General features: G+C 42.9%; 1 protein-coding gene across 2 annotated transcripts; it reads right to left on the reverse strand.

Annotated features, from left to right (window-relative positions):
• Positions 1-28,948: 28,948 nt before the first annotated feature.
• Positions 28,949-39,823, reverse strand: sdc4 (syndecan 4). Of its 2 annotated transcripts, XM_039015585.1 has the most exons (6): positions 39,582-39,823; positions 32,133-32,195; positions 31,673-31,853; positions 31,543-31,583; positions 31,245-31,443; positions 28,949-31,032 (listed from the first exon to the last, which is right to left on the reverse strand). In XM_039015585.1, the coding sequence occupies exons 3-6, from the start codon at positions 31,830-31,832 to the stop codon at positions 30,881-30,883; spliced, it is 552 nt and encodes a 183-aa protein (XP_038871513.1). In that variant the 5' UTR covers positions 31,833-31,853; positions 32,133-32,195; positions 39,582-39,823; the 3' UTR covers positions 28,949-30,880. The 2 variants fall into 2 exon arrangements, with proteins under 2 accessions (XP_038871513.1, XP_038871512.1); XM_039015584.1 differs by lacking the exon at positions 32,133-32,195 and having other exon boundaries at positions 39,582-39,822.
• Between the last annotated feature and the right edge of the window lie 32,266 nt (positions 39,824-72,089).

Consider the following 72,089-nt stretch of genomic DNA (forward strand, 5'->3'; position numbering starts at 1 on the left):
ATATACTGAGATCATGTGACACTTAGATTGCACATAAAGTCTTGCACATAGACTTTATTTAACTAATTATGTGACTTCTGAAGGTAAGTGGTTGCACCAGATCTTATTTAGGGGCTTCATAGCAAAGGGGGTGAATACATATGCACACACCACTTTTCCGTTTTAAATTTACAAATTTTATTTTTTTCATTTCACTTCAGCAATTTGGACTATTTTGTGTATGTCCATTACATGAAATCCAAATAAAAATCCATTTAAATTACAGATTATAATGCAACAAATTAGGAAAAACGCCAAGGGGGATTGTCACGTTCCTGACCTGTTTTTCCTTTTTCTTGTGTTTATTTAGTTGGTCAGGGCGTGAGTTGGGGTGGGTTGTCGAGGTGTTATTTTCTATGTTGGGTTGTTTGTGTTTCGGCCGGGTATGATTCTCAATCTGAGACAGCTGTCAATCGTTGTCCCTGATTGAGAATCATACTTAGGCAGCCTGTGATTCACGTGGTTTTTGTGGGTGTTTGTATCTCGTGTCAGTGTTCGTACCACACGGGACTGTTTTCGGTTTTGTCACGTTTGTTGTTTTGTATGTTTAAGTGTTCAGTTATTGTTCATTAAAATATGACCACTTTCCACTCTGCATATTGGTCTGATCCTTCTCGCCTCTCCTCCTCGTCCGAGGAGGAGGATTACGTCAGCCGTTACAGAAACACCCACCACCAAAGGACCAAGCGGAGTGGAGAAGGGCGGCAACAGCAGTGGAAGAAAACACAGGACTCGTGGACTTGGGAGGAGATCCTGGACGGCAAAGGACCCTGTGCTCAGCCAGGGGAATATCGCCGTCCCAAGGCGGAGTTGGAGGCAGCGAAAGCAGAGAGGCGCTGGTATGAGGAGGCAGCGCGGCGACGCGGTTGGGAGCCCAAGAGTCAGACCCAAAAATTTCTTGGGGGGGGGGGGGGCACACGAGGAGTGTGGCAAAGCCGGGTAGGATACCTGAGCCAACTCCCCGTGCTTACCGTGGAGTGAGAGGGCGTCGTACTGGTCAGACACCGTGTTATGCGGTAAAGCGCACGGTGTCCCCAGTACGCGTGCTTAGTCCAGTGCGGGCTATTCCACCTCGCCGCACTGGTAGGGCTAGGTTGGGCATCGAGCCGGATGTCATGAAGCCGGCCCAACGCATCTGGCCTCCAGTGCGTCTCCTCGGGCCGGCATACATGGCACCAGCCTTACAGATGGTGTCCCCGGTTCGCCAGCATAGCCCAGTGCGGGCTATTCCACCTCGCCGCACTGGCAGGGCTACGGGGACCATTCAACCTGGTAGGGTTGGGGAGGCTCGGTGCTCAAGAGCGCGTGTCCTCCTTCACGGTCCGGTATACCCGGTGCCACCTCCACGTACCAGTCCACCGGTGGCAGCCCCCCGCACCAGGCTGTCTCTCCGGGTTCTCTCTCCAGCTGCTCCCACCTGTCCAGCGCTGTCAGAGCTTTCCTCCTCTCCAGCACAGCCAGTGTCTGAACTGCCTGCCTTCCCAGCGCTGTCTGAACTGCCTGCCTTCCCAGCGCTGTCCGTCTGTTCCGAGCCGTCCAGCCAGGACCAGCCAGAGCCGTCCAGCCAGGACCAGCCAGAGCCGTCCAGCCAGGACCAGCCAGAGCCGTCCAGCCAGGACCAGCCAGAGCCAGCCAGTCAGGAGCTGCCAGAGCCAGCCAGTCAGGAGCTGCCAGAGCCAGCCAGTCAGGAGCTGCCTGAGCCAGCCAGTCAGGAGCTGCCGGAGCCAGCCAGTCAGGAGCTGCCGGAGCCAGCCAGCCAGGATCTGCCAGAGCCAGCCAGCCAGGATCTGCCAGAGCCAGCCAGCCAGGATCCGCCAGAGCCAGTCAGCCAGGATTCGCCCCTCAGTCCGGTGCTGCCCCTCAGTCCGGTGCTGCCCCTCAGTCCGGTGCTGCCCCTCAGTCCGGTGCTGCCCCTCAGTCCGGTGCTGCCCTTTGGTAGAGTGGGATTGACATGGAGGGTGGCCATTGGGAGGAGGCCAAGGAAGCGGGGTTTGACTATGGTGGGGTGGGGACCACGACCAGCGCCAGAGCCGCCACCGTGGACAGACGCCCACCCAGACCCTCCCCTAGACTTTATGCTGGTGCGCCCGGAGTTCGCACCTTAAGGGGGGGGTTATGTCACGTTCCTGACCTGTTTTTCTTTTTTCTTGTGTTTATTTAGTTGGTCAGGGCGTGAGTTGGGGTGGGTTGTCGAGGTGTTATTTTCTATGTTGGGTTGTTTGTGTTCGGCCGGGTATGATTCTCAATCGTCCGAGGAGGAGGATTACGACAGCCGTTACAGATTGCACCAGAGTGTAACAACGGAGCTACACTGGGGCATCACGAAAGCAGTAGGTTTTGACACTGGGAGAGGTCGGCGTGAAAAGCGAAAGCCACTTCATCAAGTGTTCTTGGGCGTGAACACTGCATCCAGAATAGCAGCCATGTCATTTTGAAGTGGTTCTGGTCAATCAGACATTGTGAGGGTCACATTTTGTTTACTAAAGCACTTAGAGCCCAATGTGTGAGTGTCAAGACCATCTCACCCAGATGAGCACATATACTCTCTCTCAAACACACGCACACGCACACGCTCCAGGTCATCTATAAGTCTTTGCTAGGTAAAGCTCCTTATCTCAGCTCACTGGTCAAGATAACAACACCCACCTGTAGCACGCGCTCCAGAAGGTATATCTCACTGGTCATCCCCAAAGCCAACACCTCCTTTGGCCGCCTTTCCTTCCAGTTCTCTACTGCCAGTGACTGGAACAAATTGCAAAAATCACTGAAGCTGGAGACTTATATTTCCCTCAATAACTTTAAACATCAGCTATCCGAGCAGCTAACTGATCACTGCAGCTGTACATAGCCCATCTGTAAATAGCCCATCCAATCTACCTACCTCATTCCCATATTGTTTTTATTTACTTTTCTGCACTTTTGCACACCAGTATTTCTACTTGCACATCATCATCTGCACATCTATCACTCCAGTGTTAATTTGCTAAATTATAATGACTTGCTACTATGGCCTATTTATTGCCTTATCTCCTCATGCCATTTGCACACACTGTGTATAGACTTTCTTTTTTTTCTATTGTGTTTATTGATTGTACGCTTGTTTATTCCATGTGTAACTCTGTGTTGTTGTTTGTGCTGCACTGCTTTGCTTTATCTTGGCCAGGTCGCAGTTGTAAATGAGAACTTGTTCTTAACTAGCCTACCTGGTTAAATAAAGGTGAAATAAATCAAATGTAAAAAAATTATGATTATGATTTACAGCTACAGCACCCGGTATAGGCCTGATTACAAACAATGACGAGACAGCCTACAGGGAGGAGGTGAGAGCCCTGGCGGAGTGGGGCCAGGAAAAAAACCTCTCCCTCAAAGTCAACAAAACAAATGAGCTGATCGTGGACTTCAGGAAACAGCAGAGGGAACACATCGACGGAACTGCAGCACTGACGATCTGAAATGGTCCACCCACACAGACAGTGTGGTGAAGAAGGCGCAACGGCGCAACAGCGCCTCTTCAACCTCAGGAGGCTGAAGAAATTTGGCTTGGCCCCTAAGACCCTCAGACACTTTTGCAGATGCACAATTGAGAGCATCCTGTCGGGCTGTATCATCGCCTGGTACGGAAACTGCACCGCCCGCAACAAGAGGGCTCTCCAGAGGGTGGTACGGTCTGCCCGGGAGAAAACTACCTGCCCTCCAGGACACCTACAGGAAGGCCAAAAAGATAATCAAGGACAACAACAACCTGAGCCACTGCCTGTTCACCCCGCTATCATCCAGAAGGCGAGGTGCATCAAAGCTGGTACCGAGAGACTGAAAAACATCTTCTATCTCAAGGCCATCCGACTGTTAAATAGCCATCACTAGCCGGCTACCACCCGGCTTCTCAACCCTACACCTTAGAGGCTGCTGCCCTATATACATAGATTTGGAATCACTGGCCACTTTAATAATGGAACACTAGTCACGTTAATCATGTTTACATAATGCTTTACCCATCTCATATGTATATACTGTGTTCTATTCCACTGTATTTTAGTCAATGCCACTCTGACATTGCTCGTCGTAATATTATATATTTCTTTATTAGATTATTTTACTTTTAGATTTGTGTATTGTTGTGAATTGTTAGATACTTAGTTGTTATATTGCACTGTTGGAGCTAGGAGCACAAGCATTCGCTACACCCACAATAATATCTGCTAAATATGTGTATGTGACCAATAAAATTTTATTTTATTTTACTTGAAATCTTTTTATCACTCTTCAGGGTACAGCCTAACTCTAAGTCTTAGTCACAGTAACAAATCCAAACAGGCAAAGCATTTACGAATAGAAAAGTAAACATTTTAAATAGTTATAATATCGGCTGATATCGGTGCTGTATGTTTGTCCATCATGCATGGTGTTGTTTGTTTGTCCGTCATGCATAGTTCAGGGCCCAGTTTCCATATAGTGATAGAACTTAGGCTTAGGAGTGTTTTAATGATACATCGTTCTTACAACGGCCGAAGATGTAACATGCGTTTCCCAAAACACCATGCAGTGAGAACATTTGCTAAGTGTGTCGTTGAGGCATAGCGTCGAAACTTATAGGATCGAAAGAAAACCAGTGCTGCTCTTGGATCAGCTTTCTCCATTCAACTCTTACCTTACCATTAGAATTACTCCATAATACTGATGACGGATCAGCTCCTAGAGAGATATTACCACCTATTGCTGCAAATATGGATGCGGCTTATTATGCTTAGACTACCCAACAATTATGCCCAAAATCACAGATTGGGCACATCAGACAGTAGCCTATTAACAAATTAGGACTCAATTGAATGAACATGAAATTGAATTAAATATGATTGAAATGTGCTATATACATGTACAGTTGTAGACAGAAGTTTACATACACCTTAGCCAAATACATTTAAACTCAGTTTTCACAATTCCTGACATTTAATCCTAGTAAAAAATCCCTGTTTTAGGTCAGTTAGGATCACCAATTTATTTTAAGAATGTGAAATGTCAGAATAATTGTAGAGAGAATGATTTATTTCAGCTTTCATTTCTTTCATCACATTCCCAGTGGGTCAGAAGTTTACATACACTCTAGTATTTGGTAGCATTGCCTTTAAATTGTTTAACTTGGGTCAAATGTGTCGGGTAGCCTTCCACAAGCTTCCCACAATAAGTTGGGTGAATTTTGGCCCATTCCTCCTGACAGAGCTGGTGCAACTGAGTCAGGTTTGTAGGCCTCCAAATGGTCATTGTCCATTTGGAAGACCCATTTGCGACCAAGCTTTAACTTCCTGACTGATGTCTTGAGATGATGCTTCAATATATACACATAATTTTCCTTCCTCATGATGCCATCTATTTTGTGAAATGCACCAGTCCCTCCTGCAGCAAAGCACCCCCACAACATGATGCTGCCACCCCCGTGCTTCACGGTTGGGATGGTGTTCTTCGGCTTGCAAGCGTCCCCCTTTTTCCTCCAAACATAACAATGGTCATTATGGACAAACAGTTCTATATTTGTTTCATCAGACCAGAGGACATTTCTCCAAAAAGTACAATCTTTGTCCCCATGTGCAGTTTTGGAGCAGTGGCTTCTTCCTTGCTGAGCGGCTTTTCAGGTTATGTGGATAAAGGTCTTGTATTACTGTGGATATAGATACTTTTGTACCTGTTTCGTCCAGCATCTTAACAAGGTCCTTTGCTGTTGTTCTGGGAGGGATTTGCATTTTTCGCACCAAAGTACGTTCATCTCTAGGAGACCGAACGTGTCTCCTTCCTGAGTGGTATGACGGCTACGAGGTCCCTTGGTGTTTATATTTGCGTACTATTGTTTGTACAGATGAACGTGGTACCTTCAGGAATTTGGAAAGTGCTCTCGAGAATGAACCAGACTTGTGGAGGTCTACAATTTTTTTTCTGAGGTCTTGACTGATTTCTTTTGATTTTCCCATGATGTCAAGTAAAGAGGCACTGAGTTTGAAGGCAGGCCTTGAAATACATCCACAGCTACATCTGCGATTGACTCAAATGATATCAATTAGCCTACCAGAAGCTTCTAAAGCCATGACATAATTTTCTGGAATTTTCCAAGCTGTTTAAAGGCACAGTTAACTATGTAAACTTCTGACCCACTGGAATTGTGATACAGTGAATTATAAGTGAAATAATCTGTCTGTAAACATTTGTTGGAAAAATGACTTGTGTCATGCACAAAATAGATGTCCTAACCGACTTGACAAAACTATAGTTTGTTAACAAGAATTTTGTGGAATGGTTGAAAAACGAGTTTTAATGACTCCAACCTAAGTGTATGTAAACCTCCGACTTCAACTGTATACAAAAGTATGTGGACACCACTTCAAATGTGTGAATTTGGCTATTTCAGCCACACCGTTGCTGACATGTGTATAAAATCGAACACACAGCCATGCAATCTCAATAGACAAACATTGGCAGTAGAATGGCCTTAATGAAGAGTTCAGTGACTTTCAACGTGGAATAATGGTTTGGGGCTGTTTTTCATGGTTCGGGCTAGGCCCCTTAACTCCAGTGAAGGGAAATCTTAACGCTACAGTATACAATGACATTCTTTACGATTTTGTGCTTCCAACTTTGTGGCAAAAGTTTGGGGGTGGCCCTTTCCAGTTTCAGCATCCCAGGCTCCCACATTGCTCGGAAATCACATTACATGTGATAACGATACTGTTAAATAGCCATTACTAGCACATTTGGCTGCTGCCCTATATACATAGAGTTGGAATCACTGGCCACTTTAATAATGGAACACTAGTCATTAGGCATTACTCATCTCATATGTATATACTGTAATCTATTCTACTGTATCTTAGTCTACGCCGCTCTGACATTGCTCGCCCCAAATATTTACATCTTCTTAATTCCATTCCTTTACCTTAGATTTGTGTGTATTGTTGTGAAATTGTTAGATATTACTGTTATATATTACTGCACTGTTAGAGCTAGAAACACAAGCATTTCGCTACACCTGCAATACACATGTTTAGAAGATGTTATGTGACAAATACATTTTAATTTATTTGATTTGATGGCAGTGGGTGTAAAGCCATAACACATTCTTTCCAGCAGCAGACTATGATCGATAATGTCAAAAGCCGCACTGAAGTCTAACACAATAGGCCCCTCAATCTTTGTATGATATTTCTCTCAGACAATCATCAGTAATTTGTGTGAGTGCTGTGCTTGTTGAATGTCCTTCCCTATAAGCATGCTGAACATCTGTTGTCATTTTGATTACTGTAAAATAGCATTGTATCTGGTCAAACAAAACTCCAAAACTTTACTAAGGGTTGGTAACAGGCTGATTGGTCGGGTATTTGAGCCAGGAAAGAGTGCTTTACTATTCTTAGGAAAGGGAATGAATTTTGCTTCCCTCCAGGCCTGAGGGAACACACTTTCTATTAGGCTTAATTGAAGATATGGCAAATAGGAGTGGCAATATCGTCCGCCATTATCCTCAGTAGTTTTCCATCCAAGTTGTCAGACCCGGTGGCTTGTCATTGTTGATAGAGAACAATATTTTTTTTTACCTCTTCCACACTCATTTTACGAAATTCCAAACTACAATGCTTGTCTTTCATAATTTGGTCAGAAATACTTGGATGTCTAGTGTCAGCTTTTGTTGCTGACATGTCATGTCTAAATTTGCCAATCTCGACAATGAAAAAGTTATTAAAGTAGTTGGGAATATCAGTGGGTTTTGTGATGAATGAGCCATCTTATTCAATGAATGATGGAGCGGAGTTTGCCTTTTTGCCCAAAATTTCATTGAAGGTGCTCAAAGCTTTTTACTATCATTCTTTATGTCATTTATCTTTGTTTCATAGTGTAGCTTCTTCTTTTCATTCAGTTTAGACACATGATTTTTCAATTTGCAGTACGTTTGCCAATCGGTTGTGCATTCATACTTATTTGCCATTCCTTTTGCCTCATCCCTCTCAACCATACAATTTTTCAAATCCTCATCAATCCACAGGGATTTAACAGTTTTTACAGTAATTTCTTAATGGGTGCATGCTTATGAGTAACTGGGATAAGCAATTTCATAAATGTGTCAAGTTCAGCGTTGCTTCTCATTACACACCATGGACCAACAAATATTCTTTACATCAACAACATAGCAATCACTACAAAACTTATTGGAACTTTGGTTTTCCTAGATATGGCTACTATATTGTGATCACTATATCCGATGGATTTGGATACTGCGTTCAAGTAAATTTCTGCAGCATTAGTAAAGATGTGATCAATACATGTTGATGATTTCCTTCCTGTGCTGTTTGTAACTACCCTAGTACATTGACTGATAACCTGAACCAGGTTCCAGGCACTAGTTACAGTTTGAAGCTTTCTCTTGAGTGGGCAGCCTGACGAAAGCTAGTCAATATTTAAATCAACCAGGAAATATACCTCTCTGTTGATATCACATACATTATCAAGCATTTTACACATGTTATCCAGATACTGACTGTTAGCACTTCATGATCTATAGCAGCTTCCCACAAGAATGGGCTTTAGGTGAGGCAGCTGAACCTGTAACAATATTACTTCAACAATATTCGACATGAGACCCTCGCTAATCTTTACGGGAATGTGGTTCTGAATATAAACAGCAACACCTCCACCACTGGGATTTCTGTATTTTCTGTAAATGTTACAACCTTGTATTGCTACCACTGTATCATCAAAGGTATTGTCTAACTGGGTTTCAGAGATAGTCAGAATATGAATGTCATCTGTTACTAGGAAGTTATTAATTTCATGAACCTTGTTTCTTAAGCTACATATTTTAACGTGGGCTATTTTGAGCACTTTTCTGGGTTGCTTGCTTGTTTTCATTGCTTTACGGGGAAGCTTAGTAGAAGTAGATATACTCATGTTATTTATGTTAGTGCAGGGTGAGCTGTACACAGTGGACTTCCTCCTAGGGAACACAGACTCAGTGCTGACAGCATAAATCTGGTTCATAGGCACATGATTGCTGCATACAATAGCTGTAGGATCAGCAGAGGCATTTAGGGCAGTTAGAGGGACATGCATTAGGTTACTTACATTGTGTCTATCAATGCCCCTGGTATAATGTACATTTTCTAAAGCATTATGATGACTCAGCGACACAATGGTAGGGATTAACTGAGCTGGGCTTGGGTCATTGATAAGTTATTGTCTCAATGCAGCCTTATAATGCTGTGAAAGGATCCAGGTACGCAAATGATTTGGGTGGTTCCCATCCTCCTTATAAAACGTGTTTTGTTTCCAAAAGGCATCAAAATTGTCAACCCATTGAGCTGCAATAATTACATAGCCAGTTGTGAAGAGAAAGGATCCTGCTAAAGCGTTCAATGCCGTGATTCAGAGAGGGCACAGGGTCAGATATGATGGGTCTTTTAATAGTGTCTAGCAGAGTCAAACAGCTCTTTAAAATCTAGTTTCAACTGTTCAGAGCTGCCCTTCATAATGTCATTAAATCTTCTTAGGGATCAAATCCCATTAACAGGATCGATTTGACAACATCCGGTGAAATAGCAGAGCGCCAAATCCAAATAAAAGTATTAGAAATATTTAACTTTCATACAATCACAAGTGCAATACACCAAATTAAAGCTTTACTTCTTGTTAATCCAGCCACCATGTCAGATTTCAAAAAGGCAAACAAACACAGACAATCATATTTCATCCAGCCAGGCGCGACACAAAACTCAGAAATAACGATATAATTCATGCCTTACCTTTGAAGATCTTCTTTTGTTGGCACTCCAATATGTCCCATAAACATCACAAATGGTCCTTTTGTTCGATTAATTCCGTCGTTATATCTCCAAAATGTCCATTTATTTGGAGCGTTTGATCCAGGAAAACACCGGTTCCAACTCGCGCAACATGACTACAAAATATCTAATAAGCTACCTGTAATCTTTGTCCAAACATTTCCAACAACTTTCCTAATACAACTTTAGGTATTTTGTAACGTAAATAATCAATAAAAATCAAAACGGGATAAACTGCATTCAATTGTGGATAAAAACAAAGTGGAGCGAGCTTTCAGGTCGCGTGCCCCAACCACAACAGTACACTACACTCGACCCTCGTTCTGAACAGCCCTACTTCTTCATTTCTCAAAGGAAAAACATCAACCAATTTCTAAAGACTGTTGACATCTAGTGGAAGCGATAGGAACTGCAAGCAAGTGCCTTAGAAATCTAGATCCCCATAGAAATCTATTGAAAAGAGCGTGACCTCAACAACAACAAAAAATCCTGGTTGGCTTGTCCTCGGGGTTTCGCCTGCCAAATAAGTTATGTTATACTCACAGCCATCATTCAAACAGTTGTAGAAACTTCAGAGTGTTTTATATACACATCGACTAATAATATGCATATCCTAGCTTCTGGGCCTGAGTAGCAGGCAGTTTACTTTGGGCACGCTTTTCATCCGGACGTGAAAATACCGCCCCCTAGCCTATAGGGGTTTTAAAACCCACATGGACTACGATAGAATCGATGTTCATGTCCTGGCGTAGTACATTCGGGAGAAGCTTAGTAATGTAATTTACTTAAGCTCCGGGATAGGACATTGTTTTTACACCAGGAACAGTTACATTTCTTACCATGGAGCTGCCCAAAATCACGGCTGGCGAGAAGGACGAGGAAATCCGCCCACTCCCACACTTCACAGGATTTGGAGAACCCTTTAAGGGCGTGCAAGAGGCAGGATGACTTGAGCCCGTAGCTCCCGGCGCCTGTTGCAGGCCTCCAACAGATGGAGAAGCCCTGCTCGATCCAGAGCAGGGACGGAAGGTTGCCGACGTCAACTTCAAAATCGTATGGGAAGGAGTAGGAGTAGGCACAGCGGAAGCAGACACAGGTATCCCCAGCGACGAAAGTGCAGGAAGATCAGGCTCTAGGGCGGAAAAACTATTAGTTGTTTGTATCCGCTCCGGGCCTTTCGTTGGGAGTGTAGATTGCCATACTGTCTTCGGCTTACACGGCTCATGACATGTGACCATCGTTGATTATCATGCTCCTCCTGCTGTGCTTCTTCGACTCCGCTTTCAGATGGGGGAGGAGAGGCAGGAGATGGCTCCCCTGGGATTCCTGTTAAAAGCTTACCGCGTCACGGAATCCATGCAAAAACAAGTTCGGTATTTATATTTAAAAAAGATTGCTTATGTTTAAGTTAAAAATAACAAACTGAGTGTTTCCAGCATACAGTGTTCAGCTATCCTAACTTCCAATTCTTAAAAACTTGTCTCAAGTATAACTGTATACATTTGCATAAAATTATTCACCAACATTAACTCTTGAACCATTCAAGCTAGAGATACCAAGCCAACTTTCTCATGTTCAGGCTGTACTAACTTCCAATTCTTAAAAAACTTTTATCAACTATAACTATTACATTTGCATAAATTAGCATCAAATAACCCACCAACAGTAACTCTTGAACCGTTCAAGGTAGAGACACCAAAACAGCTTTCACATGTTCAGGCTATCCTATCAATCAATTGATCCTTCACAAGCTAGCATGCACACCACATTTTCTTCAGGAAATGTACTTTTTTAGATTCCTATTGAGATGCAGACAATGAAAATTGTACACCTTCTCTTTAAAAATGTAAGGTTTGTGATGAGGACATGGAAGAGATATATCATTCATTCATTGCCATGATCATTGATCTCCCTTTTCCTTTATTTTTGTGTCCCCAAATGTCTGGATATACTGGTAAAGTTACCAGGTTGTTAGCTACATATCCAATGAGGCAAGATGACTGAACATAGTGCAAACAAATGGTTATTTTTATAATCCGCAGTAGTTTTAAAACGGCCCAAGACATGGTTTGTGAATACAAAATTAAGTCCGGCGATCCGCTATAAGAAAATTAAAATGTTGCGCCGGTAATAGGCAGATAGCCTAGTGGTTAGAGCATTGGGCCAGTAACCGAAAGGTTGCTAGCTCGAATCCCCGAGCTGACAAGGTTAAACATCTGTCATTCTGCCCCTGAACAAGGCAGTTAACCCACTGTTCCTAGGCCGTCATTGTAAATAACAATGTGTTCTTAACTGACTTGCCTAGTTAAATTAAAAAAACTATGGGTCAAATCTTTTGACCTGGTTAGGCTAGAAGAAAACTGTTTTCGCTGTAGTAATGGTGCAACCATGCCGCAATCGAATCTGCGCTCGGTTTTTTCTCACTCAGAAACAACGGTACAGCGAAGCCTTATCTTTACAACAATTATTATCTGGGAGATTTTTTACCTAGTAGCACAGTGCTCACAAAATAAAACCCCTGGCCGCACAGCAAAATATTTTGTCGCACTTTAGAGCCCCATTCTCCATACTATGTCATGTATTCCCCGTGAGTCTTGTGATCCCCCACCGTTCAGAGAAATTAGTCACTTTAGTCACTTGCATTATTTACCATAATGTAGTGTGAAACTACCAGGTTTTGAGCACAAGATGCTGCTCCATGTAGTGTGAAACTACCATGTTGTCTCCATGCTGCTGTGCTGTTTATTGCTACTTGGCTACCTGCCAAACGTTCTTGCTTTTTACTTTAATAATAACCCTTTAATCAAACTCTGTATTTAACAAGTTTACCAATGTCTTACTTTTGTACTCACTCAACTTTTTTAATTGTAGCTTTTCACCCTGGATGTTGTATCTGAATCTCCAGGACCTCGTCCAGCTGAAAAAGCTGAGTAACATTATTATGCCTTCTCATTGTAGTACTCATAATATATATTTTTTTAACTAGGCAAATCAGTTAAGAACAAATTCTTATTTACAATGACAGCCTAGGAACAATGGGTTAACTGCCTTGTTCAGGGGCAGAACAACAGATGTTCACCTTGTCAGCTTGGGGATATGATCTAGCAACCTTTTGGTTACTGGCCCAATGCGCTAACCACTAGGCTACCTGCCACCCCTAAATACAGGAGAACTATCGCCTTAACGTGAGGATAGCAGAGTTGCAAGCCCGGCTTCAGATGCAATCGTTAGGCAAGGGCAATTTAAGTGTGCCACCAGTAAATACAGGTAGTAGTGTTAATCCCCCTGCACAGTCCCCACAGCCGGACAATTTTCTCACAGCTTCTGGAATGAAACGCTATCGGCATGCTCAACCGGTGTTGCTCATTCAGCTGATAGAAACTTTTAACCAGTTTTCTCCACTAAGCAACGAGTCGGAGTCAGAGCCCAAGCCTTCCCAGGTCTCTCCTCCACCCGTTATGGGGTCTGAGCCGCTGCCGCCTCCCACCATTAGCTCTGACAAATGGAAAACCCTAGTCATTGGCAACTTCATTACCCGCAATATTAGATTTAAAATAATCATCCAGCGATCATACATTGTTTAACAGGGGGCAGGGCTAATCTGAAGTTGGCGCTGGCTGAAGCTAAAACTGGCGAGAGCAGATGGTATAGGGATATTGTTATCCATGTCGGCACCGACAATGTTAGGATGAAACAGTCAAAGGTCACCAAGTGCAACATCGTTTCAGCGTGTAACTTCGATAGAAAGATGTGTTGGCATTGAGTAATTGTCTCTGTCCCCCTGCCAGTTAGGGGGAGTAATGAGCTTTACAGCACATTCACACAACTCAATCGCTGGTTGAAAATTGTTTTCTGTCCCTTCCAAAATATAGAATTGGTCCCTCTTTCTGGGACTCACCCACAAACAGGACCAAGCCTGTCCTGCTGAGGAGTGATGGACTCCACCCTAGCTGAAATCTTATCTATCAACATAGACAAGGCTGTAACTCCTCTAGCTCCACAATGAGATAGGGTGCAGGCCAGGCAGCAGGCTGTTAGCCAGCTAGTCTGCCAGTTTAGGGGAGTCTGCCCCTAGCACAGTCAGTGTAGTCAGCTCAGTTTTCTCCATTGAGACTGTTTCTGTGCTAAAATCTACGTCGGGCAAAACTAAACATGGTGGTGTTCGCCTTAACAAAATCGCTGGAATAAAGACCTCCTCCATTCTTGTCATGATTGAAAGAAATTGTGATAATACCTCACATCTCAAAATAGGACCACTTAATGTTAGAGCTCTCACTTCCAAGGCAGTCATAGTCAATGAACAAATCACTGATAATAAACTTGATGTGATTGGCCTGACTGAAACATGGCTCAAGCCTGATGAATGTACTGTGTTAAATGAGGCATCTCCTTCTGGTTACACTAGTCACCGTATCCCCCAAACATGCCGCAAAGGCGGAGGTGTTGCTAACATTTATGACAGTAAATTTGAATTTCTGATTAAGAAAAATCCTACGTTTTCATATTTTGAGCTCTTAGTCATGACATCTGTGCAGCCTACTCAATCAGTTGTTATAGCAACTGTTTACAGGCCTCCTAGGCCTTATACAGGGTTTCTCACTGAGTCCCCTGAATTCCTATCAGACCTCGTAGTTATGTCAGATAATAAACTCAGCAAAAAAACGTCCTCTCACTGTCAACTGCGTTTATTTTCAGCAGACTTAACATGTAAATATTTGTATGAACATAACAAGAATCATCAACTGAGACCAACTGAACAAGTTCCACAGACATGTGACTAACAGAAATGGAATGTCTCCCTGAACAAAAGGGGGGGTCAAAATCAAAAGTAAGTCAGTATCTGGTGTGGCCACCAGCTGCATTAAGTACTGCAATGCTTCTCCTCCTCATGGACTGCACCAGATTTGCCAGTTCTTGCTGTGAGATGTTACCCCACTCTTCCGCCAAGGCACCTGCAAGTTCCCGGACATTTCTAGGGGAATGGCCCTAGCCCTCACCCTCCGATCCAACAGGTTCCAGATGTGCTCAATGGGATTGAGATCCTGGCTCCTCGCTGGCCATGGCAGAACACTGACATTCCTGTCTTGCAAGAAATCGCGCACAGAACAAGCAGTATGGCTGGTGGCATTGTCATGCTGGAGGGTCATGTCAGGATGAGCCTGCAGGGAGGGTACCACATGAGGGAGGAGGATGTCTTCCCTGTAACGTTGAGATTACCTGCGATGACAACAAGCTCAGTCCGATGATGCAGTGACACACCGCCCCAGACCATGAGGGGCCCTCCACCTCCAAATCGATCCCGCTCCAGAGTACAGGCCCCGGTGTAACGCACATTCTTTCGCCGATAAACGCGAAACCGACCATCACCCCTGGTGAGACAAAACTGCAACTCGTCAATGAAGAGCGATTTTTGACAGTCCTGTCTGGTCCAGCGACGGTGGGTTTGTGCCCATAGGCGACATTGTTGCCAGTGATGTCTGGTGAGGATCTGCCTTACAACAGGCCTACAAGCCCTCAGTCCAGCCTCTCTCAGCCTATTGCAGAAAGTCTGAGTACTGATGGAGGGATTGTGCGTTCCTGGTGTAACTCAGGCAGTTGTTGTTGCCATCCTGTACCTGTCTTGCAGGTGTGATGTTCGGATGAACTGATTCTGTGCAGGTGTTGTTACACGTGGTCTGCCACTGCGAAGACGATCTGCAGTCCATCCTGCCTCCCTGTGGCACTGCGCTGTCTTAGGCGTCTCACAGTACAGACATTGCAATTTATTGCCCTGGCCACATCTGCAGTCTTTATGCCTCCTTGCAGCATGCCTAAGGCACGTTCACGCAGATGAGCAGGGACCCTGGGGATCTTTCTTTTGGTGTTTTTCAGAGTCAGTAGAAAGGCCTCTTTAGTGTTCTAAGTTTTCATAACTGTGACCTTAATTGCCTACTGTCTTTAAGCTGTTAGTGTCTTAACGACCATTCCACAGCTGCATGTTCATTGATTGTTTATGGTTCATTGAAGAAGCATGGGATCAGTGTTTAAACTCTTTTCAATGAAGATCTGTGAGGTCATTTGGATTTTTACGAATGATCTTTTAAAGACAGGGTCCTGAGAAAGGGACGTTTCTTTTTTTGCTGAGTTTATTCTTATTTTTGGTGAACTCAATATTCACATGGAGAAGTCCACAGACCCACTCCAAGAGGCTTTCGGAGCCATCATCGACTCAGTGGGTTTTGTCCAACGTGTCTCGGGACCTAAGCAGTGCCGTAATCATACCCTGGATCTAGTTTTGTCCCATGGAATATGCGGAATGTTTTTCCTCATAATCGGACCACCATCTTATTAGGTTTGTAATCACAACAAGTAATTCGCGCAGACCCCAACCAAGGATTATCAAAAGCAGCACCATAAATTCTCAGATAACCCAAAGATTCCTAGATGCCCTTCCACCCCCTCCACCTACCCAAGGATGTTGGAGTACAACAATCAGTTAACTACCTAACTGAGGATCTAAACTTAACCTTGCGTAATACCCTAGATAAAGTCACACCGTTAAAAATAAAAAACATTTGTCACAAGAAACCAGCTCCCTGGTATACAGAAAATACCAAGCGTTAAATCAAGTTTCCAAAAAATTGGAACAGAAATGGCGCTCCACCAAATTGGAAGCCATCATCAACTCAGTGGGTTTTGTCCAACATGACTCGAGACCTACACATTGCCACAATCATACCCTGGATCTAGTTTTGTCCCGTGGAATAGTACCGTGCAATATCGAAAAGCACTCACTGCTGCTCAATCAGCCTACTTTTTCAACCTGATTGCCTATTTTTTCAACAATCCTCCCCCAAAAAATATTTGCTGTTGCAAAGCTAACTAAAAAGCAGCATTCCCCAAGTGAGGATGGCCTTCACTGCAGCAGTGATAAATTCATGAACTTCAAAAAAATGATGATCATTATAAAGCAAATTTTGGACCTCTCTTTGAATATGTATATTTCTCCAAAACTCAGTTGTCCTGAGTTTGCACAGAAATGCCAGGAACTCGGATCAAGTTTTTTAATCCTGTATCTCAACACATTCATTACTGGACCCTATTCCAATTTATTCACTGCTCAAAAAAATAAAGGGAACACTTAAACAACACAATGTAACTCCAAGTCAATCACACTTCTGTGAAATCAAATGCACATTTGTGGCCTGCTGGAGGTCATTTTGCAGGGCTCTGGCAGTGCTCCTGCTTGCACAAAGGTGGAGGAAGCGGTCCTGCTGCTGGGTTGTTGCCCTCCTACGGCCTCCTCCACGTCTCCTGATGTACTGGCCTGTCTCCTGGTAGCGCCTCCATGCTCTGGACACTACGCTGACAGACACAGCAAACCTTCTTGCCACAGCTCGCAGCTCGCAACCTTCTTGCCACAGCTCGCATTGATGTGCCATCCTGGATGAGCTGCACTACCTGAGCCACTTGTGTGGGTTGTAGACTCCGTCTCATGCTACCACTAGAGTGAAAGCACCGCCAGCATTCAAAAGTGACCAAAACATCAGCCAGGAAGCATAGGAACTGAGAAGTGGTCTGTGGTCACCACCTGCAGAACCACTCCTTTATTGGGGGTGTCTTGCTAATTGCCTATAATTTCCACCTTTTGTCTATTCCATTTGCACAACAGCATGTGAAATGTATTGTCAATCAGTGTTGCTTCCTAAGTGGACAGTTTGATTTCACAGAAGTGTGATTGACTTGGAGTTACATTGTGTTGTTTAAGTGTTCCCTTTATTTTTTTGAGCAGTGTATATCAAAAGAGCTACTTCCTGTGCTTGGCCTTCCTATATTGAACATAATAAATGGCTCCCTATCCTCTGGATGTGTACGAAACTGACTAAAAATGGTAGAAATAAAGGCAGAAAAAGCCAAACTGTAACCCAGAAATGTTTTAAAACTATCGGCCTATATAAAATCTCTCATTCCTCTCAATGTTGGGGGGGGGAAAAACTGTTGCTCAGCAACTCACTGCCTTCCTGAAGACAAATAATGCATACAAAACGCTCCAGTCTGCTTTTAGACACCATCATACTACTGAGACCACACTTGTGAAGGTGTTAGAGTACCTTTAAATGGCGTCAGACCATGGCTCTGCGTCTGTCCTTGTGCTCTTAGACCTTAGTGCCTCTTTTGACACCATCAATCACCAGATTATTTTGGAGAGATAGGAAACCCTAATTGTTCTACGTGGATAAGTTCTTGCCTGATTTAGATCTTATCTGTTGGAAAGATATCAGAAATGTATATGCAAATGTTAACAAAATAAAAAACAGAAATACCTTAATTACATAGGTATTCAGACCCTTTGCTATGAGAATCGAAATTGAGCTCAGGTGCATCCTGTTTCCATTGATCATCCTTGAGATGTTTCTACAACTTGATTGGAGTTCACCTGTGGTAAATTCAATTGATTGGACATGATTTGGAAAGGCACACACCTGTCTATAAAAGATCCCACAGTTGACAGTGCATGTTAGAGCAAAAACCAAGCCACGAGGTCGAAGGAATTGTCCGTAGAGCTCCGAGACAGGATTGTGTCGAGGCACAGATCTGGGGAAGGGTACCAAACATTTCAACAGCATTGAAGGTCCCCAAGAACACAGTGGCCTCCATCATTCTTAAATGGAAGATGTTTGGAACCACCAAGACTCTTCCTAGAGCTGGCCGCCTGGCCAAACTGAGTAATCAGGGGAGAAGGGCCTTGGTCAGAAAGGTGACCGTGACAGAGCTCCAGAGTTCCTCTGTGGACATGGGAGAACCTTCCAGAAGGTCAAACATCTATGCAGCACCTTACCAATCAGGCCAGGTAGAGTGGACAGATGGAAGCCACTCAATAAAAGGCACATGACAGCCCGCTTGGAGTTTGCCAAAAGGCACCTAAAGGAGTCTTGGACAATGAGAAACAAGATTCTCTGGACTGATAACTAGATTTAACTTTTCGGCCTGAATGCCAAGTGTCACGTCTGGAGGAAACCTTGCACCATCCCTACGGTGAAGCACGGTGGTGGCAGCATCATGCTGTGGGGATGTTTTTCAGCGGCAGGGACTGGGAGACCAGTCAGGATCAAGGGAATTTGGCTTGTCACCTAAAACCCTCAACTTTTACAGATGCACAATTGAGAGCATCCTGTTGGGCTGTATCACCGCATGGTACGGCAACTGCACCGCCCTCAACCGCAAGGCTCTCCAGAGGGTGGTGCAGTCTGCACAGCGCATCACCGGGGACAAACTACCTGCCCTCCAGGACACCTACAGCACCCGATGTCACAGGGAAGCCAAAAAGATCATCAAGAACAACAACCACCTGAGCCACTGCCTGTTCACCACGCTACCATCCAGAAGGCAAGGTCAGAACAGGTGCATCAAAGCTGGGACCAAGAGATTAAAAAACTGCTTCTATCTCAAGGCCATCAGACTGTTAAACAGCCATCTTCTGAGAAATCATTCCCTCATTGACCTTCTCTCACCTAGGCTAGCCTATTTATACCAAGTAAACCTTGACTTTAGCCTTTGAAGGTACAACAGCCATTTGTTTTGCATTTGGCCCACATTTGAATGCTTGTGCTCTATATAGTAAGAGCATCAATTGTGCTTGAAAAGGTTACACCTCATTGAACACAAGACTCCCTCAGCCCAGGCCAAGTCAGTGACTGTGGGAGGTGTAATGTGTTGGCATTGTTTCTCCAGGATAAACAACACTTCAGAATACTGCAGAGATGTTGACATTATTTTTGCCGACAGGCTTCCATCACCCACAAAAGCCTACCTGTGAATTTCAGACTAAAACGTGAGACCAGTAAACCCTCTATTCCTACAATGTCTGTACCCCCACCCCTCAAACAAATACAGTATTTGTATATACCACTGTTACGTACACCTCTAGGAAGAGGGAACGCAACACCCTGCTACAACTCAACTCCCCGTGGAGCAAAAGCCGTATGGGATTTGTAGGTGCGAGTAAGGATGACAAAGGCAGAGAGTGGTACCGTTTACAAGGAATTTATTCCGTCACACGGTAATTTTTGGGAAAAGGGGCTGAACGGAACCAAAGCAAAGAAAGTAAATATCAAAGCCCCCTCTCTTACCTGCCTACCCACTACTTACCTAACTAGCACCACCTGGTGCACTAACCAAAATATAGGGGGTGGTCCGCCCAGGTCTTACCTAGTGTGCCTAGACAGTAAACTACTACGGGTTATGTATGCCCTCAGGCCTCTTGCCTAAGCACTCCCAAGGTGCCTTCCCCTTCCCCCCTGGGAACAAAAACAGAATAATTACTAATCACAAACACAGTCCTTTTGGCATACACATACCTTTTCAGGACCGGCTACAAAATACTACACACAAACTATTTGAGCAACAACCGACACAAAATACCAAAGAAACCCTCTGAACAACAACCAATACAGGCTATAACAATAAGCTCTTTCTAAGACACAACCAACACATGCTATCACCCTCAGCTCTATTCTCTCAGCAATAATCTCACTTCTGAGAAACAGAACACTGGTTTATATTGCTTCAGAAGGAGTCTGTAATTGAAGACAGCTGTTTCTGACGAGAGGGCGGGGTCAGCGCCAATTTGCCATGGAGTCGACCAATCAGCTGCTTGGGGGATTACAGGTAGCCATTTTCCTGAAACACACACATACAAATACACAAACCACAATACAGAAACTTGGGAACGTAACAACCACACACCCTGAATGGTCCAAACAAAACAGTGTATGGCAACTGGTGGACTCAATGTTAAAACTACAGCATGATAAATAAAGATAATAAAGGTGAAAGAAAAAAAAGATAAGAGCTTAAAGGCTCACTCCACAATCTGAGTAATTCCCTCATACATACATTCTGATTATCCATTCAGTATTACTAAAAGTATTATTGTCTTTTCAAAGCAAAAAGGTTCTTCACTTCCTATTGGTTATTTTGTAATCACTCAAACAATTCTAAACTGTTAAAAATAGGAGCAAAAGTAATACTGGCATCAGCTTGTACAAAACAATAGCAAAAAGAACAGTCATTTCAAACTCTTTTTGCATTGATTTGATCACATCAATGTTTCAGCCACAGCACCCCATCAATTGACATGAGTGATTTATTGATTTACAATCAAAGCTGGCCCCCTCTACATTAGACAGTGTAGCAAGTGCCTTCTACAGTGACTGTTCAGGAAATTCCTGCCATTCCTCAGTCATTTCCCCATCATTCCTTTTTTTCTCTCCAGTTGTCATTCAGTGTTACCTGTCTCCTCTCCCCTAGGATGGTCCTTGAACAAAAACCTCTGCAGTATCTGTCAATTCCCACTCTCCATCCCGTCAACACTTCCCCATGAGCACTGCTGCTTACTCACGGGAAATCATGGAAATACTCACGCATACAGCCACATTCTGTATCGACAAGACCATTGGGGGACCTTCTAGTCATTTAACTCTGAATGACCTCATGAGAAATTTTGTTGTAACTCACACTAAGGAGCCCTGAGTTGTATTCATTGGGGCACACTGTAGAAAAATGTTTTGTAACAGAAAGAAAAAGTGTTTTTGGGGGGGTAAGTTTTGGTAGTATTCAGTTTTCTTCCATTTTGTGCCTAATGAATACAACCCAGGACTGGCCATTTAGGATTTCCTCTGTGTTGTGTCCCTGCTGTGTGATCTCAGCATAAAGCCTGAGCTATGTCCTGATATATGTGTTTATTCAGTGTGTCAGTGAATGGGTAAGCACGTCCAAAGTTCAGGTGGGTGGAACTGTTTCGTACTGGTGTATGACTCAGTGTGGGGAATGAGAAAATGGCATTGCCGTAGGCAGAACAACATTGGGAGAGCGAGTCAAATGGAAAGGAGAGCTGGGGAGACAAAGAGAAAGAATGACATAGCGAGAGGATGAGTCAAACAGGTGTAGTAGTTGAGTAGTAGTGTTGTTTCAGTCTGGCTTCAGAGACAATACTCATTCCCCCCATCAGATTTCAATGAGAGGCTACGTGAGTACCACTCCCTAGCTGTGCTATTGAAACTGCCTTCCAAACACAGTCCAGTCCCCTCTTGAAATGAGACATACCAATTACAATGGCCTCCTAATCCAGGGTAGGCATCTCTCTGTCTTTAAATTTCAAGATAGGTTTGGCTAAGGTGGGGTTGGTTAAGGTGGGAGGGACAGTTAACTTCCTGCAATTCTACACATTTTGCCATGGGGCAGTGAGGAAAAATGTCCAGTTTTATAGCTAATCTCATGCTATTCTACACATTTTGCCATGATGCTGAGAGAAAATGTTAGGGTTTTAAAGCAAATTTCCTGCAATTCTACACATTTTGGAGGTCGGGGCCCCAGGGCACGTGTAATCAGGCCCTGTTTTTAGGCCTAGATTCAATCCAGGTAATAGCATGCTTGACATTTAAAGGGGCAATCTGCAATTGCTACATCCATTTTGGGACTTTTACCCCTTCAGTTTGCATACCGCCACAACAGGTCCACAGACGATGCAATCGCCATCACACTGTACACTGCGCCTATCCCATCTGTACAAGAGGAATACTTATGTAAGAATGCTGTTCATTGACTACAGCTCAGCATTTAACACCACAGTACCCTCCAAGCTCATCATTAAGCTTGAGGCCCTGAGTCATGAACTTTCTGACGGGCCACCCCAGGTGGTGAAGGTAGGAAACAACATCTCGACTTCGCTGATCACTGAACACTGGGGCCCCACAAGGGTGTATGCTCAGCCCCCCCCCCCCCCCCCCCTCATCGTGGACTTCAGAAAACAGCAGTACTATCCCTCTATCCACATCGATGGGACAGTAGTGGAGAAGGTGTAAAGTTTTAAGTTCCTCGGCGTACACATCACGGACAAACTGAAATGGTCCACCCACACAGACAGTGTGGTGAAGAAGGCGCAACAGCCCCTCTTCAACCTCAGGAGGCTGAAGAAATGTGGCTTGTCACCTAAAACCCTCACGACCTTTTACAGATGCACAATTGAGAGTATCCTGTAGGGCTGTATCACCGCCTGGTATGGCAACTGCACCACCCTCAACCGCAAGGCTCTCCAGAGTCTGGTGTGGTCTGCACAGCGCATCTCCGGGGGAAAACTACCTGCCCTCCAGGACACCTACAGCACCCGATGTCACAGGAAGGCCAAAAAGATCATCAAGTACAACAGCCACTGCCTGTTCACCCCGCTACCATCCAGAAGGCGAGGTCAGTACAAGTGCATTAAAGCTGAGACCGAGATACTGAAAAACAGCTTCTATCTCAAGGCCATCAGACTGTTAAACAGCCATCACTAACACAGAGAGGCTGCTGCCTAAATACATACTCAAATCATTGGCCACTTTAATAAATGGATCACTAGTCACTTTAAATAGTGCCACTTTCATAATGTTTACATATCTTACATTACTCATCTCATATGTATATACTGTACCTTATACCATCTATTGCATCTTGCCTATGCCGCTCGGTCAAGGACAGGCTCATCCATACATTTCTATTTACATATTCCTATTCCATCCCTTTAGATTTGTGAGTATTAGGTAGTTGTTGTGGAATTGTTAGTTTACTTGTTGTTACTGCACTGTTGAAACTAGAAGCGCAAGCCTTTTGCTACACTCGCATTAACATCTGCTAACCATGTGTATGCGACAAAATAAAGTGTGATTTGATTTGATTGCGCGCTAGAAAAGTAAAGGTAATTTCCAATTGAGCCGACATATGTTGCGCTTACTGTGAATGTAGTCTCCTCTAACGTTGGAACATTGCCCTTACATTTGAATCACGCTGTAATGCAGAATTTTCACGATAGGGATTGAATAGATCCCTTCATTTCATTTGCTGTTTTTTGTGACATTAATTGTGTGGTTGTAAGTATTTGTGCTGTAAACACAACTTGCTCAATTAAAAGGCATAAATAATTAGTGACAAGGAGGAGCAGGGTCCTCCCCAAAGAATGTAAGAGGGGTGCTGCACCACCTTGGGAACTGACTGCGCCACTATGTCGGCAGAGGGTGGTGCGGTCAGCCCAACACATCACCGTGAGCATCTCAGCACCCGGTGTCACAGGAAGGACAAAAAGATCATCAAGGACCTCAGTCACCCGACCTGCGGCTTGTTCACCCCGCTACCTAGATAGAAGACAGAGACAGAACAGGTGCATCAAAGCCCCCCTCCATTGTCATATTCTTTATTGTGTTCTCTCATTGTACATTTTGTTTTATGTAGAAGCAGGGTTCCTTCATATTCATTCTATCTAAGATGTATTTCTTGTCTGCTCTATTTAGAACACACATCAAGAGTTCAAATAGTAGCTGAAATAGTGGCTTCATTGGGGCTTCTGTATAGTTTAGCCTTTGTGAAATTCTTGAGTCTTTTCATATTTTCACCATCAACAACCCCCAGGCATTAAACAAATAATGATAGGACTTCAACAAAAGATAACATCACATGCCTCAAAGCATTTGGTTCTTTTGTCCTTGACTTCTGGGGGAAGACACACTAGTACAGCTGCGATCAAATGGAGCAAAACCACCCGAGAGATTATACAATTTTCCATGCAAAAAGTTCCAAAGCAATAAAAATGAATAGAAAACACAGGGCGGCCTGCACACAAAAGCCCTCATTGTTGTGTGGGAAAGGAATGTGTCTCTGACTGTGTCAGAGGTTGTGTGGAATTTGTTTATGCATGGAGACAAAAGGCTGCCTATGACTGTGGGAGAACTGCACCCAGCACCCAGGCAACCTGCTCCTACACTGGGAGGAAAGGCTAGCTAGCTCACTAATTTTGGCCATGTGGATCTCATTTGTTTAATTTCCATTAGACCAGCTGACGCACTGCCCAATTTCGGACCTCTAGTAAAAAAAAAGAAGGTGTATAATCCTCTTGTCCCCACTCCATTTGGTTGTTGCCATGGAAACTACGTCACCCTAGATCCAAAATGGCTCTACTATCATGTGGGCAGTGGAGGCGAACCACAAGAAAGAAAATAAACTCTAACTGTACGCTCTGATACCGCTGGCATGAGCTCACTCATGCATTCAGTGAATGACTAGATTGAAATGATGTGGTCATCTGTAGTTCAATGAGAGATTGTGGCAACCCTTGATTAATATAATTTCATTTGAGAATCAAACCCCCACAAAGCTCTCCAATTTCAGTGTAATTCCTGAATCCATCTTCATTTTCCCTTTGACCCTGGTGTGTGAAGGGAAGCCTTTCATCTCATCCTTTATCACTGACTTCCTGTGTATATATCAGACAGCACCAGCTTTCAGGACAAATGATGGCCTGGGTGACACAAAAATTAAGAACAGCTGGTGAAACGTAATGATAACGAAAAACATAAATGAGACCAGGCTGTTATGTTATGTCAGAGTAGTTTATAATTCTAACTGTATTTAATTTTAGGAGGCAAATAAGCAAAATGTTATTCTAAACGTTGATATAATGATATGTAGTACAAGTACATGTACATAATAGTGCATATTTAAAATCCTTCCATGTCACCCACCACATCTTCCTTAAAAAAATGTAAATGTACAAGGATACAGATGTCACTTATTTTGAGGAAATTATAAATTAAAGAAATACAAGGAACTTGATTGTGGCATCAAATTCAGTCAGGTTCAAATTATTTAATATTGGTAGAGCTGTACTTTCGTCATGACAAGTTAAAGCCTGTCTACTTCGACAAGTTAAAACCTGTTCAAATCCTTGGTAAAGATGTTGAAACACTCTTATGCAATTACAGGTAACTGTCAAAATAAAGGAAACATTAACATTAAGCGTCTTAATAGGGCGTTTGGCCAGCACTAGCCAGAACAGCTTTAATGCACCTTAGCATAGATTCTAGAAGTGTCTGGAACTCTATTGGAGGGATGCGACGCCATTCTTCCACCAGGAATTCCATCATTTGGTGTTTTGTTGATGGTGGCACATCTCCAGAATCTCCAATAAGTGTTCAATTGTGTTGAGATCTGGTGACTGTGGCTGCATTTACAGAGGCAGCCCAATTCTGATATTTTTTTCCACTGATTGTTCTTTTGACCGATCACATCAGATCTTTTCAAATCAGATATTTTTCAGAGAGGATCTGATTGGTCAAAATTCAAATTAGTGAAAAAACTGCTCATTTGAGATCTCTCCTTGCCATGGTAGCCAAAATAATGGGCAACTAGGCATTTTTATACAGTGCATTTGGAAAGTATTCAGACCCCTTGACTTTATCCACATTTTGATATGTTACAGCCTTATTCTGAAATGGATTCACTTGTTTTTTCCCCCTCACCAATCTACACACAATACCCCATAATGACAAAGCAAAACCAGGATTGTAGTTTTTTTTTGGCAAATGTATAAATAGTAAATAAAAAACTGAAATAATATTTACATAAGTATTCAGACCCTTTGCTCAGTACTTTGTTGAAACACCTTTGGCAGTGATTAGAGCCTCGAGTCTTCTTTGGTATGACGCTACAAGCAACTATGGAGCTCTGTCAGAGTGACCATCGGGTTCTTGGTCACCTCCCTGACCAAAGCCCTTCTCCCTCAATTGCTCAGTTTGGCCAGCTCTAGGAAAAGTCTTGGTGGTTCCAAACTTAACTTCGATTTTAGAATTATGGAGGCCACTGTGTTCTTGGGTGCCATCAATGCTGAAGAAATGTTTTGGTACCCTTCCCCAGATCTGTGCCTCGATACAATTCTGTCTCGGAGCTCTACGGACAATTCCTTCGACCTCATGGCTTGGTTTTTGCTCTGACATGCACTGTCAACTGTGAGACCTTATATAGACAGGTGTGTGTCTTTTCAAATCATGTCCAATCAATTGAATTTACCAAAGGTTGACTCCAATCAAGTTGTAGAAACATCTCAAGGATGATTGTGGTCCCGTGTGGCTCAGTTGGTAGAGCATGGCGCTTGCAACGCCAGGGTTGTGGGTTCAATTCCCACGGGGGGACCAGGGTTCAATTCCCACGGGGGGACCAGGATGAATATGTATGAACTTTCCAATTTGTAAGTCGCTCTGGATAAGAGTGTCTGCTAAATGACTTAAATGTAAATGATCAATGGAAACAGGATGCACCTGAGCTCAATTTCGAGTCTCATAGCGAAGGGTCTGAATACTTATGTAAATATGTTTTTTTTTATGGGGTATTGACGAGGATTTTTTTTTAATCCATTTTAGATTAAGGTTGTAACGTAACAAAATGTGGAAAAGGTCAAGGGTCTGAATATTTTCCGAAGCAATGTACATGACGGGATGTTAATTGCTAAATTAACTCAGCAACCACACCTGTGTGGAAGCACAAACTTTCAATATACATTCTATCCCTCATTTACTCAAGTGTTTCCTTTAGTCAGTTACCTGTATATTTATTATAATATAATGGTTCAATGATTAGGACTGATTGATTTGATCGCAATGTGACTTGCAGTATGGCCTTTGGAAATTCCCATAACAATTTAGCATGTTTTTAAATGTTTGCTTTAATATTGGGGGGTTTAACGCAACCTTCTAACCTTGATTTTTTCCCCCCTCTACAAATCAAGATAATCATGAACCAAATTTGTTAAGACTTTGTATTAAATGGTTTTACTATTCGAAAGGGTGAGTCCATGAAAGTTCTACACTTTTTGACATCACTAGCTTTTGTTTTTTCCAGCAGCACACAGAAGCAGGAACAGGTGTGCCACTCATTCTGTCTGGGTGTCAGCACAGCTACTCACAATCCACTGTGCTAGGAGTGCCATACGAAACCATCCAGCAGCAAGGAAAAAACATGGGTCAGTTTGGGGTTGTCTTATCTAGTTCTAAAACCTGCCGACTAGGGTTACCTAAAATGGCTCAAGTACCAGACTACGCCAGCTCCTGTTTAATGAGGAACACCTCAACCAGTAGAAGACGGGTTCGTGACAGGCCACATATTGGATTGGGTCATGAGCAATACAATGGACCAGGTAACACTTTATAAAAAAATATTTTATTACAACGATCTTTTCAGTTACAATATTTAAAACCAACAGGCAATTTTGTTTAAACGTCAGAAACATTTATAGCAATGTTCATTAAATACCTGGATGGTGACTTGAGCACGGCCCAGACAAATACCTAGGACTTCAAATCATGTACTGTCACTTTAAGAGCATTTAATGACATTGCACATCATATGACAAATCTACCTGGCGGCGCCACCATCGTCACACACATGGGGAAGTACGAGGAGTGACACTGAGCAAGACCTACAAACAATAGCCGACAACCCTGAACGCAGGGCAAACCTATGTTTAGGGTGGACATCACAATGTGCTTGCTCCAACCAGAGCTCTGCAGCTCAGACCTTTGTAGTTTGGACCGACAACTTCCATCTTATACTCCAGTGACTCAAACACAGGTGCACCATAGGCTATAAAAAGAGGTAGAGCATAGTTAGGGGATGCTCCAATTACAGATTAAAAAAAGGTTCATACAATTAAGCACAGCAAATTGCGAAGTCACAGCACACACATGCAATTAAGATCAATAATTTGAGAGCATGCAAAGATCCATGATAATACAATTCATAGAAGAGCTAAAGTCCACCCTATGACGTATAGAACAGCTAGTGTCCTGTGGTGGAAGTACATCAGACACCGGTCCTGTACTAAAAAAATACAACACTAAAGTTAAGTATCAGGATGGTGAGGTCTCAAGATACAGACTATGCTGCTGGGAAGAGCATGCACCAGTTTGGGGTGAGCGCATTCTTCAATAGACTTCAAAACAGCTAGTGTTCTACAATACAGCCATCCTGTTCATATACTCAAAGACATGACAACAGGTACGGGGAAGTATCATGATGGTTAAGTTGTCTTGTCAGGGTACAGGCTGTGCAAGCAAGCTCTGGTGTAATAACTCCCATTATATTGTTGGGTTGATAATCAGATTAAACTGCACTGGCAACAAAGAGTAATGTATACAGGACGATAACAATGCAAATTGTTCTATGACAAAGACTGAGCTGGCAGAATTTACACCTCATGCTGATCTTTGTGTAGATAGTAAATGTCACCAGAATACTGAAAAAACTGATCCAACCATTTTTTTTAGTTAATATGCATAAAAATAGCTTTATTTCCAAATAAATCAGAACATGCATGCAGAAATCAATGATTCATTGACTTCTCCACTCAATTGGTGATTCACATATCTTGTGACAAAAGCAGCAGATTTTTCCCCATGCAAATGACACATGGCTCAATTCAGTTCCCCTGAACAATTACATAGCAATCCTTCTACAAAACATAAATATATACGGCTTAAAAATGTCAAGAAAAAATTAAAATGTACAAAATAAAAAAGTTTTAAAACTATTTGCTTCTTGAACTAGTGTATATAAAACATTTAAATCAAATACAACAGCTAAGAGGGGGACAAGCCCCAACCTGAAAGGCAATACAATTATAGTTAAATTGAACAAGTATTCTAAAACATTGGACAGAAAAAGTTAGTACTAGCATTGGTAGTTAAAACGTGTTTCCCACTATAGGCTTCTTAGTAGGGATGTGGATCTTTCCCTTTCACAACGATTCAATACGCATCTAGATAGTTGGGCTACGATACGATACAGGAATGATGTGTTTTAGTTTGAAACGAGTCGGTACGATTCAGTTTGATTAGAGGAACAAATCGATGCGATTTGGTTCACTAACATTTGTTACATAAAACACATTCATTTCCCATTCTAAATTCAAATCTGCTGCCGATAGAGCTCATGAGCTGGGTCTCTCAGCTGACGTGTGTGTAAATCGTATAAGTCTAGTGTATGTAGGCACCAGAGCTGAGCCATAAGGAAAACTGGGCATCTACCACCCGGCTATCGGGTGGACATTGCCGCCCTCGATAGCTTTTTGTCAATTTAGTGACTTTGACTGATGCATGCATACTACTGTACATTTGGAACGGTTGTCAAACATTTGAACCAGGGCCGATCTGTATCAGGGAATCATTACACCCCTACTTCTTAGGTATGAGGAAACCGATTATTCCAAGCATTTACAGTAATGTTAGACAAAGTATAAAATATTTGGTAAATAAACATCTGCCAAGAAATGTCTAAGTTCCAAGTTCAGAATTTTATTAAAATGGCTATGTACAGATCCCTTGAAGCGTACAGTCCATGTGTAGTGATAATTATTGTTATGTCAACAGCGATAGTCCATAAGCTGTTCAAATAGCTTAGTTTACAAGAATTGTAATCACTGAGATGAGGTCTGGCAAAAAACTGAGCTCACCAATCATGTATGTGTCGTTGTGTTGCTCGTTTTTACAAATAATTTTGTGGTCTGTGGATGGAGTGGGTGTATTCACACAGCGATTTGTCCTAGGACTAAAAGCATGTTGATTGGCCCCCGCTATATTGATAGGGTAGCATGTATCAAGTTATTTTCATCAATCTGGAATTCACTTCAGACTTAATCTGTTTGACAAAATACATTTGAATCTAAACAGAACCTTTCACGATTTCCCTACACAGGGATTATTTTAAAAATATTGTAAAAGAAAATGCTACAGTAACAGACTTCTGTAGCACCAGTATGGGTACCAAGGTTCAGAGTAGGGTGGAGGAAAATAAATATCTGTACCATTTCACCTCACTGAGTGAAGTTGTCATTGCACCTTGTTAGTGTCATAAAACAGTGTGGGAGAGAAAAGTCAAGATTTCACTGCAGTATTGATATTTTTTATAAAACAAATAAATGTTGTACTGCATTGTTTGGCAGCTGAAATGGTCCTCTCCCAATATCTTTCCTGTAGGGGAAAGAACAAAATAAAATAGGAAAACTGACAGTTAAAATGTTGATTCCGTTTCAAAATGAACCACTTCAGAACTTGTGGTGGAATAGGAAAAGCAGTTTTTGTTTGATGGTTTCTCCCTCTGGGACTTCCTGGCTTTACAGTAAGCAGGCAAGAGGAGAGGTTTGCTTTCGAGAGGCACTGGAGAGCAGGCAGGTGGCCCGGCGAAGGTGGGCTTCAGGCATAGATCTCCGTTGTCGGAGCCTTTTTATAAATGGGCTTCTTTCCCAGGTCGTAGCTGCCTTCGTCCTTCTTCTTCATGCGATAGACGAGCAGAAGGACGAGGAAGACGGCAAAGAGCAGCCCCACTGCTCCACCAGCAATCAGAGCTGAAACAAAACCCAGTGGAATTACAATTAGCCCCGTAATCTGGCGAATAACTTGGACAAGCTACAAATGAAACTGTACATTTCTGACAGTGAAATTGAACTGCCACAAATACTTTAGTTAAATCGCGTTGAAATAATTTAACCCTTTTCAAAGTTCAATAATAACAATTTGACTAGCCCCAATAAAGTTTTTAAGTGTGCTGTTGCCCCACCTGCTAAGACCTCTGTTTTTCTGAAGACGCTCTCCTCCCCTGCATGGGCCATCAGTACGTTTGATGGGTACTCCTCGGGTTTGGGAGCACCCCGCACGGACACTTCATTGTTCTTCTGGACCTGTTCAATCTCATTTGGTGTGGGTTTGGACATCAGGGGTCTGTCCAGGTCTGGGATCTTGTTGTCGTTCATGTCAGGCTATGAGCAAAAAAAAATTGAATTATACCTACTTGAACTATAAAAAGAGGAAACGTGGCTCTCATTTGGTACATGATAGCCAATTATGAGAAACCTTACCTTTGTCATGGTTTTGTCATTCTTGAGTGTAATAGTAGTTACTGAAGAGAGAAGAAAACAAGTTAACAATAATGTCATTATATTCTATCAGCTTTTTAAAGCAAATTAGCAGATCTTTGCAAACACCAACCTTCATCTCCAGAGCCAGAGAAGTCTTCATCATCCGTTTCATCCTCATTGTCAAATGTGTCGCGCTCCTCATCGGGGAAGCCAAAGTCGGAGCCGTTGGGGGCGTCACCAGACGCAACAAGCTCGTCATGCGACACGGCTTGGGTCATCTTCATGGGCATCCATGTCTCAGTCTCCCGCACCTGCTGGCCCAAACACAGCACTTAGAGGCAGAATACCACAGCAAGTAGAAAAACACAGATCCTAGCTGGCATAAGACTACTTTTCCAAAACCACTTTTCAACTGAAAGTCTAAGCCTACATCTTGTAGCCTATATTCCAACAACCGCGGTATAGAGTGAACTAGAATCTATTTTACACATTAAATCTACTTAATTATTGTCACCTACAATGGTTAATTCTCATTCACTGTGGGTTATATAATAAAAATAAAAAAACTTTTGCGGTACAACTTTTCCTACCTGAGCTGTGCCAGTGCCACTGAAAACTTTGTACAACAAGTTCCCCTACACCTTCTGCTTAACCTTTGTAAAAACTTTCACAAGTGTTAACAGGAAGTGAGTGGGCCTCTGACTAATCTTTTTGACAGGAAAGGTAAGACAGGAGGTGACCAACTAAAGTAAAGAAGTCATCACTCATTTTCCCATTTAACCCTACACTTAAAAGTTGGCCTTTCAAAACAGACACCAGAACCAGTCACTGGTGACAGGGTCCACAAAAACCACACGTCTTTGACATTCAAACCTCAAGTTCCCCCTTCGTTCCCGTAACCACCAAACAACACTCTTTAAAAAAGGGATAGTTCAGGCAACCTATGGGGTCAAGTTACCCTTACCTCGAGGTGTGTCAATGCCCATGGTGACAGAATCCACAATAATCCATTATTTAGTTAGTTCCTGAATCCTAACAATGCTAAAACAGCCAAAGCTGCACTACAAGCAGAAACTTCCCCAAAAACATGTTAAAAGTATTGAAGCAACCAAACTTAATACTCTAATTCCATCATGCAACCTCGTAAATCACAGCTCTCGTAAATAAATCCGCTTCTGGGTACCCAATGGAATACAATACAAATGTTATTGTATACACAGAAACGGCTGTGAGACTACATGAGGAAATAGTTCGTTGAGTGACGAGGTTCCAGTGACAAATGATTTCAGCATTTTGCGCGTAAACAATCCCTTTAAACTCGACCAACCCCAGAACATAGTTTGAAGTGTTTGAGGAACTTTGGGCTTGCGGTGCATCATTGCTAACATTAGTTTGGCCATTTACAGTACATGAAAGAATTTGGACAATGCTGTAGCCAGAAGTAAATAATGGATTATTGTGGATTCTGTCGCCATGGGCCTTCAGACAACAAGGTAAGGGTAATTTGACCAAATATACATTATGCCTGAACTATCCCTTTAACGTTATCTAGCCAAAATTAAGCTAATCATGATGGGCTTGACTTGATTTAACATAATTGAAAGACAACTTTTTCTAATCACATTAGCACACTTAATTTCATTGCCCATTTGCCGAGTAAGCACTGTGAATGCGATTAAACAGCAGAGCAATTGAATGGCCAGATCCAATTAAAACACAAGCAACAGGGCCAAGGTGCAAAAAAAGATTCCTAAAGTACATTTAGGCAGAACGTGTTTGGTGTTGAAGTCTTTGGCCCCTTGCACACTGGGCCTTGTCAGATGTCATCACGCTAAGTTGGGTTAGCACTGATTGCTGAACAAGACACCAGAAACATGCAGCCGGTTGGATAACACCTGGCTCGGCAAATATATGCCCAGTCTATGATTAATGAAACAGTCATGCATTATTCATTGTTCAGAGGCAAAGGAGGGGGCTTTTTTATTTTTATTTTTTTAACTGTTCTGGATGGCTGCTCAGGGCTGCCTGGGATACTGGAAGCCTTGTTCCTCTTTTAGCCAGGTGGTTCCTTTCTCTATCCCCCCAAAAAACATGCATAAAAAAGGCAAAAATCAAGTTAAGCATTTATTACATGTTACAGCATTCCATTGAACAAAAGAAAGCAACTTGGGCACATTTGAAAGAGTTAATTTTAAGCGTTGCTGCTACGGTAATTCACTGACCGTGGTGCGGGGGGGCCCCAGCAGTTTAACTGTGCTCTGAAATTCTGTTTCAAATAGTGTGGTTTGAAGTTAATCCCCTCTAAATTACATTTGAGGGAGACCAGGGAATGCTATTGTTGCCGTCAGAATCTTCAAACAGGCAGCCATTTTCTCCTTGTGTTTGCACTGAGGTAGGGCTTGCACTCATGTCCTCAGCACTTTTGTGACAAAGGCCCTCTGTGCTCAGAATGTTAACTAAGTCCGATGCATCACCATTTAAAGTGGCAATCAACAATTGAAACAAAGTGATCTCCCGGTTTTGGTAAAAAGCTGAGGAATGGGACTGGTGAAATGAAACCACTCATTCATAGACAGAGCTATGGATGCAAGGACTGACCATCCATGATATCAAATTTATAGTTTTAACCAGGTCTTTAGGCTAGTGTGTTTACATTTTCTTTGTTTACAAACAGTAAAACAACCTTATATTTTGGGTTCTGATGGGGTACGACAGTTGAACTAAGCTCATGAGGCATTAAGTAATACACATTCACCTGGCAATTCCCCCCCCCCCCCCCCCATTTCATACTGCATCACATTTGGGATTAAAACTGTCCCAGCCCTGTTCATGTTCCCGTTCTCAGATGTGACCACTCGCAGACTGATTAAGCCACAAGTGGTCCATTTAGGAAAAAGACTAAAGGACTCTCCATAGTGATTTCACAGTCTACGCAAATGGAGCTCCGTTTGGGCCATGTTCCAAAAATGTGGCTGCACAAACGTACATAGAACTACGTAGAGAGCTAAGCAAGTGAAGCTTCGTCACATCCTGGTGCATTTCCCAAAAGTAGTTAAAAAGTAATCCCTGAGGCTAGGCCTATATGGTACATTTCCCAATAAAAACAAAACATGGTTCAAATTCAATGTTGTTTGGTGAATATCTAATTTATAAACAATATTTGACCACAAACCGCCAGATCTTTCCAAGTAGAACAACCCAGAAATGCACTACTTGAGCCCAACGTATGCTAAATGACATTCAACTGCCAGAGTTGGGGTAGAGGGGAAATTTTTCACACAAGCACTAGACAAAACCCCTTCTTTCAGTTCCAACATTCCATCCTCTAAAGGGATTTTATAGCCCAATGGACAGCAATGCAGAAACCATTATTAGCCTACATCCTGGTGAAAGTATTATGTTCTCTCCACAGCCTTTCACTGGGAATTCAATTCAGCCCACCAACAAAAAAAAGGCTCCTTCTAGTGAAAATGATCTCATGCTTAATTAAAAACATGCATTCCAACAAAAATAGCCATGTGCCCAGTAATGCCAAAAGGAATAATTTTCATGGCAGATAAAGGCCTGAAAATACTAAGTCAGGCCTAGGCCTAAGTCAGAATGGATAACAAGAAAGAGAACATTGTTGACGTTTGTGCTCACAACATATTTTACAAATGTAAAAATAATAAGACATTTCGTCTAAATCAGCTCCAGAGTCTTTAGTGTCTTAGAAAAACAATATGGTAGGCTATGCCAAAAATACGCTAGAATGATAAACTACAGAATGTAAGAAGGGATGCTCGTTAAGCTGACAAGGAAAGACTGATGTAAATAGAGGTCAATTGGTATGACACACGGCACTGATTAAAATACACAATGAAAATGCATAATGGTATAGGCCCATTGTTCTATTCTTCGGCTCGAAGTCCTGATGAGCTTAAGACTAAAAACAGACATTCACCCATAAACTTAAGATGGATGAAAGGAATGAGGCTTGACATAGTTAGGCTTAGTAGCCATCAAAGTAATAACAAAAAAGGCAGGCACACAAGTGATCAGAGGACTTTTTCTGGTGAGAAAGCAGAAGCAAGCTTCTGGTCCACTAGCTGGGAAGCTTGGCTAATGAAAGTACCCTGGCCATTTAGATCTGTCCAAATCCCGAAGAGGGCCATTCAAGGTCCAGAGGTCAAATTCCACAGGAAAACACAAAAGGGAAAATGAGAGGGGCAGCCTCTGCATGGTTTTGAGGAATGTAACAGATTCAACTTAGGCTGCTAAGAACCTCATTGTGGAGACCAGCTTGTTTAATATGTGCTACCACATTTAGAAACTTCTCCCCAGAGGGGTAGGCTAGGCTATCAAAACAATGGCCCAACTGGAAAAACTTGTAACAGAGACCTGTTTGTCGTTAAACTGGAAAATTATTTATTAAAATGCAGTCTTAATTCTCAGTCTTCAGTCTCCTTTTCACCTCATTTAACGCCCGATTTACTTAACAAAAGGCAAAATGTCAATAGAAGGGGCTTTTACTGTTTTGTTCTCCATTACGCTTCAATAGTGCTGAGCAAATAACCAATGTTTCAGTTATTCTTTGCTTTTTTAAACAAAAAGGTTCAAACATTTCCATTTCATTCTGTTTTTCCCCGTGAGCTCAATGTGCAGGTTTTCTAGAGATAAATCAGATCAAGCCCGAACTGTGTGATGTAGTAGGGAATTGTAGTTTCTAACAGGCTAATATTCTACATAGTCAAGCGTGGAAACAGTGGTAATTAACTATAATGACCATAATCCACTGCCTGTCTATTTGTCCGATCTGTGTGGGGAAGACACAGAGATAAGTGCGATGGAGTAGTTGCGTCTTGAGGCATCTCTACCTGAAAATACATGATTTAAGGTCAGGGATGGGCAACTCCAGCCCTTGGGGGAAATGTATTTCAGAAGAACATAATGAGTTGGTCTACTGTATGTTAGTCATCTGGCTATGCTCCATGTCATAGGCTGTAGGCTTGTTCATTTAGCTGACAAGATATCCTTATATGTCCCATGCCATTATTTTATAGTAAGAAAAATATAACTGAATAAAATAGAAAGGAAATGTTTCCCATTACGAAGCGAGTGCGATTGTGAAATGGCTGTTAAGTGTAAAAGTGATCTGAAACAGGTCCCATATGCTAGATGTAGAGTTATTTGACAACTTTAGTTGTGAATGATACAAACCTTTGAATGTCTTAAATCAAAACATATTGGCTGCATGTAGGAAAAAAAGCTTGCACTGATCCTTGTCTCAGGCTGTTCTATCAAGTGATCATATTTTCACCCATCAGATTATACACATCTTTAACAATAATTAGGGATGCACGATATAAAATCGGTGAACATATCGGAGTCGGCCGATATTAGCTAAAATGCCAATATCGTTCGATGTCTAGTTTAACGCCCCGATGTGCAAACCCGATGTCAAAGCTGATGTGCATACCTATACAACATAGGTACATGACGTAATGGCGCCACGTAAAACGTTGCGCTATATGTGCAACACAGCACTCTTAAACTAGCCCACAATGTCTGCGTTGTGGATCTAGCAGTCAACGAGTCGAGCAGTCATTTGAAAGAGTAACAACATTTCAGCGAGACAACGCAAACGTAAAATCCATTAAAGCCAAGATAATGGAATTCATTGCCATTGACAATCAACCGTTCTCTGTCGTGGGTGATGTTGGCTTTCGCTGACTGGCCGAGCACCGGTACACACTACCAAGTGCCCTATTTTTCAGATGTTGCCCTACCGGAGTTACACAGTAATAGCGTCACTGCTTTTAGCTTCACGACATACATACTATGGAATGCCATTTGGGTCTTTGAGTGTCAAAAAAGATACAGTAGCACTGTCAAAGCTGTACAAAGTCTGCAAACAAGCAAACACCGGCCACGAACAATGTGTTTACAATACCACATTGGTAATAAAGCATAATTTGTTCGACCGCAACTTCTGGGGTAGCTAGCTTTAGCTTGGTACCTAGCTAGCACCAATACAACCAGGCTGAAAACAATGACCAGTAGAAACTGCAGTCATTTTCATTATTCTTAGCAATGATTTAGGAATCCTTGTGAGTAAGTATTAGCTAGGTTGACACCGGTTGTTCGCCTGTTGAAATTGAACTTCAGGTCATGAAAATAAATAGCTGGTCAGCAACTTAACCCTGTTGCCCAAAGCTAACGTTATAAGCAGCCAGCTAGCTTCCTCTGGCTAGTGAGGCTCGACCGTACCGGGTTATGAAGCTAGCCACAATAAGGATTAGGCACATACTTGGCACATGGAGAATCACATTAGCCCTTTACAGTTATGTATCTATGTATTCAGAAGACTAGGATCGACAATAAGCACCTATCCTTAAGGCGGGGTCTGGTGAGCACTGCATTAGCATATTGCCCCCGTGTAGCCGAGTCAGTCTCACTGGATGGTGTCTAGTTAGCCTATAACTATTCTGTTTTAGCCCCCTTCCCGACATCTGACAATGGCAATTCTTCCCAATTAAGCCGACAGGACTGGACGCTGTCACGCAATTCTCTGATGTTTTGTCAGATTACATAAAATAGCACAAGGAAGTACACCTACATCCTGGTATGTGCACGTTTGCTTAATTTGGGCTCCCAAGTGACGCAGTGGTCTAAGGCACTGCATATCAGTGCTAGAGGCTTCACTACAGACCCTGGTTTGATTCCAGGCTGCCCGTGATTGGGAGTCCCATAGGGCGGCACATAATTGGCCCAGCGTCGTCCGGGTTTGCCGGGGTAGGCAGTCATTGTAAATAAGAATTTGTTCTTAACTGACTTGCCTAGTTAAATAAAGGTTAAAACAAATAATAATAATCCACTTCCAAAAGTTATCAAACCAACTGTCCAAAAATGAAAACCACACTATTAGGCATACTAAATTGAGTCAAAACAATGATAGTGTTGAGCCATGTTACATGAAGTGTTTGTTTAATTTGATAAATGATTGCAGTCTTTGTTTGTCAACTGGTCAGCAATTAAACATTTAGTCACTGCTGTAATTGAATATAGTAAAATGGAAATAGGTCAAATTACAAGAGCCCAGCTAAATATGGGTGTCCATAGAAAAAGTTTCTTATTAACTGGGTGGTTCGATCCCTGAATGCTGATTGGCTGAGAGCGTGGTATATCAGACCGTATACCACGTGTATGACAAAACATGTATTTTTACTGCGCTAATTACGTTGGTAACCAGTTTATAATAGTACCTCGGGGGGTTGTGGTATATGGCCAATATACCACGGCTAAGGGCTGTAACCAGGCACTCCACGTTGCGCATAAGAACAGCCATTAGCCAAGGTATATTGGGCCTTATTGCTTAAAACTAGCTTGCCCTCTTTCTGAGCTACATGTGATGGATAGTCACTTGCATTATTATCATTCCACCTCACACACTAGACAAATTAATTTAGCTACGTTTGTCTGGCTAGCTAGATATAACTACCACAATTTAAACACCATTGCTTTCTCTTATGATGAGAGGCCATTGCCTTACTCTTTAGAAAATAATTTTGGCCATTTAGCTGACTTTGTTAGGGAGGTAACGTTAGCTGTGCTGTAACGCTAGCTAGTTATCCAAGCCCAATTAGCTAGTTAGACTGATGTGTTTCGGTAAACGATCTGTAAATTGTGTTAAAGTTTAACAGCTAGCTAAAACAGTAGTTACCTTCATTACCATTACATTAACCAGGTCGAAAACACTAATCAATAACCATGAAAAAGATTGTGTTGATGGCTAACATTAGTTATCTACTTAGTTAGCTAAGTTAACTAGCCGATTAGCAGTAATAACAGCTACAGTCGCTAACGTTAGCATTGTCTTGGCTTTAGCCAGCTGAAGTAGTAAGGTTAGCTACACTAAAACAAATGTGGTAAAGTTAGTTAGGCTAAGTAAACTGAAACGAACACAAGATAAAGTAAGTGAGTAACGTTAAACTAGCTATAGCTAACGGTAGCTGAGTTAACGTTACCCGGTGTTCTGTTAGCTAGCGAACATTACTTACCGACTCAGAGTAGACGGAGCCAAATAAAAACAACACGAGGAAGACTTTGTGCATGTTTCTCTTGACCGTTTCTTCAACAAAAAGCGTGGAATGAAATAATGTTTTTTTTTTTAATTCCAAAAACACAATCAAAAGTTCACGTTGCCCACTTTATCACCTTGCTATTGCACAACTTGTATCTTACACTTCAGTCAGTCACTGATTAAATTTACAAACTAATCCAGATTGATATATTTTGTATCGCACTTTACACTCCACCCCCTGTAACAGCAACCAATAAGAGCTACGCAAAGGTCGTACTCTCCCTTCGTCATAATTTACCGTAAACTCGTGCTCAGAACCCCCCCAGACTCAACAGGTTATTTATTAGAATATCTTTATTTAAGTAGTCGATTAGCAAATTCTTGAATGTAGAATAATGTAGCTACGATATCATTCGTGTTCTTGGTGGGAATTGTAATGTGGCTCATATAGCGAGAATTGCTATAATATTATCATTATTAATTTGTGGCACTTTAGACTCGATACTCAATTGAAATTGTCATGCATTGTTTTACCTATCTTCCCCTCACTTGTTTATCTCCATGATGACATAAAGAAACCGAAAATGACATTTATTTAGAGCGGAAGAGACGAAGCCAGTATCTTTGATTTACTGTAATATGTGTGCCACACCTCATGGAAAGTCCGTTCATGGATTTTTTTTTAGGCACGTAATCTTCCGGAAACCCTCCCCTTGCGCATCATAAATGTTTCTGTAGAAATGAAAACCCGCAGACGTATTAACATTTCATGTCCACCACAACAGTTCTTAAGTTATCATATCAACTCAATTGTTATTGTAGGAGTTTGATGAAACTTTGAAGGATTGCAGACCCATCCAGTGGTAACAGTATGGGGATAGATTTCCATCAACATGTTTAACACATATAAGTAGCTAGTCACAAACAAAAATATGTGTTGTTGTGCAAATATACAATGCAACCAAATGCGGTCAAATATGCTTTTGTGAATGTGACAACATTTGTGACTCCACGGATTACATTTGTGACCTGCATTTTACATATTTGTGACTTGAATTACATTTATGAGTTGCATTAAGTCTGTGACTGCCATCCAGTGGGTAACCCTAAGGGCCTTCTAAAAAAGTAGATATTTTTCAAATTAAAAATCGTTAAAAAAAATTGTCTCGGCAAATGAGAAATGCTCACTAACAGGGATGTAACAAATTTGCGCACAAAATTTGAGAGATATAAGCTTTTTTCTGGGATCTTAGCTCATGAAACATGGGACCAACACTTTATCTGTTGCGTTTATATATTTTTTCAGCATAACATGAAATATATTTCAATATAATTGTAGCCTATACTGTATTCATATTTCTAATACAGTTATCTCGGTTTTCATTTAATCATATTTTTATCCTTTGCTTGTTAGTAACAATTGCAAAGAAATTGGCAACTTTGTATTTGTTGAAACACATTCGTTGTGAAGTTATCGAAGGGCATAGAAAGACAGATGAACATCTGGATTTTATGTTTAGCGGAGATCTTCTTTGTATAAAGTGACGCGGATGGGCAAAAAAGCATCTAACATTGCACTTAACTGTTCTCCGAGTGGTCTGAAGCAGTCGTTAAATAACAAATGTTTTTAAGAATAACTTTTTTTGGGACGGTTTTGGGAAACCGCTCAGAGATTTAACGATGCTCCTTCCAAAGTCTTAATGATGAACTTAGCTTTAAGATGCTTTTATGAAATGGGGCCAGAACATCACTATAGGTCCGAGCTCCCTGCCATCCAGGACCTCTATACCAGGCGATGTCAGAGGAAAGGCCTAAAAATTGTTAAAGATTCCAGCCACCCAAGTCATAGACTGTTCTCTCTGCTACCGCACGGCAAGCGGTGCCGATGCACCAAGTCTGAAACCAACAGAACCCTGAACAGCTTCTAACCCCCAAGCCATAAGACTGCTCCGTCATTTCCTGGTTGCAAAAAATTCTAATAGTGTGTCTAATTTCAGTTTATGTGACAAAACAAGCAATGTAAAATGTAGAGATTCATTGTACTACCTAAACCGCTGTGAAATATAATATTGTATTTTCAGCTGTTTGAAGTTGGTGTACAAAACCGAAAGTAAAAACTGTAAAAAAAAAAAAATACTTCAGAATGGTAAGCATAGATATAGCACACATAGAACATACCTACTACTTCTTAGATTTGCTTTCAATGTGAATGACAGATCTATAACTCAGATTTCTATGTGCATTTGGTCAAGTCGCCCAAAAAGTTACATATTGTAGCTTTAACCAAATAGCTACCGTGCACTAACTGTTTTTACTCATCACGTATAGTTGAAGTCGGAAGTTTACATACACTTAAGTTGGAGTCATTAAAACTCATTTTTCAACCACTCCACAAATTTATTGTTAACAAACTATAGTTTTGGCAAGTCGGTTAGGACATCTACTTTGTGCATGACGCAAGTAATTTTGCCAACAATTGTTTACAGACAGATTATTTCCCTTATAATTCACTGTATTACAATTCCAGTGGGTCAGAAGTTTACATATACTAAGTTGACTGTGCCTTTAAACAGCTTGGAAAATTCCAGAAATTGATGTCATGGCTTTAGAAGCTTCTGGTAGGCTAATTGACATCATTTTAGTCAATTGGAGGTGTACCTGTGGATGTATTTCAAGGCCTACCTTCAAACTCATTGGCTCTTTGCTTGACATCATGGGAAAATCAAAAGAAATCAGTCAAGAACTCAGATTTTTTTTTTTTTGGACCTCCACAAGTCTGGTTCATCCTTGGGAGCAATTTCCAAACGCCTGAAGGTACCACGTTCATCTGTACAAACAATAGTACGCAAGTATAAACACCATGGGACCACACAGCCATCATACCGCTGTCATACTGCCGTCATACCGCTGTAGAACTGTTTGGCCATAATGACCATCGTTATGTTTGGTGGAAAAAGGGGGAGACTTGCAAGCCGAAGAACACCATCCCAACCGTGAAGCACGGGGATGGCAGCATCATGTTGTGGGGGTGTTTTTCTGCAGGAGGGACTGGTGCACTTCACAAAATAGATGGCATCATGAGGGGGTAAAACTATGTGGATATATTGAAGCAACATCTCAAGACATCAGTCAGGAAGTTAAAGCTTGGTCGCAGATGGGTCTTCCAAATGGACAATGACCCCAAGCATACTTCCAAAGTTGTGGCAAAATGGCTTAAGGACAACAAAGTCAAGGTATTGGAGTGGCCATTACAACGCCCTGACCTCAATCCCATAGAAAATCTGTGGGCAGAACTGAAAAAGCATCAGCATTATGAGGTACGCTGTCTTTGAGCGGTCTGATGGGAACGAAGAAGGCTGCAGCTTGAAGATGAGGGAGCACAGGGAGAGAAAGGCCCGGCAGGTTCCAGAATCTCCAGCGTAGCACTTCAGAGGAGGTACCGCGGGACACTGGGGTAGGCTGGGAAGAAATGCCGTTGGTGGCAGTTGCTGAGAGTCTGGGGGATTACTGGTGTGGCCCTCTGCCTAGTAGGGAATCATTGCAGAATTGCTCCAGAAATGTCTCAAAAGCATGGTCATGGTGTTCTGCCAGGGTATGGAGTCCCTCCATAAGGCATTGCAGTAACTCCTCGTGTCTTCCAATGGTGGCACCTTGCTGGGAGACAGCATTGTGGAGCTGGTCTGAGTCTGCTGGGTCAGTCATGGCCAGTTCATACTATCACAACTCAGGATATTTTTTATTTAACTAGGCAGGTCAGTTAGGAACAAATTCTTATTTTCAATAGCCTAGGAACAGTGGGTGCCTTGTTCAGGGGCAGAACGACAGATTGGTACCTTGTCAGCTCGGGGATTCGAGCTTGCAACCTTTCGATTACTAGTCCAACGCTCTAACCACTAGGCTACCCTGTCGCCCCATATGACCCAGATGCAGACACAGGAGGTGGATAGTACAGTTATCAGACAATTTATTGTAAACACAGGGCAGGCAAAGGGCAGGTAGAGGACAGGCAGGGGTTCGGGATCAGAGTCAGGCGGGTACAGGACGGCAGGCAGGCTCGGGGTCAGGGCAGGTAGAGGTTTGTAATTAGGTCAGAGTCAGGCAGATACAGGACGGCAGGCAGGCTCGGGTCAGGGCAGGCGGAATAGTCAGAACCGGGAAAACTAGGAAAAATAACTTGTGAAAAGGGAAGACGGGAAAGTATACTGGTAAGACCTGACAAGACAAACTGGCAACAGACAAACAGAGAACACAGGACTAAATGCACCGGGGATAATGGGCAACACTTGGAGGGGGGTGCGGACAAGCAAAAAGACAGGTGAAACAGATCAGGGTGTGACACATTGTCCTTTTTGCCTATGTGGATGTTAATTTTGTCTGCCCCTTCCCAAAAATATTTGGTGATTGGCGTGTAGGCTATTTGATTCGCCTAAAGTTAGGCCCTAAAGTTTAGGTTTACTCACTAATGAGAGCCTAAAAGAATGGAAAAAAAACGTTGGCTAATGGAGAGGGGAAAGATGAACGGAACAAAGTAGAGAGATCCTTGATGAAAATCTACTCCAGAGTGCTCAGGACCTCAGACTGTGGCGAAGGTTCACCTTCCAACAGGACAATGACCCTAAGCACACAGCCAATACAACGCAGGAGTGGCTTCTGGACAAGTCTCTGATTGTCCTTGGGTGGCCCAGCCAAAGTCCAGACTTGAACCCGATTAAACATCTCTGGAGAGACCTGAAAATTGCTGTGCAGCGACGCTCCCCACCAAACCCGACAGAGCTTGAGAGAATCTGCAGAGAAGAATGGGAGAAAATCCCGAAATACAGGTAAGCCAAGCTTGTAGCGCCATACCCAAGAAGACTCGACTCGCTGCCAAAGGTGCTTCAACAAAGTACTGAGTAAAGGGTCTAAATACTTATGTAAATGTCATATTTCAGTTTTTAATTTTTTATACATTTGCAAAAATACAAATAAACTGTTTTTACTTTGTCATTATGGGGTATTGTGTGCAGATTGATGGGGGGGGAAACAATTTAATACATTTTGGAATATGGCTGTAACGTATCAAAATGTTGAAAAAGTCAAGGGGTCTGAATACTTTCTGAATGCACTGTAAATTGCACAATAATGATCCATTTATGGATATAGTTAAGGTAGGCCTATTGGTTTTATCTTTGTTCATATCCAAACAATATTTAATGACCCTAAACCACCCGCACGCAGATATAACCCGCGGATCACTACGACCTGCCACCACTTCCTAAATATTTGATCACATGATTAATTTTGTGAATGGTTTCCTAGAAACAAGGAGTGGCTTAACTAAACCTTTGGCTCAACCCCACTCTCCCCCATGAGTACATGTGGAGGCTGGTGACTTGAGCAATTGAGGAGGATGGGAGACCCACGGTATAGACGCTGAACGCACAGAGATGTCAAAGTGTGTTTCAAAAATCGTCAAAAGAGTAATTATTTTAACATAAAGCATTTAATAAAGACATTTATAGTACAATGTTATTGCGAATGGAAATGAGAGGGCAACTTAGTGTTTGGAAGGGATCACAGCAGTGATTGAATGAGGGTATGAGGCATGAGTTGAGGTGTTCAGAGGCTTGACATCAGTGCAGGACAGGATTTGTCTGTGAAGACAAAAAACAATAACACAACACACTACACAGTTAGACCAAAGAACTAAGAATGAGCTAGTCCAAGCAAGGAGTAAAATCATTGATGTGTAATAATGTTTTTGTGTATGTGATTGACTCTACATAGAGTAATGAGAGAACATTGATAGGGTGAGGTGCTTGGAGAGGAAACATTCAATGTGCCAGTGGATGAGCGGCCACATGAGACGTGGCTTCAGTTCATGTCAGGACAGAGTTGACAATGGTAGTAGAGTGGACTGGTCATCACCTCTTAAATCAGGGAACAGGAAGGGACTTATCTGGATATACAAATAGCAGATACATTCCACTACAGCTGCGCCATCGTAGATTTGAAAAAGTTTCTCCGTGAAGTTAAACACAGAGTTCACATCTCGCCCACTTGACACATCAAAAAATAGCCCGAGAAACATTCCTGAATAATGCCTTGATCATTCACATACCTGACGATAACTGACAACTGCAAGCAGACTGGTGGCACCATTAGGTCCCAGAGCGGTGGGGCAAATTTTACCCCCTGGGGCCTGAAGTTTTTCCTTTATCTGTTAACCTAACCAGGAAAACTCTAGACCCTAAAGGTATAAGGTATGACAGTGATGAATCAGTTGTAAAAAGGTTTTTATAAGGGCTGTGATGGGACCAGTTTTTCCTGATCAGGTCACACGGTTTTAAAAAACGGGGAAAAAATCCTGGCCCTGGGGGGGATGAAAACCCTGTCAAACTGCAGCTACCTTATACTTGTTCATATTATTATATTTCGACTAGATTAGGAAGGGGATTTCCTCTACCCAGACACAGAAACAACAACTGATAGACAGTAGAGCTGACGGGGCTGAGCTTGTTTTATGAATGTTTTCGTCATGCAGTTCTATGCAACTGTAGGCCTTTAAAAGAAATACTCACATCTGTCATCACTATTATGTTGATTGATTAATTCCAGTTAATCATTTTGGATTGAAAATGTATTGGCAGCCTAGCCAGCCCAATTTTGAATATAAACACAATTTGATCACGTTCACATTTTCTCTTGACACACAAATGGACTATAAATACATAACCAATTAGTTTATCCTGACCAAATGGACAGCGCACATAGTAGGCTGTATGCATCTGCTCTTATTAGTAGCCTACAGTTGATCAGACTGAAAAATTGTCTCGTTTTCATCCCTCACAGCATGTCAGATCTCTAATGTTTAGGTGTGTGCGCTGTCTAGGCTGCTGCAACATCATTCGTTTTTGCTTGTGTCTGTCTGGAGTGATTATGTGTTTTCATCTTCGCTAAAAAAATCCCGGAGGAAAGTGGAAAGCCAACTTGAGCGCAAGTGAAAAATTGCCCTGCGTCATCCTCTCTCTTTAATCTTTTAATGGATGATGCGATGGAAGTTATCAAATCATTCGGAATTCATTTCGGCATCCCAGAGAAGAGTCGAAAGTTTGATATATTCAGCAAGTAAAGCATTGTTACGTGCAATTACCCCTGCAAGCTCATTGGAGTTTCCCTTGTCGGTGGAACTTTTTCTCTCGTAGTGTCCTCTAAAAGCAAATTCTTCCATGTCCAAAAACGCAGTGGTGTTGATAAGCCGTTTGAGAACACCCCTGTTTCTTCTAACTTTCTCGTTGTGTCGCTTAGTTGGAATATGCAGACCTTCGTCATGATCGATGCAGATTTTTCCCAGAAGCTTGAATCTGATGTGAGCATCAGATTCAAGAATGATCAATGTTTTTCGGCTCACTGTACCCACCTTTAGACCAAGGCTCAGACTTTCCAAAAAGCTGGCAAGGCCAGCAATACAGACGGCTTGATGAAAAGCTCCTTGTTAACCAGCTATACTTTTGATATCAGTTGGTATTGAACGCCCTCACCTTTTCATCCTTCTTCATGAAACTGATCCCAGGCAGAGGTCGACCCTCACTTTCAATTCGCACCGTGTACCCCAGAGAATGAAAGGGGTCCCTCAACAAAATTCCACAACATTTTCAGCAGCGTTGGTGGTTCTGTCATTCTGGCGGAGAAAACTGCACATTCACGCAGGTAGCTAGCTAGCTACTGAAGTCAGCAAGGAACATTTTAAGAAATTGCACTAACTGGAACCAAAAATAAAGTTCTAAAACCAAGAACACAATTTACAATATACTTCCTCGTTTTCTGTAAATTGAAAAAACTAATTTGAATTGAATAATATAAAAAAATGCTCAACTATCACTTTTCACTCTTAATCTCTATCCAACAATGTCACCAAGCTTTTTCAATTGTACCTTTATTTAACTAGGCAAGTCAGTTAAGAACAAATTCTTATTTTCAATGACGGCCTAGAAACAGTGGGTTAAACTGCCTTGTTCAGGGGCAGAACGACAGATTTGTACCTTGTCAGCTGGGGGATTTGAACTTGCAACCTTTCTCTAACCACTAGGCTACCCTGCCGCTTCTCAACACATACGTAGAACCCCCATAATGCTCTGTGGCACAATCCCAATACAACTCACTAGGTTCATTTTATGCTCCTAATTCTATGATTAGATAGACAACATGTCAGTATATACTGCAGAAGTACATCCTCCGGAAGTGGTCATAATAACCATGTATGTCTATGGAAGGGGGTGAGGCCAACGAGCCTCCTAGGTTTTGTCAATGTAGCCAGAGGAGGACGGAAGCTAGCTGTCCTACGGCTACACCATGGTGCTACCCCAGACAGTGCTGTTGAAGTTACTGTATTCCTTCATTGCGAAACAGTGTATTTTAATAAATTATTTGGTGACGTATGAATATATTTAATATAGTTTTAACTTTTTTAATGTACCACTATTTTCATTATTATGAAATTTCACTGAGGAGGATGGTCCTCCCCTTCCTCCTCTGAGGAGCCTCCACTGGTCTCTACCCTAGCCTTTAGACAGTTTGCTAAGGAATAGTTGTTTCATACCAAGATGGCCACTCCAGGATAGTGGATGGCGCTTTTGCACGCTTAGGGATATGACGGACATTGCTGATTGGTCAAATTTGATGAAACATTGCAGTATTGTAGAACCCACCAAGTAATTGGCATGCCAACATTGGCACTGATTGACTCATATGTGGTGCTACAGTTAATGGTCAAAGTCACACATTCCAAAAAATCTTATTGGTGCCTCATCTGACGTAGAGTTACAAGATTCGGTATATAGACCTCTCTCATCACAGGAAAATATTTGACTAAAGAATCCATAAAGTCTGCCATTATGGATTTTCTGCCGTCTTGTATTTTTCGCAAAAAATTAAAACCTAAATCAAATCAAATTTATTTATATAGCCCTTCTTACATCAGCTGATATCTCAAAGTGCTTTACAGAAACCCAGCCTAAAACCCCAAACAGCAAGCAATGCAGGTGTAGAAGCACGGTGGCTAGGAAAAACTCCCTAGAAAGGCCAAAACCTAGGAAGAAACCAGGCTATGAGGGGTGGCCTCTCCGGGTGGAGATTATAACAGAACATGGCCAAGATGTTCAAATGTTCATAAATGACCAGCATGGTCAAATAATAATAATCACAGTAGTTGTCGAGGGTGCAACAAGTCAGAAACTCAGGAGTAAATATCAGTTGGCTTCTCATGGCCGATCATTGAGAGTATCTCTACCGCTCCTGCTGTCTCTTCTTCTTATGAACTGTAAATCCGATTGACTCAAAACTTGGTATTTATGCTTATGGTGTCACGTTCTGACCATAGTTCTTTTGTGTTTTCTTTGTTTTAGTGTTGGTCAGGACGTGAGCTGAGTGGGCATTCTATGTTGTGTGTCTAGTTTTCCTGTTTCTGTGTTTGGCCTGATATGGTTCTCAATCAGAGGCAGGTGTTAGTCATTGTCTCTGATTGGGAACCATATTTAGGTAGCCTGTTTTGTATTGTGGGTTGTGGGTTATTGTCTATGTTATGTTGCATGTTAGCACATTGTTTATATAGCGGTCACGTTCGTCTTATTCGTTTTGTTTTGTAAGTTTGTTTTAAGTGTTCTTCATTAAAAGATAGAAGAATGTATTCAAACCACGCTGCGCTTTGGTTCGCTTCTTACGACGATCGTGACAGAATAACCCACCAACCAAGGACCAAGCAGCGTGGTAACGGGCAGGAGCAGGAGAGGCAGCGATGTCAGGATTTCTGGACATGGGAGCAGAATCTGGAGTATACAACTTGTGAAGAGATAGACAGGTGGGCGGTCGACCCAGGGAGAGTGTCGGAGCCCGCCTGGGATTCGCTGGAGCAGTGCGAGGAGGGATACAGGAGAATGGAGTTGGCGAAACGAGCACGGCGGCGCGGTAGGAAGCCCGAGAGGCAGCCCCAAAAAATTCTTGGGGGGGGGCACACGGGAAGTGTGGCGAAGCCAGGTAAGAGACCTGCGCAAACTCCCCGTGCTTACTATGGAGAGAGAGAGCGTCGTACTGGTCAGGCACCGTGTTATGCGGTAGAACGCACGGTGTCTCCAGTACGCGTGCTTAGCCCGGTGCGCTACATCCCAGCTCCCCGCATCTGCCGAGCTAGGGTGAGGATCCAGCCAGGGAAGATGGTGCCAGCCCTGCTCTCCAGACAGCCAGTGGGTCTCCTCGGGCCAGGATATCCTGCGCCGGCGTTGCGCACTGTGTCTCCCGTATGTCTGCACAGCCCAGTGCGTCCCGTGCCTGCGCCCCGCACGTGCCAGGCTAGAGTTACCATCCAGCCAGGACGGGTTGTGCAGGCCATTAGCTCGAGACCTCCAGTGCGTCTTCACGGTCCGGTCTATCCAGTACCACCAGTTCCGGCACCACGCACCAGGCCTACTGTGCGCCTCCAGGGTCCAGTATGCCCTGTTCCTGCTCCCCTCACTAGCCTTGAGGTGCGTGTTCCCAGCCCGGTACCACCAGTTCCGGCACCACGCACCAGGCCTGCATTGTGCCTCGGCAAGCCTGAGCTGCCCGTCTGTCCAGCGCCGCCTGAGCGGCCCGTCTGTCCAGCGCCGCCTGAGTGGCCCGTCTGTCCAGCGCCGCCTGAGCCGCCCGTCTGTCCAGCGCCGCCTGAGCCGCCCGTCTGTCCAGCGCCGCCTGAGCCGCCCGTCTGTCCAGCGCCGCCTGAGCCGCCCGTCTGTCCAGCGCCGCCTGAGCCGCCCGCCTGTCCAGCGCCGCCTGAGCCGCCCGTCTGTCCAGCGCCGCCTGAGCCGCCCGCCAGTCATGAGCCGCCCTTCAGTCATGAGCCGCCCTTCAGTCATGAGCCGCCCTTCAGTCATGAGCCGCCCTTCAGTCATGAGCCGCCCTTCAGTCATGAGCCGCCCTTCAGTCCGGAGCTGCCCTCAGTCCTGAGCTGCCCCTCAGTCCGGCGGAGTTTCCTCAGTCCAGAGGTGCCCCTCAGTCCAGAGACGCCCCTCAGTCCAGTGCGGTCCTGCTGCTGGGTTGTTGCCCTCCTACGGCCTCCTCCACGTCTCCTGATGTACTGGCCTGTCTCCTGGTAGCGCCTCCATGCTCTGGACACTACGCTGACAGACACAGCAAACCTTCTTGCCACAGCTCGCATTGATGTGCCATCCTGGATGAGCTGCACTACCTGAGCCACTTGTGTGGGTTGTAGACTCCGTCTCATGCTACCACTAGAGTGAAAGCACCGCCAGCATTCAAAAGTGACCAAAACATCAGCCAGGAAGCATAGGAACTGAGAAGTGGTCTGTGGTCACCACCTGCAGAACCACTCCTTTATTGGGGGTGTCTTGCTAATTGCCTATAATTTCCACCTTTTGTCTATTCCATTTGCACAACAGCATGTGAAATTTATTGTCAATCAGTGTTGCTTCCTAAGTGGACAGTTTGATTTCACAGAAGTGTGATTGACTTGGAGTTACATTGTGTTGTTTAAGTGTTCCCTTTATTTTTTTGAGCAGTGTATATATATATATATATGTATATATATATATATACAGTGGGGCAAAAAAGTATTTAGTCAGCCACCAATTGTGCAAGTTCTCCCACTTAAAAAGATGAGAGAGGCCTGTAATTTTCATCATAGGTACACTTCAACTATGACAGACAAAATGAGAAAAGAAAATCCAGAAAATCACATTGTAGGATTTTTAATTAATTAATTTGCAAATTATGGTGGAAAATAAGTATTTGGTCACCTACAAACAAGCAAGATTTCTGGCTCTCACAGACCTGTAACTTCTTCTTTAAGAGGCTCCTCTGTCCTCCACTCGTTATCTGTATTAATGGCACCTGTTTGAACTTGTTATCAGTATAAAAGACACCTGTCCACAACCTCAAACAGTCCCACTCCAAACTCCACTATGGCCAAGACCAAAGAGCTGTCAAAGGACACCAGAAACAAAATTGTAGACCTGCACCAGGCTGGGAAGACTGAATCTGAAATAGGTAAGCAGCTTGGTTTGAAGAAAAAAAGACCACTGATAATCTCCCTCAATCTGGGGCTCCAAGCAAGATCTCACCCCGTGGAGTCAAAATGATCACAAGAACGGTGAGCAAAAATCCCAGAACCACACGGGGGGACCTAGTGAATGATCTGCAGAGAGCTGGGACCAAAGTAACAAAGCCTACCATCAGTAACACCCTACGCCGCCAGGGACTCAAATCCTGCAGTGCCAGACGTGTCCCCCTGCTTAAGCCAGTACATGTCTAGGCCCGTCTGAAGTTTGCTAGAGAGCATTTGGATGATCCAGAAAAAGATTGGGAGAATGTCATATGGTCAGATGAAACCAAAATATAACTTTTTGGTAAAAACTCAACTCGTCGTGTTTGGAGGACAAAGAATGCTGAGTTGCATCCAAAGAACACCATACCTACTGTGAAGCATGGGGGTGGAAACATCATGCTTTGGGGCTGTTTTTCTGCAAAGGGACCAGGATGACTGATCCGTGTAGAGGAAAGAATGAATGGGGCCATGTATCGTGAGATTTTGAGTGAAACCTCCTTCCATACCTTAAGGGAACTCTGAGACGGGAGCCGTATGGTTAGTGAAGAAAGTCCCATTGCAAATGTACGGTCCCTTACCTGACGTCTTAATACGTCGCAGAAAATCGCGGACGGCGTCGGGCCGTGGGCGGCGGAGAGCTCTTTCAGGAAGTCACTCAAAAAAACGTTTCGGAATTTCGGTTTCCGTTTTATAAAAATGACAAATTTTTGACTTTTTTCTGCATTCTCGAAAATTCCCACAAGAGGGAAAATAAATCATATTGCAGGCGCACGAGCACGTGGCAAACGAGCGCGGCCTTTTCTCCTAAACTGAAAATATTTCGAAGACGAAACTCGGCGAGCGTAGGTTTGGAGTAATGGGCAGTTGGCCCCGAACAAGATGGCGTCGAGACCTCGGCGCTTTTTGAGTTATGGCCATTTTTCTGGGATTAAAGGGTTAAAACGCAAGTAGGGTGCTAATTTGACCGCTTCATGTCAAAGTACATAAGCATACGGTGTCAGGAAAAAAAGAACCAGCCATTTATCTATCGTAATTTAAGAGAAATCGTACATTGACCGTTTGGTGATGTTCACAAAGAGGATTTTTTTTTTCAAAAAAATCACAGATCCAGTTGCAGTGTGTTCAGACGTACATTTTTAAAGTGGGTCTCGAAGCTCTGCGAGAATCCTGTGATTTTATATGATTTTATGAAATAACACACACTCATTTAACCCTCTTTAAATAAGTCAGTTCTTAACATAAAGACTTAAAACTCAATATTATATAAGAGCCTACACCAAGGAGGGTATGTGTTCAATTTCAGCTTCCTATGTCAACTGGAAGTACCTTAAAATGGTGCCACAGGGTCAGGTTTGAAGGGTAATAAAGGTCAGATCTTTTCAAAACTTCACTTGTGTGATTAGACAACCCTCATGAACTGTAATCAGTCATTTTTCCCAACAGATGTCAAAGAAAATCTCTCTCACACAATCACACACACACAAAAAGGAAAGATGGAGTAAAAAAGTACGGTGCTTAACGACACACAAAGCCCACAATGGCATTACTATTATCTCTAGGCCGTGCCGAGTTCAACGAGATGCCCCGCTTGACCGTAGCTCGCTCGGTTTGAGCACAGCGACCGTTACAAGAGAACGGACACAAATGACCTTTTGACCTCAATGTCAATTTCATTTGCTTTTGGGACACAGAGAGAGAACCGTTAAGGTTAGAAACACAATTTCACCTCAGGAGTGTTCTTAAGGTCCTCCCGATCTGTGCAAGCCTAACCCTGACCTTGTGGCATTAACCCTTCACAGTTAAAAGAAGGTGTTTACATCAAATAGTTTACAATGAAATGTCTCCCCATTGGAATACATTGACTGCACCTCTAAATTCAACCTAAAGCCTATGTGGGTTATGATTGTCTTATGAACCTGTCTTTGATGTCAGTCCATCAGGCCACCATGAGGTCTACCTGTGTCGATTCTAAGCTTCCTGGAGCAACCGGAAGTGGTTAAATCACCCTAAAAGTGTTTGCCATACCCAACCTGCAGTTTGAGAGAAATAGTGCATTCAACCCTATGTAAATCAGTCAATTTTTAACATACAGACTTAAAACTCAGGATTCTGTAACAGCATACTCCAGTGATGATATGTGTTTATTTTCAGCTTCCTGTGCCAACCGGAAGTGCCATAATTGGTGTCAAATGGGCTGTTTCAAAGGGTTAAAAATGTCAAATCTTTCCAAAACTTGATATATGTGAATAGACAACCCTCCTGAACTGTAAATCAGTCATTCATCCCATCAGATTAAAAGAAAAAAATACACACCCACACAGAAATGATGGAGGGACACACTGAGGGGCTAAGAGGCAGACAGTGCCTGCAGTAATTACTTTTGTTCCAACTTTTAAAGAACCGTCAGACCTAGAGTTCTGAAAATTTACAAACCTGTTCTAGACCTCAGGTCGATTGTGCACGGTGAATTATATGACTCTAGAAGGTTCTCGGATCGATAAAAAGCCTCGTGTATTTGCCATGTTTTCAATTCATTTTGACCTCAACGAAACGGACGACCTTTAGAAAAGTCCCAGAGTCTCAAGACTAGGTGCGTTGAAACCGGCTCGGCCCATAGAGACAGACCCCAACGAGCCTGTTTGATTGCTCATTCAAGGACCCCGTAGCAAGGCAATGAAAAAAGTGGAATTTCAGCACCAATTAGGGTTTTGCTCGGGCACCGAATGACCTATCGAGCCGAAACTTGGGATTCGAGGTCGCTTCACATAGGGCTAAACATAATGTGTGAACTGGACCCGCAGCTAGAACATAACTACGTATTATTTGTTTTATTATGGTTTAAATGGAAGGCGCTGTGAATTTTGGGCCTGCTCTGAAATATGTTATAGTTGGCATCTAAAGGAGTTGGAAAAAGTGAGTTTGGAGTCAGATGGTATCAGTTTGGTGTCTGAAAATATCTATTTGACTGATGGACACTGACTTGCTCGTTGACTTTTGTACATTTGCAATATGTTTCAACGGGGAGGTACCATGAGGAAAAAGCGACATGATGAAATTTCACGAAACGAGCGATGGAGAGGAACCACTATCACTGCCCGGCCATCCTGAGGTCATCAGACCGTTGACTTTTGCATTTCTAAAGTATTTAAGAGAATGTACGTTACATTTGCAATATGATTCAACATCACATCATATTGCAAATGCACGTTAGATTTGCAATATGATGTGATGTTGAATCATATTGCAAATGTAACGTGCATTCTTTAAATACTTTAGAAATACAAAAGTCAACGTCCTGATGACCTCAGGATGGCCGGGCAGTGATAGTGGTTCCTCTCCAACGCTCGTTGCGTGAAATTTCATCATGTCGCTTTTTCCTCATGGTACCTCCCCGTTGAAACATATTGCAAATGTACAAAAGTCGACTAGCAAGTCAACTAGCAAGTGTCAACAAAAGTCAACTAGCAAGTGTCCATCAGTCAATTGGATATTTTCAGACACCAAACTGATACCATCTGACTCCAAACTCACTTTTTACAACTCCTTTAGAAGCCAACTATCACATATTTCAGAGCAGGCCCAAAATTCACAGCGCCTTCCATGAATGCACCAAAATAGCATTCTGAAATCACCACTAAAATGACATCGCCATATTCTCCAGGCCATGCCGAGTTCAACGGGATGCCCCGCTTGACCGTAGCTCGCTCGGTCTGAGCGCAGCGACCGTTACAAGAGAACGGACACGAATGACCTTTTGACCTCAATGTCAATTTCATTTGCTTTTGGGAGACAGAGAGAGAACCGTTAAGGTTAGAAGCACAATTTCACCTCAGGAACAATCCTAAGGTCCTCCCGATCTGTGCAAGCCTAACCTTGACCTTGTGGCATTAACCCTTCACAGTTAAAAGAAGGCGTTTACATCAAACATTTTACAATGACATTTCGCCCCATAGGAATACATTGACTGCTCCTCTAAATTCAACCTGAAGCCTATGTGGGTTATGAATGTCTTATGAACCTGTCTTTGATAACAATCCATCAGGCTACTATGAGGTCTACCTGTGTTGATTTTAAGCTACCTGGAGCAACCGGAAGTGGTTAAAATCACCCTAAAAAGTGTCCAGATATACATGACTTGCAATTTTGAAAATCACTGCATTCAACCCTATGTAGATCAGTCAATTCTTAACGTATAGACTTAAAACTCAGGATTCTGTAACAGCATACCCCAGTCAAGATATGTGTTTACCTATAGCTTCCTGTGCCAACCGGAAGTGCCTTAAAATGGTGTCATGGTGCTGTTTCGAAGGGTTAAAAAGGTCAGAACTTTTCAAAACTTCATTTGTGTGATTAGACAAGCCTCATGAACTGTAAATCAGTCATTTCTCTAAGCAGATGTCAAAGGAAAGCTCTCTCTCACACAAAAACACACACACAAAGCAATGATGGAGTGAAAAAGTACGGTGCTTAAAGACACACAAAGCCGGCAATGGCATTCCCATTATCCCTAGGCCGTGCCGAGTTCAACGAGATGCCCCGTTTGACCGTAGCTCACTCGGTCTGAGCGCAGCGACCGTTACAAGAGAACGGACACGAATGACCTTTTGACCTCAATGTCAATTTCATTTGCTTTTGGGAGACAGAGAGAGAACCGTTAAGGTTAGAAACACAATTTCACCTCAGGAATGTTCTTAAGGTCCTCCCGATCTGTGCAAGCCTATCCTTGAGCTTGTGGCATTAACCCTTCACAGTTAAAAGAAGGTGTTTACATCAAACAGTTTACAATGACATTTCGCCCCATAGGAATACATTGACTGCTCCCCTAAATTCAACCTGAAGCCTATGTGGGTTATGAATGTCTTATGAACCTGTCTTTGATGACAGTCCATTAGGCCACCATGAGGTCTACCTGTGTCGATTCTAAGCTTCCTGGAGCAACCGGAAGTGGTTAAAATCACCCTAAAAGTGTTTGCAATAAGCACCCTGCAATTTGAGAGAAATAGTGCATTCAGCCCTATGTAAATCAGTCAATTTTTTACATATAGACTTAAAACTCAGGATTCTGTAACAGCATACTCCAGTGAGTATATGTCTTTACTTTCAGCTTCCTGTGCCAACCGGAAGTGCCATAATTGGTGTCAAATGGGCTGTTTTGAAGGGTTAAAAATGTCAAATCTTTCCAAAACTTCATAATTGTGATTAGGCAACCCTCCTGAACTGTAAATCAGTCATTAGTCCCATCGGATTTCAAAGAAAAATTTACACACCCAAACAGAAATGATGGAGGGACACACTGAGGGGCTAAGAGGCAGACAGTGCCTGTAGTAGTTACTTTTGTTCCAACTTTTAAAGAACCGTCAGACTTAGAGTTCTGAAACTTTACAAACCTGTTCTAGACCTCAGGTCGATTGTGCACGGTGAGTTATGTGGCTCTAGAAGGTTCTCAGACCGATAAACAGCCTCGTGTATTTGCTATGTTTTCAATTCATTTTCAGCTCAACGAAACGGACGACATTTAGAAAAGTCCCAGAGTCTCAAGACTAGGTGCATTGAAACCGGCTCGGCCCATAGAGATGGACCTCAACGATTCTGTCCGATTGCTCATTCAAGCACCCCGTAGCAAGGCATGGAAAAAAGTGGATTTTCAGCACCAATTAGGGTTTTGCTCGGGCACCGAATGACCTATCGAGCCGAAACTTGGGATTCCAGGTCGCCTCACATAGGGCTAAACATAAGGTGAATATTGGACCCGCAGCTAGAACATAACTACGTATTATTTGTTTTATTATGGTTTAAATAGAAGGCGCTGTGAATTTTGGGCCTGCTCTGAAATATGTGATAGTTGGCTTCTAAAGGAGTTGGTAAAAGTGAGTTTGGTGTCAGATGGTATCAGTTTGGTGTCTGAATATATCTAATTGACTGATGGACACCGACTTGCTACTTGACTTTTGTACATTTGCAATATGTTTCAACGGGGGGGTACCATCACAAAAAGCGACATGATGAAATTTAACACAACGAGCGATGGAGAGGAACCACTATCACTGCCCGGCCATCCTGAGGTCATCAGGACGTTGACTTTTGCATTTCTAAAGTATTTAAGAGAATGTACGTTACATTTGCAATATGATTCAACATCACATCATATTGCAAATGCACGTTAGATTTGCAATATGATTCAACACATCATATTGCAAATGTAACAGTGTGTGTTATGTTTGCAATATGATCCAACACATCATATTGCAAACGTAACAGTGTGTGTTATGTTTGCAATATGATTCAACACATCATATTGCAAATGTAACAGTGTGTGTTTGCAATATGATTCAACAGTGTGTTATGTTTGCAATATGATGTGATGTTTTTCACTGTTGAATCATATGCAAATGTAACGTGCATTCTTTAAATAAACCCTATGTGGGTTATGAATGTCTTATGAACCTGTCTTCAATGACAATCCATCAAGCCACTATGAGGTCTACCTGTGTTGATTCTAAGCTTCCTGGAGCAACCGGAAGTGATAAAATCACCCTAAAAGTGTTTTGCCATACCCAACCAGCAGTTTGTGATATATAGTGCATTCAACCCTGTGTAAATCAGTCAGTTCTTAACGTATAGACTTAAAACTCAGGATTCTGTAAAAGCATACCCCGATCAGGATAGGTATTTACTTATAGCTTCCTGTGCCAACCGGAAGTGCCTTAAAATGGGGTCATAGGTGCTGTTTCAAAGGGTTAAAAAAGTCAGATCTTTCCAAAACTTTAAGTGTGTGATTAGGCAACCTTCATGAACTGTAAATCAGTCATTTCTCTAAACAGATGTCAAAGAAAAGCTCACACACACACACACAAGTCCAAACTGTTCGGGCACCTGGTATTTTTTTGGGGTTACCAGGTGCCATGTTTCAAGATGGTTGAAATTGCGTTTAGGGAGCATCCAGACCTCCATACCCGCTCTGGGAGCACTATTCTACGGCCAAAAATCAATGGGGGCTGGCCTGAGTGTTTTATGGAGGTTTTCACAAAAACTCAGAAAATATTCTGTTTTTTTTCTGGAAAATATTTTATGTTTTTTCTTCTCGAGTCAATGGGGTACGGCCTGAGTGATTTATGGAGGTTTCCAAACAAAGTCAAAAAATATTCTATGTTTCATGTTTTGGGTTACCAGGCGTCATTTTTCAAAACGGTTTTAAATGCTTTTAGGTGTCATCCAGACGTCCATGGGAGCACTATACTACGGCCCCAAATCAATGGGTGCTGGCCTGAGTGATTTATGGAGGTTTGGGGGGTGATACGTTTTTTCTAATTTATTCACATTTTTGACTTCGTATTAAATCAGATTGCAAATGCACAAAACATATTCCTTAAGTACAAGTAAACATTTATAAAAAATGATGATAGTAAAATGTGACTAAAGTATTTTCATACAGTTCTTATTACATGTGTAATTGACGTAAAAATCGAAAGAATTTCAAAAAACGGTCCAGAAAGCACTTTTTTAAATGGAATATATGTTTTTTCCACATTTTTAACATTTTTGACTTTTAACTTTTGACTTCCTATGAAATCACATTCCAAATGGACAAAACATATTCCTTAAGTCCAAATAAAAATGTCCAAAAAATTATGTTAATAAAATTTGACAAAAGTATTTTCATACAGTTCTTACACATGTGTAATTGACATAAAAATTGAAAGAATTTCGAAAAACGGTCCAGAAAGCACTTTTTTAAAGGGGGTGATACGTTTTTTTCCAAATTTTTGACATTTTTGACTTTTGACTTTTGACTTCCTATGAATTCACATTCCAAATGCACAAAACATATTTCTTAAGTACAAATAAAAATTTCAAAAAAATTATGTTAATAAAATTTGACAAAAGTATTTTCATACAGTTCTTACACATGTGTAATTGACATAAAACTCGAAAGAATTTCGAAAAACGGTCCAGAAAGCACTTTTTTTAAGGGGGTGATACGTTTTTTCCAAATTTTTGACATTTTTGACTTTTGACTTTTGACTTCCTATGAAATCACATTCCAAATGCACAAAACATATACCTTAAGTTCAAATAAAATTTCAAAAAAAATTATGTTAATAAAATTTGAAAAAAGTATTTTCATATAGTTCTTACACATGTGTAATTGACATAAAACTCGAAAGAATTTCGAAAAACGGTCCAGAAAGCACTTTTTTAAGGGGGTGATAAGTTTTTGCCAAAACTTTCAAAATCTCAAAATTTTACTCTTGGGTCTTGACTTGCGTTACAAAAGGCCTATGAAAAATTTAGATAGAACACAGTCGCCCACTATAGGAATTTTGGAGTGTTACACAGCTCATTTACAGCATGGCATTTGCCATCAACTTTGGATGAAACACCGCCAGAAATAGTGTATTTGTCCATCGTGTATATGGTCCGCTCGGTGCCAATAACTTGCCATGTTATTTTGTACAATTGGGGGGGGACTTCCCTTACATCAGCAAGGGCATTGAAGATGAAACGTGGCTGGGTCTTTCAGCATGACAATGATCCCAAACACACCACCCGGGCAACGAAGGAGTGGCTTCGTAAGAAGCATTTCAAGGTCCTAGAGTGGCCTAGCCAGTCTCCAGATCTCAACCCCATAGAAAATCTATGGAGGGAGTTGAAAGTCCGTGTTGCCCAGCAACAGCCCCAAAACATCACTGCTCTAGAGGAGATCTGCATGGAGGAATGGGCCAAAATACCAGCAACAGTGTGTGAAAAGGGAAATGTCAGGAAAATGACCCTGTCATACCTGAGTTAACAACATGTATAATATCTACACATAGAGCGCAAGATATGAACAGCTGTGTGAAACATGACTTTGGGGAAGGAAGGGGATTTCCAGAAATCTATTCACGTTCACTGATTGATAACTCCAGACTTGAGAGAAAGGGAAGTGAAGTAAATGACGGGTGAATTCCCCTTTTTGTTAAGGTAAAACCGGGGCAGTCCGATACGCTGTGACATTTATAAAGTTCCTCTGGGTCATTTGCAGTTTTGCCCACAGGGATGAAATGAGGAACCAAAAGAGATGCTGGAGGTGAATATGAAATGTGGAGGAAGTACATTCTGAGTACTAGACTGGACCCATCTATGACGTCCGGAAACAGAGTCACCGTCATCATATTTGCATAGGAGGCTGATAGCGGTCATAATGACTGAAACAAAAAGGAGGAAATAATTCCCTTGGGAGGGAGGAACTATTGGAGAAATGGAGTTCTCATTTACATTGCTGTTTCCATGATCTGATGCCTCATACTGTTCAAGTAATGATATTGCAGCCAGTAGTTTTCAAAAGAGAGACGCTGGCTGTTATTTCTGTTTCATGTAGATGTTCCTGTTTTTGTGGATGACCAAATATGGTTATTAAAGAGGTAACAAAACATGCTAAAAGTAAAAACAAATAAATGCCTAATGTGTCTGGCTTCCCTTTCTCCTTTCCTTTCCTTGCTTCATATCTCCTTTTCATCCTTTCATTTCCTAATCCCTTTCCTTTCCTGGCATCCTTTTCTGCTTTCCTATCTCACGTATCTAATTTATTTTCCTTTCCTCCTTTCCTTACATATTTTATTTCCCTCCTTTCATAAATGCCTTTCCTTTCCTCGCTCACTTTAGAGTCCAGGGGTTTCAAACTCGTTCTACCGAGGGCAGAGTGTATGCAGGTTTTTGTTTTTTCCTTTCAAATAAGACCAAGACAAACAGGTGAGGGGAGTTCCTTACTAATTAGTGACCTTAAATCATCAATCAAGTACAGGTGGAGCGAAAACCAGAAGACACTCAGCCCTCCCTCCGTTAAACGTTTGACAGTTGCTTTAGACCAATACTATTTCCATCTAATGGCCGTGTTGAATCCCTACATGGGAAATCTCTATTTCCTCCTTAGCTTTCCTCATTTTCATTGATAGCTCCCATTCCTCCTTTCCTAGCTGGTTAGTAAGGGGATGGCTCACTTTTTTTATTGCTGCTAGATCTTGGGTAGGTGTTGAACAAATCAACTAACCACATTGCATGTTGTGGCAATCTGATCCCCGACTTTGCAGTCAATAATGTTTCACATAACCAATGGTTTATACAATGCAGTCTGCAATGGAATTACTTTTGCTTCCCTCCAGGCCTGAGGGCACACATTTTCTAGTAGGCTTAAATTGAAGGAATGGCAATATTGTCCACTGTTATCCTCAGTAATTTTCCATCCAAGATGTCAGACTCCGGGGGCTTGTCATTGTTAGTAAACAAGAATCATTTTTTCACCTCTTCCACACTTACACAGGCAGTTAGGAAAGCAAGGGCTAGCTTTTTCAAACAGAAATGTGCATCCTGTAGCACAAACTCCAAAACGTCCATGGAGATTAAGAGCACCTCCGCCCAGCTGGCCAGTACACTGAGGCTAGGAAACACTGTTACCACCGATAAATCCACGATAATTGAGAATTTCAATAAGCATTTTTCTACGGCTGGCCATGCTTTCCACCTGGCTACCCCTACCCCGGTCAACTATGGAACGCCGTTTGGGTCTTTGCGTGTCAAAAAGATACACGTCAAAAATAACACTATTTGATACGTCAAATAAGCTTCTTTACCAATCAGGACCTGAATATGACTCCACGTCACATAATAATGTAACACGTTCATTAATTTTGTACGTAGTTATTACACATTGATTACACTCTCACTCGTATTTCATATGTCACAACGTTTCACCGATACGTATGCTATGAGTCATAGATTTTGTCACTGATGATCACATTTGCTTAAAGGTCGTTTGGACTCCGCCCAAGTCTCAGGTACTGATGAAAGACGTTCACTCAACTTCTGTTCTTCCGAGGCAAAATTAGCTAGCTAGTTAACAATGGCAGCCCAATTTCTCGAAAATTATAAATCTACCATCTCTGATTGCACTAGACTGCTGCTCACGGACAGAAGAGATGGACATCAACCATCAATAGCCAGGTAAAGTTAACTTAATGTTAGCTAGCTATCTAACGTAGGTGTTGAGAGTGAGTCGTGTAACAGCTGCAAAAAAAGTAACTACATAATATAACACGAACGTTACCTAACTACCAACGGCGTTAGCTAGCTAACGTAACACCTTGCCCAAACCGGCTGTGCGCGTTCGTGTGCTATCGTGCATAAATGTATTTTGCCCCCCCACACCAAACGCGATCACGACACGCAGGTTAAAATATCAAAACAAACTCTGAACCAATGACATTAATTTGGGGACAGGTCGAAAAGCATTAAACATGTATGGTAATTTAGCTAGTTAGCTTGCACTTGCTAGCTAACGTTAATTTGTCCTATTTAGCTAGCTTGCTGTTACTAGCTAATTTGTCCTGGGATATAAACATTGAGTTGTTATTTTACCTGAAATGCACAAGGATCTCTACTCCGACAATTAATCCACACATAAAATGGCCAACCGAATCGTTTCTAGTCATCTCTCCTCCTTCCAGGCTTTTTCATCGTTTAAATTATATGGTGATCGCATCTAAACTTTCATTGTATTACCACGACTACCGGCAAAACAGTTGTCTTTCTATCACCCACGTGGGTATAACCAATGAGGAGATGGCACGTGGGTACCTACTTCTATAAACCAATGAGGAGATGGCACGTGAGTACCTGCTTCTATAAACCAATGAGGAGATGGGAGAGGCAGGACTTGCGGCGCAATCTGCGTCCGAAATAGGAACTACATCTATTTTAGCCCTTGGTGTCGCAGACGCTCGTTGGCGCGCGCAAGCAGTGTGGGTGCAATAATTGAATAACATGGATTTCTAAATTTATTTTGCGAAGGCTGAGATTGTATAATTTTACTTGTCCTGTGTTACGTCTTCTGTGTCAAGTCAGTCAATGAAAAAAACATGTGGTTGGCCTATAATGCTGTTCCTAAATTCCATATGGTGCTCTTATAGTCTTTTAACCTAAAGTTTTTAGGAGTGTATTTTTTTATTAATTCTCTATTGTATTTTTTATTTCAGTATCCTATCAAGCGCCTTGAGGGAAGGCGGTATCACATCACCAAGGAGCAGCTGGAGTTCCTCATAGATTGTCATATGACCATCAGACAAATGGCAGATGTTCTCAATGTGTCACACTCTGTGGTCAAGAAGCGCATGAGGTAAGTTATCGTAATTGAATAAAGCAATTGTAACACAAGACGGAGATCTCTACGTCCTCTCTAGATTTGATCACATTCCTGATTGATGTATCTTTTTGTGTTATTTTTGTATTTAGTCATTTCCAGCTTTTCAGGTCCTACTCACTGTTGTCAGACGCCCAGCTGGATGAGAGGATCAAAGAGCTGATATCAATAAAAACAGAATGGCGTCACTATAAGAGAAAAAAATGGTTTTACGTTTTAGGGTACGTGAGACAGTAGCGTCCCACCTCTTCAACAGCCAGTGAAACTGCAGGGCGCCAAATTCAAAACAACAGAAATCCCATAATTAAAATTCCTCAAACATACATGTATTTTATATGTATTTCCATTTTAAATATACACTTGTTGTAAATCCAGCCACAGTGTCCGATTTCAAAAAGGCTTTACGACGAAAGCAAACCAAACGATTATGTTAGGTGAGTGCCTATTCACAGAATAACACAGCCATTTTTCCAGCCAAAGAGGAGTAACAAAAAGCAGAAATAGAGATAAAATTAATCACTAACCTTTGATGATCTTCATCAGATGACACTCATAGGACTTCATGTTACACAATACATGTATGTTTTGTTCGGTAAAGTTCATATTTATATCCAAAAATCTGAGTTTAGGCGGGACGCTTCTGTCTCACTTGGCCAAAAGCCAGAGAAAATGCAGACTGAGGTAAACGACCATGACCGTTTACAGTCTAAGGTAACGCCAAGTAATTTAGTATCAACTTGTTCAACAGCCACACCATTCATTACCAGATTCAACTGAGGTCTAGAACTTAGGGAATGATTTGTACCAAACACAATGTTCTTAGTTTTAGATATGTTCAGAAACATTTTATTACTGGCCACCCATTGTAAAACAGACTGTGACTCTTTGTTAAGGGTTTCAGTGACTCCATTAGCTGTGATTGCTGATGCATATGGTTGAATCATCAGCATACATGGACACACATGCTTTGTTTAATGCCAGTGGCAGGTCATTGGCAAAAACACCACACTTTACATGTTTAACGTGTTTAACTGGCAGCAAGCTTATAAACTACACAAAGAAAGAAACATCCCTTTTTCAGGACCCTGTCTTTCAAAGACAATTCGTAAAAGTCCAAATAACTTCAAAGATCTTCATTGTAAAGGATTTAAACGCTGTTTCCCATGCTTGTTCAATGAACCATAAACAATTAATGAACATGCACCCGTGGAACGGTCGTTAAGACACAGCTTACAGACGGTAGGCAAATAAGGTCACAGTTATGAAAACTTCGGACACTAAAGAGGCCTTTCTACTCACTCTGAAAAACACCAAAAGAGATGCCCAGGGTCCCTACTCATCTGTGTGAATGTGCCTTAGGCATGCTGCAAGGTTGCATGAGGACTGCAGATGTGGCCAGGGTAATAAATTGCAATGTCCGTACTGTGAGACGCCTAAGACAGCGCTACAGGGAGACAAGATGGACAGCTGATCATCTTCGCAGTTGCAGACCACGTGTAACAACACCTGCACAGGATCGGTACATCTGAACATCACACCTGCGGGAGAGGTACAGGATTGCAACAACAACTGCCTGAGTTATACCAGGAACGCACAATCCCTCCATCAGTGCTCAGACTGTCTGCAATAGGCTGAGAGAGGCTGGACCGAGGGCTTGTAGGCCTGTTGTAAGGCAGGTCCTCACCAGACATCACCGGCAACAATGTCGCCTATGGGCACAAACCCACCGTCGCTGGACCAGACAGGACTGGCAAAAAATGCTCTTCACTTGAGTCGCTGTTTTGTCTCACCAGGGGTGATGGTCGGATTCGCGTTTAGCGTCGAAGGAATGAGCGTTACACTGAGGCCTGTACTCTGGAGCGGGATTGATTTGGAGGTGGAGGGTCCGTCATGGTCTGGGGCGGTGTGTCACAGCATCATCGGACTGAGCTTGTTGTCATTGCAGGCAATTTCAACGCTGTGCGTTACAGGGAAGACATCCTCCTCCCTCATGTGGTACCCTTCCTGCAGGCTCATCCTGACATGACCCTCTAGCATGACAATGCCACCAGCAATACTGCTCGTTCTGTGTGTGATTTCCTGCAAGACAGGAATGTTAGTGTTCTGCCATGGCCAGCGAAGAGCCCGGATCTCAATCCCATTGAGCACGTCTGGGACCTGTTGGATTGGAGGGTGAGGGCTAGGGCCATTCCCCCCAGAAATGTCCGGTAACTTGCATGTGCATTGGTGGAAGAGTAGGGTAACAACTCACAGCAAGAACTGGCAAATCTGGTGCAGTCCATGAGGAGGAGATGCACTGCAGTACTTAATTCAGCTGGTGGCCACACCAGATACTGACTTACTTTTGATTTTGACCCCCCCTTTGTTCAGGGAGACAATTATTCAATTTATATAGGTCACATGTCTGTGGAACTTGTTCAGTTTATGTCTCAGTTGTTGAATCTTGTCATGTTCATGCAAATATTTACACATGTTAAGTTTGCTGAAAATAAACGCAGTTGACAGTGAGAGGATGTTTCTTTTTTTGCTGAGTTTATTTCTGCTGTTAGAACCAGTAGAACCAGGCCTCTTTTCCGCTCTTGGGTAGTGGAATTACTTTGGCTTCCCTCCAGGCCTGAGGACAAAGACTTTCCTCTCGGCTCAGGTGAAAGATATGACAGACAGGAGTGGCTGTAGAGTCAGTTACCATCTTCACTAGCTTTCCATTTAAAGTTGTCAATGCCTGGAGGTTTGTCATTATTGATCGATAACAATAACTTTTTCCACCTCTCCAACAATAGCTTAAAGAATTCTAACTTGCAATGCTTTTCTTTCATTATTCGTTTTTTTATGCATGAATACAATGGCTCATTGTTTGTTGTTGGCATTTTCTGCCTAAGTTTGCCCACTTTGCCAATGAAGTAATCATTAAAATAATTGGCAACATCAAATGGTTTTTTGATGAATAAGTTGTCTGATCCGATGAAAGATGGAGTTGAATTTGTCTTTCTGCCCAACACTTATTTTAAAGTACTCCAATGTTTTTTCCATCATTCTTTTTTTCATTGATCTTGGCTTCATAATACAGTTTCTTCTTATTTTTGTTGAGTTTAGTTACATCATTTCTCAATTAGCAGCAAGTCAGCCAGTCAGATGTGCAGCCAGACTTATTAGCCCCACCTTTTGCTCCATCTCTTTCAACTATAACGTTTTTCAATTTCTCATCAATCCATGGAGCCTTAACAGTATTAACAGTCAATTTCTTAACATTAGCATTTTTATCAATAATTGGTAGAAGCAATTTCATAAATTCATAAAGTGCAGCGTCTGGATGCTCCTTATTAATCACATCAGAACAATAAATATTTTTAACATCCACGTAAGAGTCACAGCAAAATCTTTTGTATGATCTCTTATACAGTATTTTAGGCCCAACTTTTGGAACTTTGGCTTTCCTGGATATAGCCACTATATTGTGATCACTGCACCCAATGGATACGGATACAGCTTTACAGTATTCGTAAAAATGTGATTGATACATGTGGATAATCTTGTCCCTGTAGTGTTTGTAAACACCCTGGTAGGTTGATTAATAACCTGAACCAGATTACATGCACTGGTTACAGTGAGAAGCTTCCTCTTGAGCTGACAGCTTGATGAAAGCCAGTCAATATTCAGGTCCCCTTAAGATCTTCTCTAAGCATTACAGGGATATGACTCTAAATATATATAGAAACACCTCCCCCATAAGGATTTCTGTCTCTTCTGTCTCTTCTCTTCTGTCTCTTCTATATTATGTCCTTGTATTGCTACTGCTGTATCATCAAATTAATTATCTAAGTGAGTCTCAGAAATTGCTAATATATGAATGTTATTTGATGTTAGCAAGTTATTGATTTCATGAACCTTATTTCTAAGGCTACATATATTAATATGGGCTAAGATGATTTGGATGAACCCCATCCTCTCTGTAGAACATCTTCTGTTACCAAAAAGTGTCAAAGTTATCTACAAAAGTAACTCCAACAGAGCATTAGTAGACTCGTAGCCAGTCATGTAGTGCCAGAAATCTACTGAATCTTTTGCTGCCACTGCTCAGTGATGGCACTGGGCCTGAAATAGTTGGACTTTATTGGAGTCTTTCAGAGTTCCAATCAGTTCTATAAAATCCAGTTTAGTGATCCCACATGGATTACGACAGCGACAGCCCCAGTGTTCTGACATAAAACGGTAGGAAGCAGCCTAGTAATGTCTTGTATCTCCTCCCAAGGAGCCACCATTGGAAGGCACAAGGAGTTGCTTCGTGGTCTTATGGAATGGTTCCAGACCTTGAACGAACTCCATGACTGCGCATTGAACACATTACTGGAGCAATTCCACAGGTTTTCTGTCAGGCAGCGTACCATAACGGTAACCTCCCAGCCCCTCAGTAACCCGGCTGTTAGTAGGCTGCCCGGAAGTTACTCTAGCTTCGGCAAGACTCCCGCAGTGTGGCAGACTATGCAGTGGATTTCCGCACGTTGGCAGCTGAGAGTGCATGGAATCGCTGTTCGACACGTTCCTGCACAGATTATCAGAGGAATTTAAGGACAAACTAGCAGCCCGGGAACTACCAACAGATCTCGACTCGCTCATTGCCTTAACCATCCGGATCGATCGATGGGCGGCTACCGGAACGTAGGAAGGAGAGGAGGTCCGATTCCACTCGCCCGCCCAAGGATTCCACCTCGCCTCTGAGTCATCCCGGAAGTCCCTGACGTCTCCGTTGCTGAGAGGACCAGAGGCCACCCGAGTTCCCCCGAATGTCTCAGAATTCTGCCAATTCACCTTTTCCCGAGCCGATGCAACTAGGCAGAGCCATGCTGTCCCCAGCCGAATGTCTACACCGTCTTCACATGAAGAGTTGTCTGTATTGTGGAACTACTGTTAATTTCGTATCCTCCTGTCCACTAAAAGACCAGGCTCACCGGTAGGGGCGAGTACTCTGGTGGGCCATACGGAGAACTTTTCCTCTCCTCTTACTCGCACCTCTTTCCATGCCATCCTGCTGTGTGGGAACCAGTTGAAATCTCTCCATGTACTCATCGACTCTGGGGCCGATGAGTTTTATGGATGCTACCCTGGCGTCCAGGCTGGGCATCCCCACTCAGCCCCTTTCCATTCACATGGACGTTAGAGTGCTGGAAGGGCACTCTATAGGCCATGTCACCCACAATACCACTCCAATCAACCTACGAGTGTCAGGGAACCACAGTGAGCCTATCCAATTCATGCTAATTAATTAAGTCTCCTCAGGTTCCCGTGGTATTGGGATTCTCTTGGCTCCAGCGACACAATCCCCTCATTGAATGGACTGCTGGTGCCACCATGGGCTGGAGCTCATTCTGCCACGCCCATTGTCTTGAAGTCAGTGCAGCCTACCCCGGGACGTCTTCTGGTGGGCTCGGAAGTTGGGGTTTTCAGTAACGCCCGGGCCACTTCACTTCCTCCGCACCAACCCTATGACTGCGGGATCGACCAGGCACCACACCTCCCCTGGGACGACTGTACTCTGTTGTGTCCAGAGACCAAGGCTATGGAGACCTACATCAAGGACTCCCTAGCTGCATCCTTCTACCTCCCCCGCCGGCGCCCGTGCATCGACTACCGGGGCCTCAATGACATCACGGTGAAGAACCGTTACCTACTACCACTCATCGCCTCGGCCTTCAAGCCGCTCCAAACATCCTAATTTTCTCCCACTCAGCCCAAGAACACGTTCTCCAGCGCCTCCTGGGGAACCAGCTTTTAGTGAAAGCAGAGAAATGCAAATTCCATCGCTCCTCTATCCCCTTCCTTGGTTACATCATCGCTGCAGGGAATGTACAGATGGATCCTGGAAAGGTGAGAGCGGTGGTGGATTGGCCCCAGACTATGCCCAGTTGCAGCTGCAACGTTATTTGGGATTTGCCAACTTTTATCGCCACTTTATCCAGGGTTACAGGATCCTGGCTTCCCCCCTGTCTGCACTCACCTCTCCCAAGATTCCGTTCACGTGGTCCCATATTGGTTCATCCTGACCCGTCCCGTCAGTTCATGGTGGAGGCTGATGCTTCGGATGTCGGAGTGGGGGCTGTCCTGTCCCAGCATTCTGCCCTGGACCTCAAGTTACATCCCTGCACCTTCTTCTCCCATCACCTCAACACCACGGAGAGGAATTACGATGTGGGGAATCGTGAGCTTCTTGTGGTGAAGATGGCGTTGAAGGAGTGGAGAAACTGGAGGGGGCAGAACATCCGTTCATTGAGTGGACGGATCACAAGAACCTGGAATATCTCGGGATCGAAGAATATCAAGCCGGATGTGCTGTCACGCCGCTATAGCCCCGTGGCTACACCCTCGGACCCCGAGACCAGGAGAGGGGGGGCCCAGATAACTGGATATTTGTTCCTGATGCTGTGCGCCCATCGACCCTGGAGTGGGCCCACTCCTCCAGGCTTACCTGCCACCTGGGCTCCTATCGAACCCTGGCCTTTGTGCGGCAACGCTTTTGGTGGCCTACCATGGTCCCAGGCATCTCCGCGTTCATCACCCCTTGCACGATATGTGCACAGAACAAGACTCTTTGACAAGCTCAGGCTGGTCTCCTTCAACCATTCCCTGTCCCTCACCATCCCTAGTCTCACATATCACTGGACTTCGTCACGGGTCTCCCCCGGTCTGATGGCAACACCACCATCCTGACAGTAGTGGACCGGTTCTCCAAAGCTGCCCACTTCATTTCTCTCCCCATGCCACGCTCTGCCAAAGAGACAGTCCAGCTCATGGTGCAGCACGTCTTCCGGATCCATGGACTCCCGGTGGACATGGTCTCCGACCGGGGTCCTCAGTTCTCATCCCGGTTCTTGAAGGAGTTCTGCACACTCATTGGGTCATCGGCCAGCCTGTCTTCCGGGTTACACCCTCAGTCCAACGGCCAGTAGGAGCGAGCCAATCTAGACCTGGAGACGACTTGTCTCCTCCAATCCAACCAGCTGCTGCCAGAAACTTATGTGGGTTGAATACGCCCACAACACCCTCCCCTGCTCTGCTACTGGGCTCTCGCCTTTCGGGTGTTCCCTGGGTTATCAGCCCCCGCTCTTCCTGGAGCAAGAGGAAGAGGTCGGCATACCCTCGGCCCAGATGTTTGTCCGCCGCTGTCGCCATACCTGGAAGAGAGTCCGGTCGGCTCTTCTCAAGACCACCTCCAGGTATTGATGACAAGCGGACCACCACCAGACCACAGCAAGTTAAATCACTATAACACTTAACAAAGGCCTGCAGTCCGTTTTAGAATGGGTGGCAAGAAATAAGCTAGTCCTAAATATTTCAAAAACTACAAGCATTGTATTTGGGAAAAACCATTCACTAAACCCTAAACCTCAACTAAATTGTAATGAATAATGTGGAAATTGAGCAAGTTGAGAAGAGTAAACTGCTTGGTGTAACCCTGGATTGTAAACTGTCATGGTCAAATCATATTGATGCAACGGTAGCTAAGATGAGAGGTCTGTCCATAATAAAGCACTGCTCTGCTTTCTTGACATCGCTAAGCCCTAGATTTGTCGCACCTGGGCTAGTGCCCAGTCATATGGTCAAGTGCCACAAAGAGGGACATAGGCAAATTAAAGTTGCCCCAGAACAGAGCAGCATAGCATAGCTAACATCTATGTCAATCTCTCCTGGCTCAAAGTAGAGGAGTGATTAACTGCATCAATACTTGTCTTTGTGAGAGGTAATGACATGTTTAAACAACTAGCACACAGCTCAGACATCCATGCATACCCCACAAGCCATGGCCACCAGAGGTCTCTTTTACATTCCCCAAGTCCAGAACAGACTATGGGAAACGCATAGTACTACATAGAGACATGGCAACATGGAACTGTTTTCCATATCAAGTAACTCAAGCAGTGAAATCAGACCTCCCCCCCCCAAAAAAAAAGATAGAGCTACACTTTATGGAACAGCATGGACTGTGGGGAGACACACACACATACTAACACACGCACTCTACACACACGTATATTGTAATATTGTTATATTGCGGTATTATGGATTGTGTATTGTAGATATATTGTGGTAGTGTTGTGTGATGTACTGTTGTATTTAGTAAGTAATAGCCTTAATCTTGTTTGGAACCCAGGAAGAGTAGCTGCTGTCTTGGCAGAAGCTAATGGGGATCTGAAATAAATACAAATACAAAATATAAATTGTGAGTTATTGGTAGTGCAACTTTTTAA

This window comes from Salvelinus namaycush, chromosome 20, assembly GCF_016432855.1.
Source record: "Salvelinus namaycush isolate Seneca chromosome 20, SaNama_1.0, whole genome shotgun sequence".
In the NCBI taxonomy this organism is placed as follows: domain Eukaryota; kingdom Metazoa; phylum Chordata; class Actinopteri; order Salmoniformes; family Salmonidae; genus Salvelinus; species Salvelinus namaycush.

Bases quoted from the DNA above. Each gene is read 5' to 3' on its own strand.
- sdc4 (XM_039015584.1), bottom strand. From the start codon at position 39,635: ATGCACAAAGTCTTCCTCGTGTTGTTTTTATTTGGCTCCGTCTACTCT. The intron at 31,854-39,581 runs GTAAGTAATGTT...TTGGGCCAGCAG, and splicing joins GCTCCGTCTACTCTGAGTCG to GTGCGGGAGACTGAGACATG. The intron at 31,033-31,244 runs GTGGGGCAACAG...GTTTTGTTTCAG, and splicing joins AAAAACAGAGGTCTTAGCAG to CTCTGATTGCTGGTGGAGCA.